This window comes from Salmo trutta, chromosome 37 (assembly GCF_901001165.1).
Source record: "Salmo trutta chromosome 37, fSalTru1.1, whole genome shotgun sequence".
NCBI classification, from domain to species: Eukaryota; Metazoa; Chordata; class Actinopteri; order Salmoniformes; family Salmonidae; genus Salmo; species Salmo trutta.
This window is the reverse complement of record NC_042993.1, coordinates 21,257,334-21,326,989: the sequence shown is the minus strand read 5'-3', so window position 1 is coordinate 21,326,989 and position 69,656 is coordinate 21,257,334. Positions and strand designations below refer to the sequence as shown.

General features: G+C 45.6%; 2 protein-coding genes and 1 long non-coding RNA gene across 12 annotated transcripts in view; 1 reads left to right on the top strand and 2 right to left on the bottom strand.

Moving 5' to 3' along the window:
- LOC115176726 (chondroitin sulfate proteoglycan 5) overlaps positions 1–27,482 on the bottom strand; it is a 45,823-nt gene extending 18,341 nt beyond the window's left edge. For 2 of the 9 annotated variants that reach the window (XM_029736955.1, XM_029736954.1), the window contains exons 1-2: positions 26,922–27,481; positions 14,784–15,753 (exon numbers count right to left, since the gene is read on the bottom strand). In XM_029736955.1, the coding sequence (XP_029592815.1) occupies positions 14,784–15,753; positions 26,922–27,018 (1,067 nt within the window). In that variant the 5' untranslated portion in view covers positions 27,019–27,481. Of the gene's footprint in view, positions 1–14,783; positions 15,754–26,921 lie in introns of all 9 variants that reach the window. The other 7 variants (XM_029736947.1, XM_029736949.1, XM_029736953.1 and 4 more) reach the window with 6 other exon arrangements.
- Positions 27,483–43,571: 16,089 nt separating this feature from the next.
- On the bottom strand, positions 43,572–62,411 carry LOC115176724 (SWI/SNF complex subunit SMARCC1). 2 transcript variants are annotated; one of them, XM_029736945.1, is made up of 26 exons: positions 62,175–62,411; positions 60,407–60,526; positions 60,103–60,188; positions 59,706–59,880; positions 59,547–59,616; positions 57,532–57,601; positions 57,344–57,419; positions 57,079–57,204; positions 56,707–56,825; positions 56,429–56,559; positions 55,723–55,782; positions 55,551–55,588; positions 54,306–54,427; positions 54,124–54,195; positions 53,809–53,922; positions 53,400–53,553; positions 52,941–53,111; positions 52,590–52,848; positions 52,205–52,366; positions 50,969–51,024; positions 47,989–48,121; positions 47,723–47,895; positions 47,200–47,334; positions 45,514–45,781; positions 45,195–45,311; positions 43,572–45,098 (listed from the first exon to the last, which is right to left on the bottom strand). In XM_029736945.1, exons 1-26 carry the CDS (start codon positions 62,358–62,360, stop codon positions 45,007–45,009), a joined length of 3,285 nt encoding a protein of 1,094 aa, XP_029592805.1. In that variant the 5' UTR covers positions 62,361–62,411; the 3' UTR covers positions 43,572–45,006. The 2 variants fall into 2 exon arrangements, with proteins under 2 accessions (XP_029592805.1, XP_029592806.1); XM_029736946.1 differs by having other exon boundaries at positions 44,917–45,098; positions 56,707–56,801.
- A 172-nt stretch (positions 62,412–62,583) lies between these two features.
- Positions 62,584–67,212, top strand: LOC115176725 (uncharacterized). Its single transcript, XR_003872274.1, has 2 exons — positions 62,584–62,657; positions 66,801–67,212. It is a non-coding gene; the product is annotated as an uncharacterized LOC115176725 (long non-coding RNA).
- The last annotated feature ends 2,444 nt before the right edge of the window (positions 67,213–69,656 follow it).

The following is a 69,656-nucleotide window of genomic DNA, read 5'->3' as shown; positions in this document are numbered from 1 at the left end:
GTGTATGTGCATACATACATTTGTGTGAGCTCTCCTGTTGTGTGAACATAATTCCGTTGGTATGGCGACCCTGTCTGTTCGTTACATCTGCGCCAGCTCTCATTGCCATCATCATCTCCATCAGCGCCAGTCAGGAGGCGATGGCCATCCAGGGACTAACTACCATGCATACATTTGCATGCTAATCCACACAGATGTTTGCTAATTTCTGATCTCTCCCTGCTGATTGGTTCATTCGGTGAGTTACAGGATTAAGGGAAATAAATATCTTGGCATAGATCTGCATAATGACCCATTGCTCTACTACTCAAAGGCAGAAGGGTTTCATAACAATGGGTTGGATGAGTTTGGGGAGGAGGGGGTGTTGTTGAAGGAAGGGTTTTAGACAGAGGTATTGCTGTGCCCCTCAACAGTTTAGACATCTAGGGATTTAGTGCTCCATTCCATTTAAACTCAAGCTAATACCCGAAATTGAATCAGACATGGGATTTGAAACCCTTTCTGAAACCCAATCTACATAATGGGAAGGTTTCATTTCAAATCCCATTGTTGGGTTCTGATTTCTTGACTTATGAAATCATGAAATATATTTATTCCTTTCACTGAGGGAGAGAGGGTAATTTATAATGTTTACATAATGTCAAGATATATTATTGTTAGCCATCAGGGATCCTATGGGAGGAGGAAAGACACCGCTGGTACGAGACAACATGAGGAGGAGTGAGCGAGTGAGCACTTTGGCGAGGAGTGAGCACTTTGGGGCAGAGGTCAGGTCAGATGAAGTGAGGAAGAACAGGTATCACTAAGGTTCTGTCTAGCAACAGAGGTGCATTGGCTGTTCAGATGTGTAGGAGACTCAGCATAGGAGAAAGGGTTAAATATCAGTGCTTGTGTGAATATGTCTTTTGTCTGTACAGCTGTTTGACCCTTTGGGATGAATAAACTTGGTTTGAGCTCTCATAGTGTTCGTCGAGTTCTTACTCTGATAATTAGAACCTAACAGTTGGCGCTGCGAGCAGGGTTCACCACGATTTGCAGTCCAACCAGAAAGTCCAGATCAGCGGAGCAGGAGCTGGCAACAAACAAGGTAGGCACAGTTCCTACACCTGTTTCCACTCATTTTGACATCTTGGGGAGATGAGAATCGTAGGCTGAACAATTATAGGATACGGACCTAGAAAGCCTGAGTTTGTTCAGTAGGCCCATTGTATTATGACCGGTCGTAGATTTAAAGGGAGTAAGTCCCGAGCAGGATAGTTCATGTAGAGGGTAAGACTCCTAGAGAGACAGGGTCATTTCCATGCAGGTGGTCCTGTGGAGGGTAAAACCTTAGTGTAGCGTTTTATCAGCCAGACCCGTAAGGAGGGTGAAGGTCTCATGGCCATGCGGCAGTAGAGTGTGTGTGGATGGATAAAGTGACATGCTTGTGTACTAGGATCAAAGGTTGCCATTCAGGGTTAGAAGAAAATATACTTGAACGCTGTTGGATTTGGGTGTATTAGCAGTAGCAATAAATATAAGTTGGTTTTATGTCCTGTTGGGGTGGGGAACCATGACAGATTATGTGGAAATAGGAAGACAAGTGTGAATAATGTTGGTAATATGTGTTATCAACAACAGTGATATTTGAGGCACAACACTGGAATAAGACCTTAGGTCAAATGTATTCTCCAGTAATACATTTGCAGACGCTATAGTATTCGTTCTAATACAAGGTATTAAGTGCCGTAACCAATTAATAGGCACAAATAACATAACTATTCTTCGTGGAAGTGGGTAGCGCTACCTTGGAAAATAGTTAGTAGAAGGTGTATTAGAGACGGGAGTGTAGAAATCTAAACACCCTGGACACCGATGGGAGAGGTTTGGGAATAATAACTATTGAAATGGTGACAGACGGCCCCGATTCTCCCTGTAAAGCGGAGCTAGAGGATTTTAATAAAGCTATGGAGGCGCTGAAAGAAGCGCACAAGCATTCTACCAATTCGGCTCGAATATGGGAAAAATGTAGCAAACTGGATGAAATTGGGCAACATTTCCCTGCTGATGGAAAATTTGAATCAAATAAAAAACTCAGAGATGCTTGTTGTGGTATTACACAATGACATCAATGTAAAATTGCAAGCTCAATATACGTGTTTTGATGTCGGCGTTTTATCAACAGAAGAGTATAACAGATAAAAACGAAATTAGTAAATGTACTCAGCTGCAAAAATACTGTGTACGTGAGTATATTGATAGAATTTGTACGTCGGCTTTGATGAAAGGGTTGAAACCTGTGATCAAAACAGCAATTGTGGGGGTAGTGGATGAAATAGAACAGGATGCTTTGAGAGTGGAATATAACTCTGCTCACGTCGCAGACACTTTGCAGACGCGAGGGGTTAATACTCCACAGTGAAAGTCACTAATAGAGGTTACAATGGCCTAAGTAAGAGAAATGAGGGAAATGTGGTGGAAGAACATCAAAGCGTAAGGAGATAGATCCCTGCTTTAGATGTGGGGCCGATGGGCATTGGAAGAATGAGTGTAGAGTGGGAACGGAGCCTGCTGCATTCGGAGGAAATGCGGCCATGTGAGCGTTTGCCTCTTTTTCAAAAGAGCAGCAGCAAATCCTTCTGAAACTAGCGGGACAGGAAACTTTTACATAGAGGTGTATGATATCGGTGCAATGGATAGTGGTTCAAAGAGATTACAGTTTCTATATGAAGGAAGATGGATGAGATCACGTTTTACACAACTTGTTAATAGATGCCAGGGATCAAATATCGCAGATTCTTTATGATGAGAAATTTGCTAAATTTGCCAAAGGAAAAAGTATTTTGGGTTAAAGAATCTAGGCGAAATGCCAGGGGGATGGATTCTAAAGAGGTAACAAATTAAAATTATCTGTCCGAACATTCCTTGAAAACCTCAGAAAATCTTTTTTTATTTTTTTTGTTTTATTATAAAATAGATTTAGGTTTCATGTCGTCTTATTCTGAAATAGATTTCTAGAATGGATGAAAGGGTGGAGGGGTCATGAGGAATAAGCATAGGGGTTACCAAACCTAAAATGAACTTTACATTTTTTTAGTTCTGACACGACTTCCGCCGCTGATTTCATTTTTTGTCTTTGTTTCGATACAAATTTCACCAGATTGGGTCTGCTGGATTGTTGGGATTCCCCGATGGGTTAGATTGCTAACTCCCTGATCTGGTAACTCTTCCGAGAGGTCGCCAGTGAAATAAGGGAGTATGAACTAATTTTAAAAATGGTTTCAACAGTAACAGCATGTTGTTATGCTCTTTGACATTTGTCGTATAGATAATGTTATTAAGAAAATTGGGAATGTAATAATGTCTCATATAGTCAATGTTTGTCTGGATTTCCTGAATCAAAAATGTATTCAACTAAACTGTTGTTCTGATCTGTTCTCTCTTGAGCTTATCATGGAAGGTGACGTCAGATCGTGTCTTAATGCATCATTGCCTCAATGCATCATAGCCTCAACTGAGCCTCAATGGTCCCGTGTGGCTCAGTTGGTAGAGCATGGTGTTTGCAACGCCAGGGTTGTGGGTTTGATTCCCACAGGGGACCAGTACGGAGAAAAAATGTATGAAATGTATGCATTCACTACTGTAAGTCGCTCTGGATAAGAGCGTCTGCTAAATGACTAAAGTGTAAATAGTAATAGTTTGACCACAAACAGTGTGTGTGAACTTCAAACCCCCAACCGGCTGAAGAAAGAGTGACAAAGGCGTTCAATGCGACAGTGTCTTTTAACACTCCAATCTGAGTCCGAGCCATTAACCTGGGTATGGGCAGCAGGAGTGCAACATCTTTTAAAAATCCAAGATAGCGTAGCAGTCAGGCGTCTTTTGTCTTTGTCTTATCGTGTCCCGTGTATATGTCTTTTTCTATATTTTTTCTTCGCGTATATTTTTTTAGATCTTTCTTAACCCCAACTTCAACATGCTCTCCTGCAACCCGCCTCACCCAATGTGGTATGGATCTGCTATTTCCTTTACTTTAGAACGGGAACCCCCAACAGAAGCCAGCCAGATAACTAGTCAGCTAGCCACTGCTAGCGGTCATCAGCTAACCTTTAGCCCTGACAACTCCTGCCAGTTTGCACAATGCGATTCAACCCAGAGCTTATCAGACTTCTTTTTCTCCATATCCCCGGATTCCTGCTGCAAGCTCTGAACCTCTTCACCTGGATCATCGCAGCTAGCTAGCTGCTATCCGATTGGCTTCTCCTGGCTAACGTCTCTGTCCTGAAGCAAGCACTAATTAGCCTGGAGCTATTCTATGCTAGGCCCATCTCCCGGCTAGCTGAAGAGGTCCATCAGCCACTCCTTGGGCTACAATACCTATTTTGCCAATTGGCCTGGACCCCTTTTATTGCCGATACGGAGCCCCGCCGATCCATCATGACTGGATTACCGAAGTAATCTGCCCGAGGGGTTTTTTCAACAGGGTCCTCCATCGCGACGTCCCCTGAATGCCCATCTGCTAGCCTGCTAGCCGCAGCCTGCTAGCTGTCTAGAGTATACCGGACTTTTACCTAAACAGGTCCATCAGCCAATTCTTTGGGCTACTATACCTATTTTGTCAATTGGCCTGGACCCTTTTACTACACGGACCCCTGCTGATCCATCACGACTGGTCTGCCGACATAATCGCATGCAGGGCCTACAACAGACTTCTTCCGTCGCAACGTCCCTCTAAGGCCCTTCTGCTAGCCTGCTAGCCCCGGCCTGCTAGCTGTCGGAATCGCCGTGTCTCCAGCCCGCCCAGCTACTCACTGGACCCAATGATCACTCGGCTACGCATGCCTCTCCCTAATGTCAATATGCCTTGTCCATTGCTGTTTTGGTTAGTGATCATTGTCTTATTTCACTGTAGCGCCTCCAGCCCCGCTAAATATGCCTCAGCTAACCCTCTTGTCCCACCTCCCACACATGCGGTGACCTCACCTGGTTTAACCTGTTAGGGCTAGGGGGCAGTATTTACACGGCCGGATAAAAAACGTACCCGATTTAATCTGGCTATTACTACTGCCCAGAAACTAGAATATGCATATAATTATTATTATAATTATTATTGGCTTTGGATAGAAAACACCCTAAAGTTTCTAAAACTGTTTGAATGGTGTCTGTGAGTATAACAGAACTCATATGGCAGGCAAAAACCTGAGAAGATTCTGTACAGGAAGTGCCCTCTCTGACCATTCCTTGGGCTTCTTGACTCTTTTTATTGAAAACTTAGGATCTTTGCTGTAACGTGACACTTCCTACGGCTCCCATAGGCTCTCAGAACCCGGGAAAAAGCTGAATGATGTAATTCCAGCCCCTGGCTGAAAAACATTAGCGCCTTTGGTAAGTGGTCTATCAGAGAACAAAGAGACTGAGGCGCATGCACGAGGCGACCCCATGTTTTTATTTTCTCTCTCTTTGAGCTAAAACACGGTTTCCCGGTCGGAATATTATCGCTTTTTTACGAGAAAAATGGCATAAAAATGTATTTTAAACAGCGGTTGACATGCTTCGAAGTACGGTAATGGAATATTTAGAATTTTTTTGTCACGAAACACGTCGGGCGCGTCACCCTTCTTTACACTTCGGATAGTGTCTTGAACGCACGAACAAAACAGAGGATATTTGAACATAACTATGGATTATTTTGAACCAAACCAACATTTGTTATTGAAGTAGAAGTCCTGGGAGTGCATTCTGACGAAGAACAGCAAAGGTAATAACATTTTTCTTATAGTAAATCTGACTTTGGTGAGGGCTAAACTTGGTGGGTGTCTAAATAGCTAGCCCTGTGATGCCGGGCTATCTACTTAGAATATTGCAAAATGTGCTTTCACCGAAAAGCTATTTTAAAATCGGACATAGCGAGTGCATAGAGGAGTTCTGTATCTATAATTCTTAAAATAATTGTTATGTTTTTTGTGAACATTTATCGTGAGTAATTTAGTAAATTCACCGGAAGTTTGCGGGGGGTATGCTAGTTCTGAACGTCACATGCTAATGTAAAAAGCTGTTTTTTGATATAAATATGAACTTCATTGAACAAAACATGCATGTATTGTATAACATATTGTCCTAAGGTTGTCATCTGATGAAGATCATCAAAGGTTAGTGCTGCATTTAGCTGTGGTTTGGGTTTATGTGACATTATATGCTAGCTTGAAAAATGGGTGTCTGATTATTTCTGGCTGGGTACTCTGCTGACATAATCTAATGTTTTGCTTTCGTTGTAAAGCCTTTTTGAAATCGGACAGTGTGGTTAGATTAACGAGAGTCTTGTCTTTAAAATTGTGTAAAATAGTCATATGTTTGAGAAATTTAAGTAATAGCATTTCTAAGGTATTTGAATAACGCGCCACAGGATTCCACTGGCTGTTACGTAGGTGGGACGATTTCGTCCCACCTACCCTAGAGAGGTTAATTGATGTCTCTAGAGATGTCTCTCTCAATGCCTAGGTTGACCTCCACTGTACTCACATCCTACCATACCTTTGACTGTACATTATGAATTGGATCTATTCTACCACGCCAATCTATTCTACCATGATCTCCAATTAGAGACAACGATGACCAGCTGCCTCTAATTGGGAATCATACGAAAACTCCAACATAGAAAAAAGAAACTAGAACATAACATAGAAAAATTTAACTAGACAAAACCCCCCAGTCACGCCCTGACCTACTCTACCAAAGAGAAATACGAGCTCTCTATGGTCAGGACTTGACAGTACCCCCCCCAAAGGTGCGGACTCCGGCCGGAAAAACCTGAAACCAAAAGGGAGGGTTAGGGGGGGTGTCTAGTGTTGGTGGCGGCTCAGGTGCAGGACGAAGAACCTTCTCATCCCGTGGATCCTCCCGCATCGGAGGCGGTTCTGGTGCGGGACGAAGAACCCTCTCATCCTGCGGATCCGCCAGCATAGGAGGCGGCTCTGGCGCAGGATGATGAACCCTCTCATCCTGCGAACCCACCAGCATCGGTGGAGGCTCCGGACTGCAGACCGTCGCTGCAGGCTCTGGACTACGGACCGTCGCTGGAGGTTCCGGACTGCTGACCGTCTCAGGAGGTTCTGGACTGCGGACCGTCTCAGGAGGTTCTGGACTGCTGACCGTCTCAGGAGGTTCCGGACTGCGGACCGTCTCAAGAGCTTCCAGACTGCGGACCGTCTCAGGAGGTTCCGGACTGCAGACCGTCTCAGGAGGTTCCGGACTGCGGACCGTCTCAGGAGGTTCCAGACTGCAGACCGTCTCAGGAGGTTCCGGACTGCGGACCGTCTCAGGAGGTTCCGGACTGTGGACCGTCTCAGGAGGTTCCGGACTGCGGACCGTCTCAGGAGGTTCCGGACTGCGGACCGTCTCAGGAGGTTCCGGCCTGCGGACCGTCTCAGCAGGTTCCAGACTGCGAAACGTCGCCGGAAGCTCTGGACTGGGAACTGTCGCCAGAAGCTCTGGCCTGGGAACTGTCGCCAGAAGCTCTGGACTGGGAACTGTCGCCAGAAGCTCTGGACTGGGAACTGTCGCCAGAAGCTCTGGCCTGGGAACTGTCGCCAGAAGCTCTGGACTGGGAACTGTCGCCGGAAGCTCTGGACTGGAAACTGTCGCTGGAAGCTCTGGAATGGGAAGGCGCTCTGGAGGCCTGATGCGTGGGGCTGGCACAGGTGGCGCCAGACTGGTAACACGCACGTCAGGGCGAGTGCGGAGAGCAGGCACAGGACACCCTGGACTGGGCAGACGCACTGGAGGCCTAGTGCGTGGAGCCGGGACAGGTGGCACCAGACTGGTGACACGCACTTCAGGGCGAGTGTGAGGAGCAGGCACAGGACGTACTGGACTGAGGACATGCACTTCAGGGAGAGTGCGAGGAGGAGGCACAGGACGTACTGGGCTGTGGAGGTGCACTGGAGACCTGGTGCGTAGAACCGGTGCAGGATATACTGGACCGTGAAGGCGCACTGGAGGTCTAGAGTGTAGAGCTGGCACAACCCGTCCTGGCTGAACGCTCACTTTAGCCCGGCAAATGCGGGGTGCTGGCACAGGACGAACTGGGCTGTGAATGCGCACTGGTGACACAGTCCGTAGAGCTGGCGCAGAATATCCTGGACCGAGGAGGCGTACTGGAGACCAGGAGCGCTGAGCCGGCACAACCCGTCCTGGCTGAATGCTCACTTTAGCCCGGCAAATGCGGGGCGCAGGCACAGTGTGCACTGGGCTATGAATGCGTACTGGAGATACAGTGCGCATCACCACATAACACGGTGCCTGACTGGTCAAACGCTCCCCACAGTAAGCACGCCCGCTCTGCAGCGCTCTCAACGCCAACACCTCTGTCCGGAATCTTTCGTCCAGTTCCTCACTCGACTCCCTGACTTGCTCTGGTTCACCCCTCGGCTCCGCCGACCACTCCGTGTGACCCCCCCCCCCAAAATATTTTTTGGAGCTGCCTCTCGGGCTTCCGTTGTTGCCGTGCTAATTCCTCGTAGTATCGCCGTTCCTCTTTTGCTGCCTCTATCTCCTCCCTTGGATGGCGATACTCCCCAATCTGCATCCAGGGTCCCTTGCCATCCAGGATCTCTTCCCATGTCCACTCCTGGCCACGCTGCTTGGTCCTTTGGTGGTGGGAGATTCTGTCACTTACGCCATATGAAGGAGACCAAGGCGCAGCGTGGGTATCGTTCCACATAATTTATTTTAATGTGAAACTATGCAAGACATACAATAAACTATAAACAAAACAACAAACCGTGACGAAGAGGTGCACCATGCACTAACTCAAAATAATCTCCCCCAAAACACAAGTGGGAAAAACAACTACTTAAATATGATCCCCAATTAGAGACAACGATGACCAGCTGCCTCTAATTGGGAATCATACGAAAACTCCAACATAGAAAAACGAAACTAGAACATAACCTAGAAAAATGAAACTAGACAAAACCCCCCAGTCACGCCCTGACCTACTCTACCATAGAAAAATACAAGCTCTCTATGGTCAGGACGTGACACTATCACTCCAGTCTCTATCACTCCAGTGTTTAATTGCTAAAATGTAATTATTTCGCCACTATGGCCTATTTATTGCCTTACCTCCCTTATCTTACCTCATTTGCACACACTGTATATATACTTTTTTTCTATTGTGTTATTGACTGTTTGTTTTGTTAATTCCATGTGTAATTCCATGTGTTGTTGTTAGTGTCACACTGCTTTGCTTTATCTTGGCCAGGTCGCAGTTGTAAATGAGAACTTGTTCTCAACTAGCCTACCTGGTTAAATAAAGGTGAAATAAAAATCAAATAAAAATGAGTCCTGAGACCGCACATGTGGAGTGAGCGATGAGAGAGACAACATACAAACTTCTCTCATGCTGCTGGTGTAGTGGTGGGAGAAAGGAACCAGACAGAATGGTGGTAGCGCCTCAGGTGAGAGACTCGTGTATGTGGGAAAAACTGATGCATCTATTTGGATATTTAAATCGGGGCATTATCAAGGGCCATCAAATGTGACAGGCAAGAGTTATATGTGCCATTGGGAAGATGAACTGTAAAGCTATCTGAAGAAGACACGCTAGAATGATAAGTGCCTGGAGAAAAGGGGGGGGGGTCAACCGTGCCCCTAATTGTTTAATTGGGGTATCAGGTTTATTGAGGAAGGTCTATACACTACAAACAATTTAAATGAGAATGTATTGAGATAGCGATCTTTCAGTACCATGCCACTCGCGACAGGAACACAGGGACAAAGGGGGGCTGTAACGAGAAGAGTTATTACCGGCAATAAAAGGTCCCGTTTATAAATGTACATTCTAACCGTGATGATGTGTGCTAGGTTGAGAAACTCGAATTTGAGTGATAAACTCAAAGTAAAGCACTAAGGACTGTTATTCTAAATTTGGGTTGGATAATTTATAAAATGTTTTAGTTATGATTCGGATACCTTCGACAGGGAGGTTATTAAAGAACTCACTGGATGATAACTTGGTTTAACCATTAAGGTTTTTTGTTTATTTTGTTTTACCATGTCATCAGAATTTTATGTTAAATTGCATTAATACATATAGATTGCTGGATGATACGGTACAATTAATGGCATACAAGGCTCATAGTCTGTATCTTGTGTTAACACCCAAGGATGAAAATGAAGCTGACGGGCATGGAGACTAGCATCACATGGGCATAGAACGTAACGGATGGACGGTTCTTTCCCCAGTCTAGAGACGCATCGAGGGTGGTGTGAAATTACTGTATTTTTTCTCTTCCCTGCTTAAGTCAATATGTTTTTAGGTTTCAGGGAACATAAGAGAGATCATTGTTCCAGAGGAGGGACTGATGTATATTGACTAATTGATTTGACGTTGTTTTAGTATGTTTAGAACTTTAGAAGTGCATTAGGAGTAGTGACCATTGTGTTATGGGTTAGATGGAGTGACATATGTGCAAATGTATCTGTAGCAGAAACCTGGTACACATGAGGCCTGTGTTTGAGACATAGTGTTTACATAAGGCTGTTAAGTGGGATGGAATGTGACGGGTGGAGATCTGTGGGGGCTCATAAATGAAGGTTGTGGTGATAGAGTGGTATCATTCTCAGAGACTATGTATATTGTTACAGGAGATAGCTCGTAGGAGAGGGAGGACAGCTAACTGTACACAATATAGAGACTATTATGGAATTCAGTTGAAAGTTACACATACCCAGATCATGGTGAGAGTAGCAGAGATAGTGGTGGCATTTCAGACACTATTGTCAACTTTCAAGAAACCTGTGTTTCAGAGTTTTGTTAGGTTGGATATTCTTCCAACGTCATTAATCTCTTTCCCATTTATAACAGCCAGCGAACACTTGACGAATTCCATGCAGTAGTTATTCTCACAGCAGTCACTGTAGGGACAGTAATTAAAGGAGGCTATAGTAACAGCATGGATTTGGAGTACAGTGCAAATTAGGGATTTTGAGGTATGCGTAGTGCAGTGTCAATAATAGCAGGGGTTACTTTAGTAGAATTGTTGGGATATCATTTTATGAGGACTCATGCCACATGGCTTGGTAGCTGGTACATGGGAGACCGATGAGGGTATCGGGGGGCTGTTATTCACGTCACAAACTAGTGATCTTGCCATAAGGGGAGAGTCTATGTTGTCCTGTTGTCAGGAAATGACCCATGCGTTGCAGTGTGTATATTCCCAGGTGAAAGCGGCACATGAGGAGCAGGAGATAACCAAGGGTACGGGCTGAATTCTGGAGATTGAGTTTACATCAAGATACACCAGGCGGTACACCAGTCTGGTCCACACACAGCTCTCCTTTCAGCACCTGCAGCGGTAAAGATCGTCATGTCTCTTCTCGGTGAGTTCACACTTCTCACGTTAAATGAGATCCAGCTACATAATGGGTGAGCGTGAAGACGCCATGACGGAGGAAGCGGAGCTAATGAGAGAGAGAAAGACTAGATTCTACTGTAGACATACAGATGGGTTGGGTCTGGGAGCTACTTTAACCGTCATAGTTGGCTTTATTGGTTAATGCATCATATAAAAGGATAGATTTTGGGGTAATTGTCAGAGGAATTGTCATGTTATCAGACAGGTTTTCATGCATATATAATTATGCATAGCTTACATAGCTTGTTAATACTGTTATGTTTTGTGTTTCTCGTTGCTTTTCAAGTCTTGTGCTGTCACTCTCTTAGGAACCAGAAGGAGGAAGTTGAAAAGAAAGAAGGCAACAGCTCCAGCGGACAGGTTATTTTCAGTGTGCTACGAGAAATGGAAATAAGAGGGTGCTTGGTGTGACTATAGAACAGAGCCCATAGTCTCTGAGTTTGTAAACCTCACTGTGAATGTTAATCATGTTTTTTAGTTTTTTGTGTTCATGTTTTGTTGTCATTGTTTGTTGATTTATAAGTAATTTCCAAGTTTATATAAATTGAACAGTAGGAAGCTATTGTTCAAAAGGAGGGACTTTTGGGTTCTGATTTCTTGACTTATGAAATCATGAAATATACTTATTCCTTTAACTGAGGGAGAGAGGGTAATTTATAACAAAGGGTTAAATATCAGTGCTTGTGTGAATGTCTTTTGTCTGTACAGCTGTTTGACCCTTTGGGATGAATAAACTTGGTTTTATCTTTCATAGTGTCCATCGAGTTCTTTCTCTGATAATTCGAACCTAACACCATGTTACCTGATGTAATGGTTGAATCAATGCCCCTCGTTTGGTGGCTGAGGCAGAATACCACAAGATTTCTCTGTCTAACATCTTATTCCAACCAACCCGCCCCTCCTCCCCCATCCACCCCAGTAACCGTATAATCCTCAACCTAACATGATGACATGTCATGGTTTTTCCTACTCATGTAACCTGGCTTACATGTTCTCCTCATGGTGACCTCCATAAAGATATGTTGGCCTGGTATCAATGCACCAGGATTGAGACCCTTGTAAAACACACAAAATCACACAACCACCCTTTCACCAAACTTAATCAGTGTTTATTCTAGAAATACATGTTTCACATTGCAATACATGTTCATATAAAGTAATTGCCTTTTACAATGAAATGCTCACATTACTTTTGATATGATCCCCTTCTAATTTGTTGAAATACATTTTACTATTACTTAATCCGACCGCTGTTAATTGATAATCACTTAACCGTTTGGTAAACCTATAGATTTTATATTGGTTGGTCTACTGCAGATTTTGAGAACTACATAACGAAAAAGTATTTTTGTTAAGTATTAACATGTGAAGCATGATATATACTGTACTGCACTATTACCACTATTCTGATATTACTTCACAGTACATTTTTTAAAAATCAGACAATGACAAGATCAGAGATGTACTGTATGTAATGCATCCAATATACTGTGAACATATCCAAAATTAAGTTGCTGGGGTATTTTTCTTTACTAAAATTGCATTGGCCAATACAGTACTACAATATATGCCATTTACGAAGCAGGTATTTTTATCCAAAGTGACAACAGTGAGTCCACACATTTTTGCATGTGACCCCAGTGGGAATCAAACCGACCACCCTGGTGTTGCTAGTGCCATGCTCTTAATACTGTAACTGAGCCACACAGGACCACTACAATACAATACTGTAAAATACAATACAAGATTACAATACAAGTGGAAGGTGTATGATTGTCGTCCCCATGAGCATGCTACCCTCCGCCAGGCCATGGACGAAGCATGCAATGACATCAGAGTGCAAAGCTGTTATCAAGGCAAAGGGTGGCTACTTTGAAGAATCTAAAATATATTTTGGTTTGTTTAACACTTTTTTGGTTACTATATGGTTCCATATGTGTTATTTCATAGTGTTGATGTCTTCACATTTATTCTACAATGTAGTGAAATAAAGAAAATCCCTTGAATGAGTAGGTGTGTCTAAACTTTTGACTGGTAGCTTGGATTCACCATGCCAAAAACAAGTCCCCAGGTGCGTGAACAATGAGGACATTTACTGTGATGTCGATGAGAACCTACAGATAAATGCTCTACTGGCTTGATGCAAACTAGTGCCTGCTAAACGTTATGTTTCTTTCTTTCATTCGTTTAATTTCTTTCATTTGATTACAGTACACCTATATTGTAATGACATTGAACAATATATTTTTGCATCAATGATTGTGAAAGATGTCTTCAATTATCACACACCTTTGATCACACATAGGATAGAAATTATGGAAATTTGATTTTCCATTTTTGGTTGATATTGCCTAATGTGAAAACAGTGTAATATTCTGTAATGTACAGTACTGTAGCATATTGCATTCAAAGGAACATTTTGAAACATGTACAGTATCTTGCATTTTTTGCTATTGGATTAACTGGTTAACTGGTAAATTGAGAAGATATCATCATTATCATTCCTAAGAGTTTAGAATATTCGCCACATACCTGGCACCAAAGCGATTGAAAAAAACTGTATTATACATTGTCTGAGGTTGAGACTGATAGGCTGTGGAGCTTTAGCCAGTGTTGACCATACTCACATGATGCCTCAAATTTGGAAATAGAATTAGGTCAAGAAAATAGAATATAATATGGAAATAGAATGTGTGTGTGTGTGTGATTGATTGATTGATTGATTGATTGATTGATTGCGTGATTGATTGTGCACGTGTGGGTCGCGTGACTACCACACTACAACCGGATGGTTGAAATTGATCTGGCAAAACAATGGACGTATCCTCATAAACGTCTCTGTAAAGCATCCAGGAACATGTGTTGCTTTATATTCTCAAGTCTAAATCACTGAGCTGCTTCATATGGGAGCCCAATTTTCATTTACATGGATATGGGGTTCTCTCTCTCTCTATATATATATATATATCTCTCCCTCTCTCTCTCTCCCTCTCTCTCTCCCTCCCTCTCTCCCTCCCTCCCTCTCTCTCTCCCTCTCTCTCTCCCTCTCTCTCTCTCCCTCTCTCTCCCTCCCTCCCTCCCTCCCTCTCGCTCTGTGTGTGTGATGGGGAACTGTTTTCCATCCTCCACCTCATTGACTCATCAGGCTAGCTCATACTTTCTAAACACATTGTCAAGCGTGTAGATATCTGTTATTGTAATGTAGATGGGTTTTATTGGTTCAATGTTTATCTCTGATATGTTAGTAAATTTGATTTCTTCCATCTGGATGCCTTGCCTATGATGTAAGGGTGTGATGGCTGTGTGTGCCAGAGTGTTTGTGTGTGTGTGTGTGTGTGTGTGTGTGTGTGTGTGTGTGTGTGTGAGTGCTCTCATTCCATCTCTCACCTGCAGAAGACCCCCATGCCATCCAGTAGGTAGCACTGGCCTCCGTTGAAGCAGTAGCTGGGCAGTGTGTCGCAGGGGGAGCGGCAGGTTCCATTCTGCTTCACGTAGCCCTGGCGGCAGCCACCGGCCCCGTCTGAGCCGTCCACAGGTAACGCTGGAGGGGGGGCCGCAGGGCCCTCTGGAGCAGCAGCAACACCCCCACTGGGCAGCCTCTTGTCTGGGGTGAAGGAGCCGGAACCTGGGGGAGCCCTGGGCCTGGAGCGCGATGGAGGCCCGGCAGTTAGCCTCAAGTCGTCATCCCCATCCAAGTTATCAGTAGTGGTGCTGTAGGAGTACTCATCAGGGGTGGGTGACGCACCATCTTCGTACGGCGTGAGGTAGTCGTAGTTGTCTGGCATGTCCCAGGAAGTGGGGTCGCCGCCCTGGAGCTCGTGGGCCAAAGAGGAGGGAGAAGGCGGGGCTAGGTCCAGGCCGCGGCCGCGAGAGGCGGGGTCAAAGAAGTCCACCGTGAGGACGTCCGGGCGGGAGGGGTTAGCAGCGGCGGGTGGAGGGGCAGTGGTGGTGGCCAGATTGGCTACTCCTGATTGGCGGTCCAGGTCGAAGACGTTGTCTCCGGCGTTCAGCCACGGTGGGTCGGTGTGCTCCTCTTCATCCTCTTCCTCGCCACGGGGGTTGCTAGGCAGCAGGAGCTCTGTCTCTGCTGAGTCGGGGCTGATCCTGGGCGGGGCCACCACCTCCTCCTCGGCTGGCAACACCCCTTCTCCCAGCATGCCACTGCCCTGCTCCTCTTCGGAGCGGGGCATGTGGCCGGGCCTCTGGGTCACCGTGACGACGGGGCTGACTGAGCTGCTGACCCGGGTCACCTTGGTAACGACATCATTCACTTTGGCCGCTTCCTCGACCTTACTGGGCAGGGATGTCACATTGGCTGTGGTGTCCAACTCAGTGACATTGGCCCCCAGGGTGTTCCCTGCAAACATACAAGAAAACAATGTTGTCAGGGCCATGAGTGAATATCCTTTTATCAATCTGTCCACTTAATGTCATTCATAATACAAAACACAGACACAAGAACTAGACCTACTATAAGCGGCAGAGATACAGATGTAGGATCTTAATTGGAGCCAGTTTGCTACGGCATGAAAATAATCCTGCAGCAACAGGAAATGTGAATTATTATGTCCCTTAGAATTAATAAACCTTTTTTGTAGGAGTTGATACATTTTTCGTTAGGGCAAGTCAAGTCTGACATTTTTTTAATGGAAATTACAAACCTTAGAAGCCTTTTTAAATCTCAGATACACTACACGTTTGCATTTCCTGCTGTGCAGGAAAATTCTCAGCCACAAAAGAGTGATCAAATTAACATCCTACATCTGTAGTAAACAAACACCAACCGAACAAACTATGAGATGACCAGTGACTTTCTTGCATTGAGGCTTCAGCCAAAAATCCACACACGAGTTGTGTCAACCATTGAATGACTGAACATATCGTGACTCAAGTCCCTAGTCATTGGGCGGTATCTGTCTCCCAAACTGGCTCAACAGTCCAACATTACCCTGAGGCTAAAATGCAAAACAAATTAAACCAAGATGGACTGGCCATATACTTATCCACTGGTAAATGACTTCAGCCAAGTGTAGCTCCTTATTCCTCTCCTAAAGCAGCTTTGGCGAACCCCATGGATTAAGTGTAATAATTGACTAATGTACTTGAATGGCAAGGAGCTGGGATTAGGGATTATGGTTTGGGGTTTAGGGGCTCCGGGGGCTCCCTGTGGGAGGTGGAGTGATCTGGAGGGGAGACGGTCATATGGCATCTTCACCCTGCAGTTTCACAGAGAGCAGCGCTGAGAGAAACACAGTGAGACACATTACTTTAACCAGACAAACATGTAGTTCAGTGAAAAAGTGTTGGATTTACTTATCAGTAAGAGAGACCAACATGTTTTCTTTCACAGAAATGCTATAATCATATTTAATAAGCGCTATGCCATTTGTGACGTGATGTCTCAGTTTCAGCGTGAAAACCATTATCTCATATGAAACAATATAACTATTTCTTCATTAAAAGTGCTGCGTGACAACCAAATAACTCACAAAGCTTCAACAAAACCAGTTGCTGTTATACTAGAATTATTTCTAGGAAATATACAGTAGGCCTATAGAGTACTACATTACTAAGAAGATAAAGGTTGTTAATGGGTGCTGTCACGTTAGTATTATGCTAGCAGCCAGGTGGAGTCCTGGGCTTTTTACTGCTGTAGTCAGAGAAACAGAGGCTTTTAAAATGAGGGTGAATTTTGAGTTAATCCATCCATCCACCAGATAGACTCATTCTGCAACTCACACTGCTGTTAAAGACATCATCTGACATTCTGAGCAGCGCCGCTTCTGCCAAAACCACTATGGACCGCCACGCTTACACACATATTCAGGGAATATACTTTAAAGGAATATACTGCACACAGACACACACACACACACACACACGCACGCATGGACACACACACATACACACACACACACACACACACACACACACACAGAGACGCACACACACACACACATACACACACACACACACACAGAGACGCACACACACACACACACACATACACACACATTCCCTCATTAAGTGATGAACTCTACAGTGAACAGAACAGGCTAGCTAACTCTGTGTGAGTAGTCCCCAGGGGAGCAGGCTACTCAACAGACAGCTCCCTCTGACGGTAAAGAGACACTTTAGTCACACTTCTGTATTTGTTCAGCTCTAACAATCACTCAGTCACTTTGTGTCTTTTATAGTTGTCTGTCTGGAAAACAAACAGAGACAGAAAGTAACGTTCTAAAGACAAGGCCTGTCTCATTGTTTCTGGCAAAATTTCCAACCAGTAACCTGAGTCTAGGTTTCCTTTTGTTTTCACCATCAACAACTAAACTCAGCAACAACAAAAAAACTTCCCTTTTTCAGGAACCTTTCTTTCAAAGAAAATTCGTAAAAATCCAAATTACTTCACAGATCTTCATTGTAAAGGGTTTAAACACTGTTTCCCATGCTTACCATAAACAATTAATGAACATGCACCTGTGGAACGGTCGTTAAGACACTAACAGCTTACAGACGTTAGGCAATTAAGGTCACAGTTATGAAAACATAGGACACTAAAGAGGCCTTTCTACTGACTCTGAAAAACACCAAAAGAAAGATGCCCAGGGTCCCTGCTCATCTGCGTGAACGTGCCTTAGGCATGCTGCAAGGAGGCATGAAGACTGCAGATGTGGCCAGGGCAATAAATTGCAATGTCTGTACTGTGAGACACCTAAGACAGTGCTACAGGGAGACAGGACGGACAGCTGATCTTCCTCGCAGTGGCAGACCACGTGTAACAACACCTGCACAGGATCGGTACATCCGAACATCACACCTGCGGGCAGGTACAGGATGGCAACAACAACTGCCCGAGTTACACCAGGAACGCACAATCCCTCCATCAGTGCTCAGACTGTCCGCAATAGGCTGAGAGAGGCTGGACTGAGGGCTTGTAGGCCTGTTGTAAGGCAGGTCCTCACCAGACATCACCGGCAACAACGTTGCCTATGGGCACAAACCCACCGTCGCTGGACCAGACAGGACTGGCAAAAAGTGCTCTTCACTGAAGAGTCGCAGTTTTGTCTCACCAGGGATGATGGTTAGATTTGCGTTTATCTTCAAAGGAATGAGCGTTACACCGAGGCCTGTACTCTGGAGAGGGATTGATTTGGAGGTGGAGGGTCCGTCATTGTCTGGGGCAGTGTGTCACAGCATCATCGGACTGAGCTTGCTGTCATTGCAGGCAATCTCAACGCTGTGCGTTACATGGAAGACATCCTCCTCCCTCATGTGGTAGCCTTCCTGCAGGCTCATCCTGACATGACCCTCCAGCATGACAATGCCACCAGCCATACTACTCGTTCTGTGTGTGATTTCCTGCAAGACAGGAATGTCAGTATTCTGTCATGGCCAGCGAAGAGCCCGGATCTCAATCCCATTGAGCACGTCTGGGACCTGTTGGATTGGAGGGTGAGGGCTAGGGCCATTCCCCCCAGAAATGTCCAGGAACCTGCAGGTGCCTTGGTGGAAGGGTGGGGTAACATCTCACAGCAAGAACATGCAAATCTGGTGCCGTCCATGAGGAAGATGCACTGCAGTACTTAATGCAGCTGGTGGCCACACCAGATACTGACTGTTACTTTTGACCCCCCTTTGTTCAGGGACACATTATTCCATTTCTGTTAGTCACATGTCTGTGGAACTTGTTCAGTTTATGTCTCAGTTGTTGAATCTTGTTGTGTTCATACAAATATTTACACATGTTAAAAGTTCGCTGAAAATAAACGTAGTTGACAGTGAGAGGACATTTCTTTTTTTGCTGAGTTTATATCAGTATCATTCAAAGTATGGTCAGTGTAGTGGCCTAACAGCCTTAGAAATATTTTTGTGATACACGGCTGTCATTTATGTGCAGTATAAATGTCTACATTTCATGGATGTCGGGTTTGTCAGGGTTATTAAGTCAGGAATACTGGAGTTGTACTGCATTGGGCATCAACTCTTTCATCAATTAAAACATTCCATACATGTGGTTCTCTCTTCTAAAATGTCATATAATCACTATATAAGCAATGTCATATCATGGAGAATCATAGGCTGTCCAAAATTTGAATCTTCAAGTGATTACTTAAAGGAAAAAATAAATCATCTTCAAAGGCTTCTTAAAACCTTTTACTGCAGTGGGCTGAATCAGGGTCACACAGAGTGATTCTTGGTAGTCTTAAACAAATCTACTTTGAAAAAAGTATACACCTCACACACATGGTTATGTGCTTAAAGAAAAGAAAACACCTGTACAATGTCAGATATAGAGTTGAAATATATTACCTTTGAGTTTGCATACCAATATAACACTGTATATACTGTACATCACAGAAGACTGAAATATAACAAAACCGTTTGACATAGAAACACCGGAGTTTCAGCAGGTTTTTATAAATAACGTTACATAATTATGAAATTACAAAAAATATGAATACCATTCCACCCATGAGGCCACTAGGGGGCGATTTGGTCATTTGACTGCAGGAAAGGTTATTAATCACTTATCACCGTAGACACACACACACACACACACTCTCAACCCCTTGTGTTTCTCTCTGTCTGTCTGTCTGTCTCTCTCTCTCCACGGAGGACACCAGTGGTGCTCTTGAAGAGCTGCTCTATTGGAGGCAGCAGTGTGTCTGTCTGCCAGAGAGCTTTGCTGATTCTCTGAAGTGAGTTTCAATTAAAAATGTATCCTCACATAGAGTCTTGTTAACCTAATTGGATTAACAAGGAGACTTTTGATGGGCCGCTGATTTCGCTGGGCACCACCGGCCAGGACTAGGGTTGTAAAATTCCGTGAACTTTTAATAAATTCCCTGTTTTCCAGAAATTCTGGTTGGAGATTTCCAGATTCCGGGAATCCTCCAACCGGGATATCGGGAAAACCAGGGCATTTATTGAAAGTTCACTGAATTTTGCGGCCTTAGCCAGGACCCATAGATAACCACTGTGAACAGCAGATCCACATCTCCCACTGGTACACAGCTATCTATCTCCTTATCACCTGACCAGGCCACAAGTAAAGGCTTTTGATTCAATAAGGAGAACTGAAGTTTAGTCATGGACTACTGCTCACATGCAGGGAGAGTGGGCCTGTCCGTATATGTGTGGCTGTTTCTGAAGTCAAACTAGAACACATGAAGTTGCTTACGCCATTCTTGGAGTTACTTGAGCTGAGGTTTCCATTGGAAGACTAGTATACACCAGAGACAAATAACAGTCTCATTCTCTTTAAACAATGTGAAGACAATGATTTGATTTATCCAGTTGCAAGGCGAGACTATTAACACCAGTCTAAAAATACTTCATGTTGCGTTTGAGACTGTTTGTGATCAAGAAATGTTTTAGGAGATCAGAGAATACAAAACCTGCATGTCTTATCTATAAAAACGTTATTTGAGGTAGAAAAACAAAGCTCAAAAATGCAATGTAATTTAAAGCCTAACTTGAAGTAGGCCTACAGACGCAAAACTATTGTGTAAATCATGGATTGATATCAAAGGGAGAGTTGCGTGAGATAGAGGTAGGTGACTCACCTATTCAGTAGGAGTAACCATACATCCTAAACACCAACCCAATCCCTGCCAACAAGCTACACTGTGCCCACTATGACACAGAGCCTGTTAACAAGGTTGTGGTATGCGGGATGCCAAATAAAATGGACATTAGATCCACAGGTCCAGCAGGGTGGCAGCCTGGCATGATGCCACAATGGCCTGAATGGGGATTGCCAGGGCATTGCCAGGGTAGGGTCAGATCCCTATTTAGACCTGGTCTTCTCACCGTCCCCGGCCTCCACCACTGATTGTCCCCCTGGCCCAGATGGAATGAGCCTCACAGGGGCCACAGCAGACCCCCGGGCCTAGGGCTGCCGGAGAGCGGTGTGTGGCGGCCTGGGAGGGTGGGGGGGGGAATAAAGTGGTCTTTGTGCTCCCCTTTCAGACAGGACAGTCAGACAGTGTTACATAAGGAACACCCTCACCCCTTAAAGGGTATTCTGAGGTGTTTGGGGGGTATGGGGGGAGTTGGGGTAGGTTCCAGCCCCTGTTGCAGAGGGCGTGGGTGGTGGTAATGAGAGCTATTTGGCATTGCCAGGGGCAACAGGGTTGATGTTGGCTATTTGCCAAGTCTTTTGTTTCCTGGTTAGTTGGGATGCATTGCCTACCTCCAAATGAAACAGGGGATTGTGATTGGCTATGACAGACAGTAAAGAGACGGTGATTGTTTGTGACAGATTTTAGCTCCCATACAGTGTCTGCTGACACAGACAGAAGGATATAGGGGTGAAGGGTCAATGGTCAGGGTGGCCAGAGCAGTGAGATAAAGTACAGCCCTGCTGGCTGTAGCTGCAAATAAATATATCTGTTTATACGTCTCTGGGAAAGAGAGTGAGGGAAAGAGGGAAGGAAAGAGAGGGAGGGAAAGAGGGAGGGAAAGAGGGAGGGAAAGAATGGGAGGGAAGGAGGGAGGGAAAGAGGGAGGGAAAGAGAGGGAGGGAAGGAGGGAGGGAAAGAGGGAGGGAAAGAGAGGGAGGGAAGGAGGGAGGGAAAGAGGGAGGGAAAGAGAGGGAGGGAAAGAGGGAGGGAAAGAGGGAGGGAAAGAGGGAGGGAAAGAATGGGAGGGAAGGAGGGAGGGAAAGAGGGAGGGAAAGAGAGGGAGGGAAGGAGGGAGGGAAAGAGGGAGGGAAAGAGAGGGAGGGAAAGAGTGGGAGGGAAAGAGAGGGAGGGAAAGAGGGAGGGAGAGAGAGGGAGGGAAAGAGAGGGAGGGAAAATGGGAGGGAACGAGAGGGAGGGAAAATGGGAGGGAAAGAGAGGGATGAAAGAGAGAAAGCAGTTGAGAGAGAAATGGAGAGATAGAGCGGAGGGAGGCACAGAATAAGCGAGAGAGAGTATGGAGATGAAGAGTGAGAGTGTAAGATAGGAGGATGGTGTAGTGAAAAAGATAAGCAGACGGAATGGCAGTTAGGGAATGCATGAGAGAGAGAGAGATGAACAGCAAAGGATGATAGTCAAGTGAAAAGGATTATGAGGTTGTGTGTGAGAGAGTGAGTGTGACTGATCACTCGTTTCCATTGATTTTATAGTGAGCTTCCTCTAAACAATCCTCAAGAGAGGACCTTCAAGCTGTATGTAGACACACACACACACACACACACACACTATATAACCATTATTAATAATGCATTAACCTTTTTCTCTTTACTCAATACCACTCATTAATATCGATGAAAGTGGATATGCATGGGTATGCATTCAGCAGACTAATACCCCTGCATAATACCCCTGCACTGATTCCCCCTACCACTCTGCCACTCTCTCAATCTCTCTCTCTCCTTCTCTCTCTCTCTATACCTTCCTCCCTCCATCACATTAAACCTTTCATTTCTGTGCTCAACAGGTGGCAGGCTGGAGGAGGGCTGTGTTGCCATGGCAGCGGTCTTGCCCTCACTGTGCAGAGAGAGAGTTGATGCAGCGTTGCTAACCTAACAGATCTGCACACAAACACACGCATGCACGCACACACTACAAGGACAAAACGCTAATACTCACATTTTCAGACAGAAATATTCATTGCGTAAGAACAAAGGTTGTGTGTGCAGGTGTGTGGCTTACATAACACTTGAAGTTTGTATGTGCCTGGTTGTGTGTGTGCATGCGTGTTATCAAAATGCAGAACAGGGGGCCTGTCCTCTCTCAGCATGCCCCTACGGTGTCCATACTCTACTCCTTTACCTTCCTGCTTCCTCCTGATTGGTTTAAGTCAGCAGTTCCCAACCAGAGGTACTAGGAACCCTGGGGTACTTGGCCTATACATAGGGGGCACTTGAGACTCATGATACCATAAAATGCACACGGGGGGGGGGGGGGGGGTACCACAGGGGTCCTCCAGGCAGAGCTAAATTCAGTTGGTGGTATACAGTAACTGAAAAAGGTTGGGAACCACTGATTTAAGTGATTAGCCTAATTAAAAATCAAGGATTCGATAAACTCCCAGCTTTCAAAGGCATCCAGGGATAACACAGACCACATTAATCCAGCTATCAGTAATCTTATCCATGTTATTCTTGTTTTTCTTTTGTTCTTTCTTGGGCTGGTTCAGCTGAATGTGGAAGTATGGTGGATTTCTTTATTAATATATAATAACATATGCCATTTAGCAGATTCTTTTATCCAAAGTGACTTACAGTCACGCATGCATACATTTTACATATGGGTGGTCCAGGGAATGGAACCCACTATCCTTGTGTTGCAAGCGCCTCGCTCTACCAACTGAGCTACAGAGGACCACCTCTTTGACAGGGGGAGGTAGGGGAATGAATACTAATAGGACAGGGCTCAACTATGGAAGCCGTCTCGGTGATGTAATACGCTCTGCTTGCATTGCAGAGCACGGTTCGCTGTGTGGAGGAGACTAGATGTGCGCTGACACATTAGAAGGCGCGTGCACTGACATGAACTCACTGACACGCACACAGACTACTAGAACATACAAGAACACAAAGACACACACTTCTTCTTAACACTATCACAACCTATGGGAATGCTCACACACACTTTTAAACGGCTGGCCAGGTCAAGCCAACCGACATCTATGTTAATGGTCCCCTGCTGGCAACTGGAGGCAGAACCTTGGAGCAGGGGGGTGCAGGTGGTAGGACAGAGAGAACGGGAAAACACTATTTTGTCTTCTTCTCTGCTTCTCCCCAGGCTTCTCCTCCTCTGATGAGATGCAAAATCACTCCACAATCCCCCTGAAGCAACACCGAGAGGAACTGCTTGGGAAGGAGGGTGTGCCTAAAGCGGGTTTCATGTTACACATGCAGAGGCGTCTTTGAGCTGAGCATGGAGGGAGGTGGAGTGCAGAGATTCTACCAAGCAGCATGTGAGGTGCTGGGGGTTGAGGTTGTCCTAATGATTCCAGCTCTCCATTGGTGATGTGTCCAACCTAGCAGTGAACAAAGCTCATTGTATAACTAATGTGAAATGAGTAATGTATACTACTGGGACTAGAGAAAGGAAGGTTGGGACTACACCCATTGGCAGGTGTTTTCTAATGAGCAGACCAATGTAAGAAGGATATGTAGGTAGACTGTTTTAGCATGTGGCATATCTAACCTGGGTCACATTTACCATTCCACAGAGCACATACAACAGTGGCATCATACAGAACACAGACAGACAGACAGACAGACAGACAGACAGACAGACAGACAGACAGACAGACAGACAGACAGACAGACAGACAGACAGACAGACAGACAGACAGACAGACAGACAGACAGACAGACAGACAGACAGACAGACAGAGAGAGAGAGACAGAGAGAGACAGAGAGAGACAGAGAGAGACAGAGTGAGACAGAGTGAGACAGAGAGAGAGAGAGAGAGAGAGAGACAGAGAGAGACAGAGTGAGACAGAGTGAGACAGAGAGAGAGAGAGAGAGAGAGAGAGAGCGAGAGAGAGATGTGCACTATTTCTCCAATTTACTTTATATTGATTTTAAAATGACTGTTATGATCAAAATGTGTGTTTTTTCCTAAACTGCTATATAAAAGGCTGGAGGGATTTGGCTTGAAGATTAACACACTGCGTTTCAAAGATAATCTGTCCGCGGCAGATGTGTGTCAGCAGGCCAGAGGAGAGCAGAGGAAAGGAGGGAGAGGCAGGCAGGAGGGAGACGCGGCAGGAGGGCAAGCAGGCAGGAGGGGGAGGCAGGCATGAGGGAGAGGCAGGCAGGAGGGAGAGGCAGGCAGGAGGGAGAGGCAGGCAGGATGGAGAGGCAGGCAGGATGGAGAGGCAGGCAGGGGGAGAGGCAGGCAGGAGGGGGGAGGCAGGCAGGAGGGGGAGGCAGGCAGGAGGGGGAGGCAGGCAGGAGGGGGAGGCAGGCAGGAGGGAGAGGCAGGCAGGAGGGAGAAGCAGGCAGGCAGGCGGGCGGGGAGGTCCATCATTCCCAGAGTCCATCACCATGCTGGCCCCAGGAACATAAATCCTGGAAATGTGGCTGAGCCTTGACTACCATTACCCCCTCCATCACCCGTCCAAACCCGCTGACACAGCCGTCATTCTGAGTGGGGGAGGGGAGATGCCCCTACAGCCCTCACTACTACCCCCTAACCATCTCTTCACTTCACTATGGAAGACTGAAAATGGCACCAACAACTGTCACTGTTAGGGACACCATTCTTTGGTCACCACAGTGTTCACAGTAGAAGGAGCAGGCAGGTGGTGCCACTGCCACAGCCCACAGGTGAAGCAAGAAAATGAATAAAAGCCTAGTTCACAAATTTTGTGAAACAAATGTTTTTAATTGTATTTTTATCAGAGGGTGCCCTACTTTACTGAAGATATGATTGTATAAACTTGGAATGGCTGACGTTATATTATATATTCACCCATTTAATCAGGACATTGTTTGAGCATGTCTTGGCGCATCGGTACCGTCTTCAGTGCCCTGTTGCTGGGCGGTGATGGGCATAAACGGATCCTCTTTTTGCCGGTTGGACAATAGTGCACCAACCCGGACCAGCGACGCGCCAGGGAGATTCCAGTCTCCAGAGGCTAGACAGACGGGTTTTTATACTGACATATGGATAAATAAATATAGCCTATCATCCCATCCTTCCGCAGACTACATTGCCTGTAGAGTACCAATTCACGCTCCCATTCCTACAATCACTGGACATCATCCTCCCATCCAAGCAGAAGTGGCCAAACATAAAATCTAATGGTAATGGCGACCGAGTAAGGAAATGTAAATAAAATGAATAAACTAGATTAGGTAGCCTATATCCCCATGATGTCATATTGATTCTATCCCTAGGCTATTCATATCCAACAACATTATTAAAATATAAGAAGTGGCTGTGATTCAGCATGAGACAATGAGGACAGAGAGTTTTCAGTGTCTTTTCACGTTTTCTATAAAAGCCAAGGCGCGCTGTATCAGAATGTCCGTTCAGATTGGTTGATGAATAATGCAACAGAGACCCCGACCGTAATCCTGCCTTTGTGTCGCCTGGCTCCATCATTGCCATAGTGACAGCAGCAGCCTCGGGGGAGCAGTCCAAGCGCATCGGCTCGCCACTATTACCCCGTAACACCGATACCGAGAGTGGGTCATTGCTGAAAGGCAATTGAGCCATCCGGCTCTCCAAAAACCAATACAACCTCCATGCAATTGCCTCTCTTTGAAATTGACACATTGCCCGACAATATCCCAACCATCATGTCATCTCATAACCCAAATAAAATATTGGTTTGCGTCCTGGGCAAAGATAAGCACTGCACCATAGGTTAATGACACTATTCTGAGAGTGAGCGCATGACCAGTCGGCTCTAGCCTACAATAGAAGACTCACTGGCCACCTTTGTTGGACACTCTGTGCAAGTGTGTTTTGTCACTGGTTTCACGGTGGTCAGCCTATCACACACATCCGAGGGAAAACAAAGAGACAACCCATGTTTTCTTATGAGTCAAAAATGAGATTATTTCTTACCATGTACAAAGAAGGGAATCGAGTGTAGAACCAGAATGCTTGACAGCAGCAGTAGCCTCCAGCATCCCGAGCAAAACCTCGCTTCCTTTCCGTTCATGTCTGCGTGGGATAATGGCCAGAAAATCTGATGAAAATCCCTCTGAAAATGAAGTGTTCAAAATTGAATTAATCCGAATAGTAAATCGTTTGATTTGATTTGTGCCCCCTATCCACGTTAGACTCCCGCCTCCCTGCGCTTCTCCATAGTAACTTCGTCTTGAGTAGTGTGCTCGTATTTACTTATCCCGCTTCTTCAATTAACCACAGTTCAATCGTTCAAGGCCCCGTCGCCACCGAATATCGGCCAGACGGAGACCTCGCACAGCCAAGGATGGACGTTCCGTACTGGAGCTGAGTTGAGCGCAAGCGAAAGCTGCGGCTCCGTTTGTTTTTGATTAGAGCGATGGCACTTCACCATAGGACGGCTGGCAACGCTCCGCGGAATGTGATGCGATCGGCACTGTTCTCACCATCTGGGAAGGGAAAAGGATTGTTGCTACCCCCCTCCCCCGGTCTCCTACTCCTACCCCTCCTCTTCCCAAGGCTTTTTTCCTTTCAATAATTTGGACCAATTTGCTATTCAACTGAGACTTGGATCTTGCCAGTGCACACACTCAGCTCAGTGCTTCAGCAGCCTTTTAAACACAATTTATCAACGGAGACTTAAAATAAAAATTATAATACTTCTGCGTGAGCGCGCAGGCGTGTGCTTATTTTCCACTGTCAAATGTTTCAAACATTTCCCTGAAGAGATTGATGGCTTTGGCCAAATGTTTGAATAAATCAAGTTAAATATAAATCATGGGTTTTAAGCACTGTGGTCAAACTATTCGGTGCATGGGCCACATGCCACATAACAGTTGGATGAGAGGGAGATGTAAAGTAAAGTAGTGATTTAATGCTTTAGAAACAACATGTTTTGGTTAATTGTGTGTTAAGATAAAGAAACAAACAGCAGAGAGGGGGCGGGGTGTGAGAGACTTTGGGATGCAGTGATGAATGCATGAGGGCCCAGACGGTGGGGGTCCTATACATTCTTTCACAAGCTACCAGCTCTCACAGTCTCAGTTCAGAATTGGGCTAATGTTCAACAAACGTGACATTTCGAACATGAAATTTAGAAGTTCTTCCAAACGTGAAATGTCAAGGTGTTTAAGGTTTAGTTTAGACATTTTTATGGTTGGGGTTGAGTTTAGGCATTACATCCAAATTCTTAAGATTAGGCATTAACTCTGAATGGATAGGCTTAAAACAATAGTATCAAAAACGTTCTATTGCTGGATTCCAACATGCAACCTTTGGAATCAGAGGCAGATGCTTGAAGCTACTTACCCGTGCTCACTGTTGCCCCTAGTGGGCGTTTTACACTTCATCTCCCGACGTTCTCAGACATGGATGGACTTATACTGAATACTGAAGAATACTGACTTGTATCACAGGTGACCTGGCTGGCCACAAGACCATAGAGGAAGACCATGGAGGAAGAGGGGAAGAAGCCCCGGCAACAGGCTTTTATGTTGTGTGTGTGCGTGTTTGTGTGAGCGTGTGAAAGCTTGCCTGCACGTGCATGTGTGTGTGTGTGTGTTACAAGTTAATAAAACATTTTAAATGTTTTTGAAAATGCTACATTAGTTAAATTGTGGAAAGTAAGTAAAGTAAAAATGCAGTGTGAAACAAATTAATAATTGACTCCTATTTCAAATTAGACTTTTCAACGTTTTCACGTAGGCAGGGTTCAGCAAAATTAAGGATGGTACTCACATATCCTACCTCTCCAACACACCTGACCTGAGGATGATCGCTTTGCTTTCCTGTGAGGGCTTTGTGTGTGTATATGTGTGTGCTCGTGCCCTGCAGACTGCCTGCAGCCCCCCTGCCTACCAATACTCCTCTTTGGGGGAACAGTCAGTCAGTCAGTCAGTCAGTCAGTCAGTCAGTCAGTCAGTCAGTCAGTCAGTCAGTCAGTCAGTCAGTCAGTCAGTCAGTCAGTCAGTCAGTCAGTCAGTCAGTCAGTCAGTCAGTCAGTCAGTCTGTCTGTCTGTCTGTCTGTCTGTCTGTCTGTCTGTCTGTCTGTCTGTCTGTCTGTCTGTCTGACAAATGGCTGGTGGCCACTCATTCTCCCCTCAATGAACTTTGCTTAGATCTTGAAATCATCTATCAGAACTCTCCTTCACCAACAGTTCTCATAGTCTGCAGTCCCCATGCTTTTTAAACACAGTATACAGAGACTTTGTTAGTATCCTCTATGTCCTGAGAGACTGTGTATATATTAACATTTGAGATGGGGTCGATTGAGTCAGAGCGACTTGACTTTCACTACCCTCTCTACTCACACGATAACCCCCTTTATTTGCCCTCAGAAATGCACCCATCCAGAGCTGAATCAGCCATTTGACTATGTGTGAGTCAGGTTGATGGGTTAGAAGAGGGGATTTCCCCAATGCACAAATAGACCCCCCTAAACCACCTCACCCCAGATCTGTCTCTGGGCGTCATATACTCATTTTGGGTTAATGCCTCTTACAGCTATCATGTCTGCTCTAGCTAGGACTGTTGTTATGACAGCCTCACCAATCGGTTTAATTTTGAACACGGGGCCGTCAACAACGTTGGGATTAGACAATAATCCTCACTCTCCTCTCCCCAAAAATATGACTGACCCCCCCCCACCTCAGGGGAACAATTATTATCCGGTTGTGGTGACACAGGGGTACAGGCAGGCACGCACACAACAACAAAACAAACAATGTAAGAATTAGGCAGTTTCTCAGACACCCTGGGGAAGACTAAGGTCATCGTAGGTCAGACTGGAAAGGTGGGAGGTTCAAAGGTCATACCTACCCATCTAACAAACAAAAAAAGACTGGGACATAATAGATTTTCCCCTTTGATTCCCTTTTTCTTCAATGTTCTAGGAGCACCTCCCTTCAGCTCTGTTGTTGGAATGTTCTTAGAATGTTTCTGAAGCTATTGTAGATTATACCGTTGACAGACATTAGACCGTTATCCCTAACCTTTATGTAAGAAACACTGCAATATGTTTGCTGTGTGGGTAACATATCCTGTGTTAGGTATGAACATGATAAAGTAAGATTGGAGAAGAGTTTAACAGATGACCCCAGGTCATTCAATGACCCACATTACTGTATATACTTACTAATAATATCTCATTATGGTTTCATTATTACAGCTGTGTGGCAGATAGTGCTAATGAGGCCAGACAATGACCTTTTAGGCTGCTTCGCTTCTGAATTCCAGCTACTGTATACATGCCCAGTGAAAACGCTCATGTGGGAGTTTGAGTCCGAGGGAGAGACAGTGTGCGTGTGGGAGACGTCAGTGTGTGTGTGTGTGTGTGTGTGTGTGTGTGTGTGTGTGTGTGTACATACTCGTAGTTGTGTGTGTGTGTGTGTGTGTGTGGTGTAGCATGAGGTCTTTATCAATGAATGGACAGACACGCACAGATTCTATTGTACAGATCCATGTTCCAGATGTATTTTACAATCCACTTCCAGTCCAGTTAGAACCCATACTGTCACAGCCTTCCCTTTTTCTCCATCCCTCTTTGTCCTCCTCCTCCCACCTCCTCCTTCTTTCCGTCGCCATCTGAACAGTGCTACTATTCCTAGTGGCGGGTTGGGCTATGGGGAACACAAGCTGACGTGCTGCTATTCCTAGTGGCGGGTTGGGCTATGGGGAACACAAGCTGACGTGCTGCTATTCCTAGTGGCGGGTTGGGCTATGGGGAACACAAGCTGACGTGCTGTTATTCCTAGTGGCGGGTTGAGCTATGGGGAACACAAGCTGACGTGCTGCTATTCCTAGTGGCGGGTTGGGCTATGGGGAACACAAGCTGACGTGCTGCTATTACTAGTGGCGGGTTGGGCTATGGGGAACACAAGCTGACGTGCTGCTATTCCTAGTGGCGGGTTGGGCTTCGGGGAACACAAGCTGACGTGCTGCTAACCAGAGCAGAACTAAACTGTTTGTGCTCCCACCTTTAAAACAACCTCCCGTCCCCAAACATAGCACGTTGAAATGGCCACCAATCATCCAAACCATCGTCCTCCTCCTCCATACATACTGTACATAAGCTTCAGCCTCACCCGTTCCAATCACCCCCCCTCCCTCTCTCTGCACCCAGTGCACCCAGCAGCAACACTTTCCTCATCCTTCTCTCTCTCTCGCTCTCTTCCTCCCTCCTTCGGGCAGAAAAGCTTCAATAATTTGCAAGAGCATTTGTTACTATGTACATAGCCAAGGCAACCACCCACTCACAGGCTCCAGAAACTAAGATGGGAGTATACAAGAATGGTCTAATGCACAGATGGAAACACACACACACGCACCACACACATTAACAGACTTCTCTTTTTTTCTTTGTTAACCAGACATTCCCTGGACCAGTTTTCCTCTCTACAAATTTACCAGTGTCAAAATAAAGCATAGCCTGACACGTGTCTGTCACGTCCTGACCAGTGAAAAGGGTCATTTGCCATAGTAGAATGGTCAGGGCGAGGCAGGGGGGTTGTTTTGTATGTTTTGGGGTTTGTTTGTTTCTAGGGGAATGTGTTCTAGTTTTCATTTTCTATGTTTCGTTTTCCAGGTTTGGCTGAGTATGGTTTCCAATCAGATGCAGGTGTCTTTCGTTGTCTTTGATTGGAAGCCATACTTAGGCAACCTGTTTTCCTTTGGGTTTTGTGGGTGGTTGTTTTCCGTATAGTCTATGTACCTTACGGAACTGTTGGCTGTCGTTTGTTTTTTCTTGTGAAGTGTTACTCATTAAAAGTAAAGAATGAGCACTCAACACGCTGCGCCTTGGTCCCCTTTCATCCACCGCTGTGACAGAACCACCCACCAAAAGAAGACCAAGCAGCGTGGGAGGAGGTACTTGGAGTCCTGGACCTGGGAGGAAATCCTGGATGGGGCAGGACCCTGGACTAGACCTGGAGAGTATCGCCGCCCGCCGGAGGAGATAGAGGCAGCGAGAGCGGAACGGCGATACTAGGAGGAACAGAAGCCCGAGAGGCAGCGCCAAAATATTTTTGGGGGTGCATACGGGGAGATTGGCGAGGTCGGGGTTGAGACCTGAGCCAACTCCCCGTGCTTACCGTGGGGAGCGAGTGACTGAGCAAGCACCGTATTATGCGGTGATGCGCACTGTGTCGCTGGTGCGCACTCACAGCCCAGTGCGCTCGGTGCAAGCTCCTCACAGTTGCCATGCTAGAGTTGGCCGTCAGCCAGGAAGAACTGCGCCGGCTCAGCGTGTCTGGTCTCCAGTGCGTCTCTACGGCCCAGGTTATCCTGCGCCTGCTCTACGCATGGTACCCCCCATTCACCAGCGCAGCACAGTTCGTCCTGTGCCAGCCCCCCGCCCTTGCTGGGCTACAGTGACCATCCAGCCAGGACGGGGTGTGCCAGCCCTGAGCTCCAGACCTCCGGTGCGCCTCCACAGCCCAGGGTGCCCTGTGCCGGCTCTGCGCACCCAGTGTCCTGCCCGTCTCCCCAGTCTGGTGAGACCGGTTCCAGCTCCCCGTAGGAGGCCTCCGGTAATGATCAATGGTCCGAAGCCTCCAGCGATAATCCATGGCCCGGAGCCTGTAGGGTTAATCCATGGCACGAAGCCTCCAGTGATGATCCATGGCCCGGAGCCTGTAGGGATGATCCATGGCACGAAGCCTCCAGTGATGACCCATGGCCCGAAGCCTCCAGTGATGACCCATGGCCCGAAGCCTCCAGTGATGACCCATGGCACAAAGCCTCCAGTGATGATCCATGGCACAAAGCCTCCAGTGATGATCCATGGCACAAAGCCACCAGTGATGATCCATGGCGTTCAACTGATACTGGTTAAACTTTCTTGAAAAGAAACTAACAGCCCTCTCAACCCCAGACATATCTGCTTGCAGCAAAACTGCACCTGCCCCCACATGACTAGCATCCACCTGCAAGGTAAATGACAAATCCACACGAGGAGCAGCCAGCTCCGGAGTTGAGGTAAGCAACCTCAATGCATCTTCAAAAGCCTGTTGACAACAAGAAGACCATACGTACACAGCCTTAGCTTTCAGCAAATCTGTCAAGGGAGTGACCACAGTAGAGAAGTTCCTACAAAACCCACGGTAATAACCAATCATTCCCAAGAAACGCATCAGTTCCTTTTTAGTAGTTGGTGGAAAAGTATCAATAGCTACCACTTTAGCCCGAACAGGAAGCACTTCACCCTGCCCAACCACCTTTCCAAGGTATGTAACAGTCGCCTGAGCAAACTCACATTTAGCCAAATTGATCGTGAGGCGACCCGCATCCAGACGTTCAAACAAGGCTTGAATACGGGACAGATGTTCTTCCCAAGTATCTGCATATATCACTACATCGTCCAGATAAACAGCGCACCCGGCCAGACCTGCGACAACCCTGTTCATAAGTAGCTGAAAAGTGGCAGGTGCATTACGCAGGCCGAAACTCATAACTGAACACGAGTACAGACCAGAGGGTGTAATAAAGGCAGAGATTTCACGTGCCCTACTCGTCAGTGGCACCTGCCAATAGCCCTTTAACAGGTCAAATTTGCTCACAAACTTAGCCGCTCCGACTTGATCAACGCAGTCCTCCATCCGAGGAAGAGGAAATTAATCTGGCTTAGTGACCCCGTTTACCTTACGGTAGTCCGTACAAAATCTGTTTGTTCCATCCGGTTTACTGACCAAGATACAGGGAGAAGCCCAACTGGAGAAAGAAGGCTCTGCTATCTTACTCTCCAGCATGTACCTGACCTCAGCATACAGACAACGCAGTTTCTCTGAAGAAACTCTATAGAATCGCTGACGAATGGGGTCAGCATCTCCAATGTCAATATCATTTTCTATTAAGTTTGTACGTGTAGGTGTATCAGAAAACAAACCTGGAAATCTACGAATCAGACCAACCATCTCTTTCCACCCATCAACAGGTAGATGAGTAAGAAGGCTGTCTAAAATGTCCAGTGTCTCAGAATTTTTCAATCTACCCTGCAATATGCAATCGTCGGGACCAGGAACATCTTCCTTCCCATGCACAGACCTAGCATGACAAGAATCCAGGGAAATAACGGTATCAGCCAAAAGAACAGGTTTACCGTCCTCTGTAGACTCCCACTGTTCAGCCTCAGAGGAACGTGCATAATAGGGTTTTAACAAATTTACATGGCACAGTTGGTGTGCTTTCCTCTGTTCTGGAGTGGCAACTAGATCATTTTGCTCAGTGTACTGGCGCACTACTGTATATGGACCTTGAAACTTGGCTTGAAACGGAGAACCAACAATTGGCAGCAGAGCAAGAACCTGGTCACCTGGACTAAAGTGACGCGGCTCAGTTCGGCGATCAAATATGCCCTTCATCCTACCCTGTGAAGATGATAGCTTCTCTTTAGCCATTTCACCAGCCGCGTACAAGCGTCGCCGGAAATCACACACATAGGATAACAGGGAAAACAGTGACAGACTTCTTTGTGGTATTCTCATTTACCGACGCAGTAACTAGGTCGCCATGGATCATAGAACGCGTCACTGCACACGCAGAGAACACCTCTGGGAAACTCCGCACACTCTCATCAGGAATCCCTACAATTGACGGTTTAGTGGAACCCACTAAAGATGGAAACACAACAGGCCATACACGCTCACCAGCCAAGTTATTCCCAAGGATAACGTCGATACCCTCAATAGGCAATGAAGGACGCACCCCCACAACAACCTCACCTTTCACCAGTCCACAACCCAACATCAGTTTATGCAATGGAACTGACAGAGTGTTCAAACCTATTCCCCTAATTAGAACACTATTCCCCAAATCAGTCTCAGCAGAGAAGTGTAACACAGATTCCAACACAAACGATTCCGAGGCACCTGTGTCTCGTAGGATCTTCACTGGAACTAGTTTCTTTCTTCCTAACATAGACACAAAACCCTCTGTAATGAAAGGCAAATAGTCTGGGTCAATATGGACTTTCACATGCCGCTGGGCCTGAGACAATGTGTCATGAGTAAACTGATGTGGAACAGGTGCAGCTAACGCCGTAGGCTTAGATTTAACGTTAGCACCTGTACTGAATTTACCCCTAGACCTGAGAAACGGACATTCGTTTTTCCAATGACCTGAGCCTTGACAGTAGTGACACTCTTGACCAAAGTCAATTTAACCACGGGAGTCAGGCTCAACCCTAGTTGAATGAAACTCTGCTCGTGAACCAGAGTATCTCGGTGAACGAGGCCCAAATCTCTCCGAACGCCCCCACTCACTCCGAATACGGGGTTCTGCAAAAACACTTTTGTGAGTCAAAACATATTCGTCCGCCAAAACCGCAGCTTCAGCGATAGTCTTTCCTTTTCGTTCGTTAATGTACGTCGCTATACGATCAGGGATTGTGTCCTTAAATTGCTCTAACATAATCAGCTCACATATGACTTTCCAAGGGCTAACTGCAGAGGCGGAACACCAGAGATTAAACTGTGAAGATAATTCTCGCGCAAACTCAACATGAGTCTGCTTATCATCCCTTTTTAAAGTTCTAAATCGTTGGTGGTAAGCCTCAGGAACCAATTTGTAAATCTGTAACACCGCCCTTTTAACCTTATCATAACTGACACTGTCGGCTACACTAAGAGTGTCACGTCCTGGCCAGTATAAGGTTAATTGGTATTGTAGTTTGGTCAGGACGTGGCAGAGGGTATTCGTTTTATGTGGTTCGGGGTGGTGTGTTTGTTGAAGGGGCATTTGATTTAAGTATTCCAGGGTTTTTGGGCACTGTTTGGTTTTCATGTATTCTATGGTTAGTCTAGTGTGTGTGTTTCTATGTTGAGTTAATTGGGGTTGGACTTCCAATTGAAGGCAGCTGTTTGGTGTTGCCTTTGATTGGAAGTCCTATATTAGTTGGGTGTGTTTGTCTTGTATTTTGTGGGAGATTGTTCTGTGTTTAGCCTTGTGCCTTACCAGACTGTTTTTGTTGATCGTTCGTTCTTTGTTATTTTGGTGTTCATTTTGTATTTATTAAAAAGCAAGATGAGCATACACATACCTGCTGCGTTTTGGTCCTCCTTCACCGACGACAACCGTGACAAAGAGCTGAATATGCTTCCTGCGCTTTACCAGTCAACACACACTGCAACATTAAAGTGCGGTCAGAATCAGGCCAAGTCCTAGCGTCAGCAACACGCTCAAACAAAAATAATGTCTCAGGGTCCTTTTCATTAAACTGAGGCAACAACCGTAAGTTCCCAAGAATATCAAATGTGTCCGGGGCACGACCAAAAGAGGAACAACTCCTAGGTAAATCTGCGTCACCTTCCCAGAGCAAACTCTCCCCTGAGAGCTTTCCTTCCCTAACCAACTCTAGTCGCTCTTGTTGCAGCTTGATTTTAGCACGCTCCATATCCTGTTTAATTCCAATTCCTTTTCATATTTTAACCGATCAGCAGCCAATTCCTTTTCATATTTTACACGATCGTGCTCTAGCTTCTCACGATCATGCTCTAGCTTCTCACGATCATGCTCTAGCTTCTCACGATCATGCTCTAGCTGTAACAGAAGCAGCTCTTTCTGCTGTTCAAAAAGATTACTAGGACTAACCGATGGAGTGGTAATTGTAACATATCGGGGAGACGGCGAGTCCTCAGCAGAGGCTGCCCCAGTGGTAACGTCAAGAATACCACTCCATCAGATTGGCCTTCAATATTAACCTAATATAATTTTTTTAGACGTTTATCACTAATTTCAACCTTTTAGTGTTCAGCAACCTTCAACAGCTGTTCTTTAGTACATAAGTCTAACAGTTCCTCTGATGGAAAGCGAATTAACTCGTCTACATTAGACGCCATAGTCAGAGAGAAAAATAATTCTCACTCAACCCCTCTGCTGAGCACACCATAACCACAGCAAGAGAAATGATAATCAAACTGGCACCACAGAAAGAGAGATGAGATATGGAGCTTCCCCAAAACTTACAATAACTCAACCCTAGTCTTCATGCAGATATGCAGTGGGTAATTATGCACTATAGCCCGCTGGTTTATATCACATCGTCAAAGTGGGCCATGGATATAGAGATCAATCCTAGCCACTGTAGCCTACTGTCGAGCCACTGAGGATGGAGCGAAACGGAATGTTTATGTATCCGTCGCCCAGGACACAATGAGGCGTGGAAACGCAGGTCATAATAGCTCAAGTGTGTGTGTGTGTCTGTGTGTGTGTGTGTGTGTGTGTGTGTGTGTGTGTGTGTGTGTGTGTGAGGAGAGAGAGCTAGAAAGAGAGAGAGCTCTATTGTCATTGTCCCTTCATGTGTTCACAGCTAATGCGTTCTCATCAAATACCCAGCAGAAAGATGACAGAACTGCAGGAATCCATGCGGGTGCTGCCAGGGTTGCTTTGCCCATTAGCAAGCACTGAAACCTCTTGTCTACAGCACTTTTACAGACTATGACTGTGATAATTAGCTAAGTACTGCTCAGCAATGGCTTTCACTCAATCAGTCGAGCAGAAGAACAGAATTGGAGCAATTGAAAGGAACATTTGGTAGTCCTGTGTACAACTAAAAGCATGGTAAGTGAGGCTGATTGTGTGTAATAGCTCAAGTGTGTGTGTGTGTCTGTGTATGTGTGTGTGTGTGTGTGTGTGTGTGTGATGCTACGTTATGCATGAGTCATCCATTGCCAGCGTTTACAATGCAGCTGTACTACTGAGTGGTATCTAAATGTCATTTCAGGGTAATTCACACTGGCCTTCTTCAGTGTTATTTACATGTCAAAGGTTACTTCATAGGGGAGAAGGGAGAGATGGGCGACTGCAGTACAAAGACGGCCATTTAAAAAAAAAAGCTTGTTTGACCATTTCCCTACAAAAATACAGTAAATATTGTGTAATAACTGAGAAATGTTGGGCAATACTACCGTAAATTAATATGGTCTGATACCTGCGTTGGAGTAATTAAAACAATGAGATGAGAATGTCTGTGAGGAGAGAGGGATGGTGGGTGAAGTAGAGGAGAGATAAGGAGAGGTTTGCATACGTCGCTCCTTTCCCCATCACCCCCTCTGGCAGTGTGAACCGCTGCCCTACTTTAACATCCTCCATCTTTAATAACCCCCTCGCTCACATCCCCCTCAGAGTTTACAGTATGAGACATCAACCTGTCAGACAGGAGCACAACGCACACACTTGTCTTACTGCAAAAGCTGATGTGTGGTGAAGTCTCTGGCACAAAATGGCTGCCGTGCACCACCTACTCCAGATGGATGCTATGTATTGAGAGTGGATGGAGTTAACCATACAGAATTTGAAGTGCTTGACGCATGGTGAAAGCGCTATTTCAATGCAGTCCATGATTATTATCATTATAGCACTAAGCCACTGTTCTCTGACACTAACCTGTGTGATGGATTGCCCATGGCGCTACTTGCTCTAGTGTTATACAGTGAAAGAATGTCGCCATGGCAACATCCTCCGTCAAAGGGCAAGGACCCTCTGTGCGTCAGACAGAGATGGAAGCTACCTGTTACACAGGCACAGGCGTACGCACACACACACACTTTTGAAACACACACTGCTAAAAAAAAACAGATGGTGTTGCTCACACAGGCTTGCATTATTTACTTCATCCATCCCCACATTTGCATTGCGCTGGTAATATGTTTTCAATGGCACAGAGCATCTATTGCATCCACACACAGAAACTGGGAAAATGTTGCCTAGGTTTTGTCATTACTTTGGCCTGTGTGTAAGGTTTATGACCCCCCATAAATACCTTTCTCCCTTTCCTCTCTTGACTCTACTGAAGGATTCTTGAAAAGCCTTTGTTAAACATATAGAGTCTGGGAACATCAAAAGGTGGGGGTAAAGGAACCATATCGGTAATCCAACCAGTTGAAAATATGCGTTGATACTTAATGAATATGATGTCAGTTCGGTTGTCATCTGAGACATTCTTATTAATGATAGGATGACATAAACTATATCGTGGAAAGTCTACACATTATAGTTATCAGATTCACATGGAATTGTTGTGCAATTAAATGTTTAAATATGAAACTATTTGTGAAAAGATTAAATGTAATTTTAGCTTCCAAATGAGAGAATTGGGTTTTCATAAGGTTAGAGCTCTGCTCAATCAGTGGCCCATCCCTGTGAAGAGACATTGGTTATAAACTATAAAACACACCCTTCACTCCCTCCACTATATAAGCCCTTGACGAAAATGTAACCTCCTGTTCCGGGTACATTAGGGCGACGGTCCGATGTCAGAAGGATTCAGATAATAAGCTGTTCCGGGTACATTAGGGCGACGGTCCGATGTCAGAAGGATTCAGATAATAAGCTGTTCCGGGTACATTAGGGCGACGGTCCGATGTCAGAAGGATTCAGATAATAAGCTGTTCCGAGGACATGAGGACGACGGTTCCACGTTAAAAGGACTAACATGTCAACTACAGAACTAAGCCAACCTCAGCGTGAGCTTTGGTTGCGAATGGTATGAACTTTGAACTCTTATTCACTACAGAAATGATACCTCCTAGCCGTTGAGTTAGCAGCGGCCGCTGTAAACGTGGGCTAGGAAAGGACGGACAAAGGATCTCTTCAAACAAACAACACGACAATGCCAAGTAACCAGTTTACCACCAGAGACACTCTTAAAGGGACAAGGAAGATCTCTGTTGGGCAACATGGCCAGCATCTACGACCAACCTACCGAAGCGCAGCTCAGAGTAAATATTTATTGCATTCTCCTTTTTCAAATGGGCGCTAATTTAGAATGCATAAGATACTGTATTTACGATAGCATAGCTTCTCCCTTTGTTCCTCAGTCTTCCCACTCTTTCACTCTTCCAACCCTCTCCCTTTGTGTAACCAGCTGTCATATCTGTTCCGTCTGCTTGGGACGTTTTCCTTTATGACATAATTTGTAATCAATGTATGATCCATTCGGTGTATATGTAATTCTGTGTGATTAGTTAGGTATTTAGTAAATAAATAATTCAACCCAATTTTGTATTGCTGATTCAACTTGTTAGCCAGGGTTCGTGAAGATAACCAAGAATTTACAACTTTCAGATGAGACTGAAATAAGGTGACGATTAATATTGACTGCTATTGATGTAAAATATTACTAGGTCTTTAAGAGTTTATTCGGGAAGATAACAGCTCTATAAACAGTCTTTCGTGGTGCCCCGACTTTCTAGTTAATTACATTTACATGATTAGCTTAATCAGGTAATATTAATTACAGAGAAAGGATTTTATAGAATAGCATGTCATATCACTTAATCCGGCATAGCCAAAGACACGACAGTTTGTATGCAGTATGGTAAGGAGGACACTTCTCTCCTCTTCTTCCCAATACACTATTCATAGACCTGTTTAAGGCCTGTCAACACAAATCACTTCATATTCATGAATCTGTTTATGGATGATACTTATGCATCTGTTTATGTTTACAGCCAATAAATCAAGCACATAGAGCTGGACTATTGGCCCGAAGGGAAGGATGAAATTGACACACTATTGCCATTACTGGCAAGCAAGACATCTGGGCTGATGCTAAAAACAGTTTGACACAATAGCATTATGTTAGGCTACTTCAATTACTAAGGGTACTTGATTTGTAGCTTAAGCAACCAAAGAGAGGAACAGGAAGATGGGACTACAGAGGGAGCAGAGAAGAAAAATAAAATGTTGAAAATCAAGGTGAAGGTAAAATGAGAATGACATGAAGGGCATGAATCAGAGGAGAGAAGGGGAGCGTGAAGGAGAGCTATGCTTGAGTTGTGAAGAGTAAAGCTCATTGGCAGTGGCAGAATCGGCACAGCTGTGGGAGGGCAGAGGGAGACACTGTGTCAATTATGAAACATCTCAACTCATTCAGGGAGCAGATAGTCTCTATCCCTGCTCCTATCAGCAGCATGCTCTCTCGCTGCGTCTATCTCTACCACTCACTCAGCTGGGGAAGAGGAGTGGAGGAAGGAGGGTGCATGGAGGACAAAAGGAGGATTGTGGATCGGGAGGTTGATCCCCTTGTCTTCTTTCCTCTGTGACCACTGATAAACACAAATCAAATCTATTTATATAGCCCTTCTTACATCAGCTGATATCTCAAAGTGCTGTACAGAAACCCAGCCTAAAACCCCAAACAGCAAGCAATGCAGGTGTAGAAGCACGGTGGCTAGGAAAAACTCCCTAGAAAGGCCAAAACCTAGGAAGAAACCTAGAGAGGAACCAGGCTATGAGGGGTGGCCAGTCCTCTTCTGGCTGTGCCGGGTGGAGATTATAACAGAACATGGCCAAGATGTTCAAATGTTCATAAATGACCAGCATGGTCAAATAATAATAATCACAGTAGTTGTCGAGGGTGCAACAAGTCAGCACCTCAAGAGTAAATGTCAGTTGGCTTTTCATAGCCGATCATTGAGAGTATCTCTACCGCTCCTGCTGTCTCAAGAGAGTTGAAAACAGCAGGTCTGGGACAGGTAGCACATCCGGTGAACAGGTCGGGGTTCCATAGCCGCAGGCAGAACAGTTGAAACTGGAGCAGCAGCACGGCCAGGTGGACTGGGGACAGCAAGGAGTCATCATGCTACAAGGACTGGATAGGTGTCCTGTCCACCATATTGCCATGCTTTTATACTAGACCAAAATGTAAACTCAACAAACAGCAATTTAAAAGATTTTACTGAGTTACAGTTCAGATATGGAAATCAGTCAATTGAAATACATTCATTAGGCCATAATCTATGGATTTCACATGACTGGGAATACAGATATGAATCTGTTGGTAGCAGATACCTTACAAAATAAAGGTAGGGGCGTGGATCAGAAAACCACTCAGTGTGACCACCTCATGCAGCGTGACATCTCCTTCGCATAGAGTTGATCAGGCTGTTGATTGTGGCCTGTGAAATGTTGTCCTCTTCAATGGCTGTCCAAAGTTGCTGGATATTAGCAGAACACGCTATCGTACACGTAGATACAGAGCATCCCAAACATGCTCAATGGGTGACATGTCTGGTGAGTGTGCAGGCCATGGAAGAACTGGGCCATTTTCAGATTCCAGGAATTGTGTACAGATCATTGCGACATGGGGCTGTGCAATATCATGCTAAAACATGAGGTGATGGTGGCTGATAAATGGAACGACAATGGGCCTCAGGATCTCAACACAGTAACTCTGTACAATCAAATTGCTATCGATAAAATCCAATTGTGTTTGTTGACTGTAGCTGCCCATACCATAACCCACCACCAGCATGGGGCACTCTGTTCACAACGTTGACATCAGCAAACCGCTCGCCCACACGATGCCATACACGTGGTCTGCAGTTGTGAGGCCGGTTGGACGTACTGCCAAATGATCTAAAACCACGTTGGAGGCGGCTTATGGTAGAGAAATTAACATTCATTTGTCTGGCACCAGCTCTCATACCAACTGCACACTCCCTCAAAACTTGAGACATCTGTGATAGGGGTGTCCCCAGCACAAGGTGCACCTGTGTAATGATCATGCTGTTTAATCAGCTTCTTGATATGCCACACCTGTCAGGTGGATAGATTATCTTGGCAAAGTAGAAATGCTCACTAACAGGTAAGTAAACAAATTTGTGCAGAAAATTTGAGAAATATGGAATATTTCTGGGATTTTCTAACACTTTACATGTTGTGTTTATATTTTTGTTCAGTGTAGATGCTCTTTCAGATCTGGAGAGGAGCTGTTCAAATCATTGAGCTGGTTTATGTGACGAGAAGTAGATCTTATAGAGTAGGGGTATGCAACCCTGTTTTGTTTCAGGCACCACACCTGACCATCTGAGCTGATTGATCAGTTCAGTGATTGCCTAAATTCAACACACCTGGTCTTCCAGGTTGGTTAAATCAAAAACATGAAGTGCTCGTGACCCTCCAGGACCAGGGTTGCCTAACTCTGTTCTAAAGGGTGATGCTTTGTCATTACTGTATCTGTACTGCGTGATCACTGTTTCCCTCCTCTACGGCTGCTCAGATTAAAATAAACACCCCTCCCAACCCCCACTCAACCCAAGACATAATCGTCCCTCATCCCTCTCAATAACATCCTCCTGGTCAATCTCCATGGGCAGAGAAACCCCCCCTCTCGCCAGATTACAGTGCTGGCTGCCTGAGATTAGGGTTTAAATGACACCAGGATGAATAGATGCTGTTATCATTTTTCCTCATATGCATTTGCAGCTGCTGCATAAGAGCCTAAGCAGCAAAACAACCACACAAAGACCATCTCTCCCCTGTAGCACTTTGCCCTAGACCCCTCACCAGACAAAAGCAGATTTTTTTTGGTTTGAGGTATGGTTGTGTGTCAGACAGTGTTTAATATGAAACATTGCTTTAGTTATTTTTTGCAACCATAAAATGATTACCCCGAAATTTGTATAGAGAAAGATAGGAAGGAAAGAGAAAATTCTTAACCATTTCCCAGGATAATGTGAGCATTTCGTCATGCTCTAGTCTAGATATTGTAGACACTCCCTGAAATAATACAACTCTATAAAAACCGAACAACTGTAAGCATGAAATCCAACATTTAGTTCAGAATAAATGAACTACTGAAAACATCAGACATCACTTCATACAAAAACAATTTATTAGACACTGTCCAGGTCCAAGTACCAACAGACCTGAATAAACAATAAAAAAAAAAAAATGCTACAAACTTCCAAGAACAAAGATAACTCAATCTACACAAAGTTTATTCTTAAAAATACATGACCATAAAACTAAAATATACACGATGTAAGGGGGTTCTCATCATGTGATATAACAGACTGGAAAGACCTTGAATGAGGAAGTGTGTGAGAGCGTGAGAGATGCTGTGTGTATGCGTGTGTGATATTCTACCTGAGGGGAGGGGGTAACAGTAACGCAGCAGTCACGTGGGCAGCGAATGAGAGAGGGGTACTAGAGGTAGCAGAAAAGTAGCTAGCAGAGAGCAAGAGCAGTTCTAGAGAGGTAGCAGACAGACAAAGAAGGGGAGGAGGCAGAGGTAGCAGAAAGGTGTAGAGGGGTGTTAAAATGAATGGAGATGGATGAAGAGAGGTAGCGCTAGGTAGCAGTAGCAGCTACATTATCAGCACCAGAACAGCTAGAAGCCCACTCCACCACTGAGGAAGAGCACGTGGTTTTAACTACAACTATATCACCATACCTAGCTCACTAAAAGGATGGCTGAAGGTCAGTGGGATATTAGGCCTGTGTGTGAGCAGCCCCCAGTGTACTAGAGCAGGGTTCAGCTAGGTGTGTGAGTAGTACAGTGCTATGCCTGGCTGGTGGGGGCTATGGGTGGTGAGGGGGGGCAGAGCAGCCCAGCAGACAGTCATCAAACACCCGTCTCTGCTGTACACACATTCTGCTCTTCTGACACGCCAACAACGAACAACTGAACACACACTTCGGACTACAGTGTTTTAGCTTCAGGAGATCAAAGTGGAGAGGTAGATTCTCAGTGAGAAGAGTGTGTGTGTGTGTGAGGGGAGGGTTACTGGTCCCCTCTGTGTGTCGAAGGAAACCCTTTCATTACAGTACAGTACAGTACACAACACACATCCCTAAATGATCAACTAGCTCCCCTGGTGTTGTGTTGGGGGGGAAGAGAGGGGAAGTTGGTGTTGCGCTGAAGGAGAGGAAGAGACTAGTGTCATTCTAAAAGGTGAGAGGAAAGAGGGAAAAGTGGGAGTTCTATGACTTTCTCCCAAAATATTAGCTTCATATTCTTTTAAATAGAGAACAAACACAATATATTCTTTATAATGACTGGGAGGAGCCCATCTGATCTGCCCCACACCAGACTGAGTGAGGAGAAAACAGTGTTCTTACTAGGAGGGCCAGAGCCACAGCCCCCTTGACGCTGTGCCCTGAGAGGGAGGTGTGTGTGTGTGTGTGTGTGTGTGTGTGTGTAAGCCAGGAGGAGTTTTTGGAGTTGAGAAAACACCCAGCCAGTAGCAAGGCCATCAATGAGCTGAGGTTTTACAAGAGGTGTGTTTGTTTGGGGGCAGGGATCTTAGTTGTCAGCAACTCGTGCTGGGGCTGCTGCTTGAGGTCCCACAGACGCTGGGGGCATACCATCAGGCTGTACAGGCGAGGGGCCAGGGTCTGAGGACAGAGAACACACTGGTTTGAGAATGGGACACACCAACACACTTTCTGGCTAAGTAGGATCTGGAAGGCAGATACGGATAGCGTACTCACACATGCCGTTGGGGGCTCCAGGGTGGCGGGGACCCATCATGGGAGGCATGCTGCCAGTGGGGGGGCCGCCACCCATCATGCGCCCTGGCATGGGCTGACCGGGCCCTCCCATTGGTCCTAAACAGAAGGAGAGGCTTGGTGAGACTCTTGGCCTATCACAGAATCAGTTTGCGCGAACATGTTTTTGAAAACAGGCTAATGTTTCCTAGCTAATATTTGTTGTTATTCCCTTGCCTTGGATATAGTTCCAGGACTTTGGGGTCTTTGTGTGCTTCTTTGCTGAGAGATGGTGTGCTCCAGTGTGTGTGTGTGTCCTTACCCGTCTGTTGCGGGTGGTTTGGACCCATGGGGTGGAACCCGGGGCCGGGGGGGCCGTGTCCTGAGTGTATTGCGGGAGGGGGTCCGTGGTGGGGGGGTCCGTGGTGCATGCCTGGCCCTGGGGGGCCATGGTGGGGTGCGGGGCCCTGGGCTGCTGCGTTGGCCTGCTGCTGCTCCATCTGCTGGCGGGCCTTCATCTCAGCATACTTCAGCTGCTCCATGTGGAAGGCCTGGCGCTCCGTCAGCAGCTGCTGCCTCTGCAACTCCAACTGGAGGGGGGCCATCATTTTAGACCATTAATCATTACTATCATTCTCAAAAGCCCATTGTCCACAAGGACATAAGGTTGATCATTACTCAAAGTATCACTTTGAAAAGATAATCATGTCAATAAAGCTAATTGAATTGAACACAGAGCGAGAGAGCGATACATCAAGTCAATAGTGGTATATGGAGCAGGGTGACGATACAGAAACAGCTTCATTTCATGGATTGATAAATCAATGAATGAAGGAGAGAAATAAGAAGAGAAAGGAAATAATTTAAAAGAGTAAAAGCTATAAAGACAAGCTGATCACGATAGCTGACATTATGACAAAGGGGAATAGCGGTACAGCGGGAGAGAGGAAAAGCGATGGAATGAGACTGTGGGGAGGAAGAGAGGGGGCAGTGAAACAGGACCACTCTGGAAGCAGGAAGGAGAGAGGGAGCAATGGCTGGAAATGTCAATAAAGGGATTGATTTGCATGCAATAAACCACTAACACTCTCTCTGACACAGAATCAAGGGTGAATTCCATTACCAGAAACACTACAGAGACACAGGGATGGAGAAAGGTGGAGAACGAGATGGAAGGTGGTGAGGGAGAGGAAGTCTATTCCCTGTGTGCGCCCTGGTAAGTACTTTTGTAGTGGTGGAAGAGTGTGTAGTAAGACAGTGAGGAGTGCCCTTATTTAGTGTGCGTGTGTTTAAGACAGAGACACAGTGTGTGTATGAGAGAGTGTAACCCAGTGTTTACAGCCTGTGGTAGCGGTAGGAGGGAGGCAGCCTGGGTGCTGTTCCAGGGGGTTATGTAACGGCTGGCTGGCTTTTTCATGCACTATTTATCAGGCAGTTCAACTGGGCTGCGGTCCGCAGCAGCTCCACGCTTTACAGTTTTACACTCCTGACACAAACACTTTCCACTGGACTAGAGGCCCACTATCTACCCAGCAGTTAGTTGACTAACTTATTTTACTGCTCTTAAACCATGTGTAGCCAAATGGACAAAGCAACGATGCCCGATTCCCCCCAAGTGCTTTCCCTTCATAGGCTTGCATGTTCTTTACTCTACTATCCTCTGTGTACTCTGCAACTACCCCTCATAACTACCACCTATTATTAATGCAAACGTTTAATATTGACGCTCTTCACTTCCTCTGCTCATGTTGTAGATATAGGCCCACTCCCAAAACCAGCTCTTTGTCCTTCCAAGTTATCCATCTGTCGTTGGCTCTCTTTCACACATCTCTGAAATGCCTGGATGGATGACAACTGACACTGATATAACCTAGATACCACTACAATCAAGATGCATATCTAATCCTTTCACATCCCAAAGGGTTCTGAAACTACAAGGGACTTCAACCCGCATGCAGTCTCCCACTGAACTACATTTCCCACAATCCACCTCGATGCCACTACTTACAGCCTCTTTCTCACGGTCCATGATGGTCTCCAGCTCCTCAAAGTGTCTGAGCTTGATCTCCAGCTTCTTCATCTGAGTCTCCACCAGCAGAGCCACCAGAGACTTGATCTTTCTCTCCTCCACTGCCGCCAGGTGCTACAGGGAAAGAGAGAAATACAGAGGAAAGAGATGTAACAGAAATCGAAATATAAAGCTTCGCCAAACTAGACTGGCCAGGTAGTGTAAGAGTAGCGCAAGCGCTTTGAGCCGTGGGCAAAACACCGATCAATGAGATGCTACACCGGCAGCGCAATCATAGCATGAGTGAATGAAGCTGGAGTTGCTGAAGCATCTGTTAAGGCCTCAGGTCTATTTCAAGCATTTCCCAACTGACAAGTCGGCTTTTGATTTCTGCCTCCGTTTGCTACTTCTGGTTTCAAACACCAAAAACAGCACATACCGAAAGCTAGCGCTATGCTTGCGGTGTAGTTTCAGGGTTGGATATACAAAGTGCTATCCCCTTGGCCCTCTGGAAGAAGCTCACCTTGGCCTTGGTGGCAGCTGAGGCGAGGGCAGCGGCGGCTGCTGTGGCAATGTTACCCTCCCCTCCGTCCGGCTCTAGCTTCTTCCTCTCCTCTTCCTCCTCTTCCATCGTTCCCTGCTCCTCCTTCTCCTTGTCCTCCTCCGAGGTCTCCATGGCCTCCTCCTTGTCTTTGTCTGAAAACATTGCATAAACATTATCATTCAAGTCAATGCTGGACTTATACAAAATGGATGATTCAATCGAAGCGGAATGGCCATCTACTCTACCTGCTGTAGCCTTGCCCTCTCCTCCCTCGCTCTCTTCCTCCTCCCGCTCGGTCATCTCGCTCTTCACCTTCTCTCCCTCAGCCAGCTTCTCAGCAGACTCACTGGGCTTCTCCGCCTCGTCCTTAGACTCAGCCTGAGACAGAGACAGGTACGACTGTGGCGTTACAGCTGATTATATTTACAGAGCCTTCGGAAAGTATTCAGACCCCACTTCTTCCACATTGTGATACGTTACAGCCATATTCTAAAATTGATTAAATAAATAAAAATCCTCAGCAATCTACACACAATACCCCATTATGACGAAGCGAAAACAGGTTTTAGAAATGTTAGCAAATTTATAAAAAATAAAAAACAGAAATAACTTATTTACGTAAGTATTCAGACCCTTTGCTATGAGACTTGAAATTGAGCTCCGGTGCATCCTGTTTCCATTGATCATCCTTGAGATGCTTCTACAACTTGGGAGTCCACCTGCAGTAATTTCAATTGATTGGACATGATTTGGAAAGGCACACACCTGCCTATATAAAGGTCCCACAGTTGACAGTGCATGTCAGAGCAAAAACCAAGCCATGAGGTCGAAGGAGTTGTCCATAGAGCTCCGAGACAGGACAGTGTCGAGGCACCGATCTGGGGAAGGGTACCAAAACATTTCTGCAGTATTGAAGATCCCCAAGGACACAGTGGTCTCCATCATTCTTAAATGGAAGAAGTTTGGAACCACCAAGTCTCTTCCTAGAGCTGGCCGCCCGGCCAAACTGAGCAATCGGGGGAGAAGGGCCTTGGTCAGGGAGGTGACCAAGAACCAGATCTGAATACTAACGTAAATGTGCTACTTTATTATCCATTTTTTAAAATACATTTGGAAAAAAAATTTAAAACGTGTTTTTGCTTTGTCATTATGGGGTATGTCAATAAGGGGGGAAAAACAATTGAATCAATTATAGAATAAGGCTGTAACATAACAAAATTAGGAAAAGGTCCAGCGTTCTGTATATGCAGGTCACACAGAACTGAGAAACACCTAACTGAAGACTATAGCTAGACAGGTTCTTGAGAGCTAAGGAGAAAAATATACAAAACCGAACAAGGGTCAAAGCTAATGCCCTGCATTTCAAAAAGCCTGCAGTAAAGCCATCGGGACTAGAACCGGCGTGGATAGGCGATGGCTAGTGAAGGTTAATGAAGATTTCAACCTCTGCAGTGGTCAACGATGCATGGTTAACTCCTGCTAACGTTACATTTGCCCCGTGGCCATCCTAAACACAGAGAGATAGGATGGATGGAGATGGAGGGGCAGACTGTACGACTGCCAGCTTTAAAAATAAAGTTAAAAACGGTTTGATGTCTTCTGTGCACATATGAATGTCCCCTACGATGTAACTGCAATGAGATAGATGTTCTTCTTCGTGACATTAGCTCGCTGTCATACTGTGTTCAACCGTGTTCGATCTTGCCTTACCATCTTGTTTCAAGAGGATCACAATGTAAATAAGTCCCAGACTTTGCGTGTTATCCTCCATGATTTAAAACCTGTCAAGGTATAGGGGGCAGTATTTTCGATTTCGGATGAAAAGCGTGCTCAGAGTAAACTGCCTAATACTCGGGCCCAGAGTCAAATATTTGCATATTATTAGTAGATTTGGATAGAAAACACTCTGAAGTTTCTAAAACTGTTTGAATGATGTCTGTGAGTGTAACAGAACTCATATGGCAGGCAAAAACCTGAGAAAAATCCAACCATGAAGTGGGAAATCTGATGCTTGTCGTCTTTTCAAGTCATTGCCTATCTAACACACAGTGACTTAGGGTTCATTTTGCACTTCTTAAGGCTTCCACTAGATATCAACAGTCTTTAGAACCTTGTTTCAGGCTTTTTCAGTGAACAGAGAGCGAACAAGAAGGCCGGGAAGTTGGTGACTCAGAAAATGACATGAGTTCATTGGTGAAATTTTCTGCGCGCTTCCTACATTTGGAGTAGCTTACTGAACGCGCAAACAACGAGGTATTTGGACATAAATTATGGACTTTATCAAACAAAACAACATTTATTGTGGACCTGGGATTTCTGGAAGTGCCTTCTGATGAAGAGCAAAGGTAAGTGAATATTTATAATGCTATTTATGATTTTAGACGACTCCAAAATGGCGGGTATCTGTATTGTATGATGTATTTTTCTGAGCGCCGTACTCAGATTATTGCAGTGTGCTTTCCCGATGAAGCTTTTTTGAAATCTGTCACAGCGGTTGCATTCAGGAGATGTTTATCTATAATTCTTTGAATAACAATTTAATATTTTATCAACGTTTATGATGAGGATTTTTGTAAATTGTTGTGCTGATTCACCGGGAGTTTGAGGAAAAATATTTTCTGAACATCACGCGCCAATGTAAAATGTTTTTTTTTGGATGTTAATATGAACTTTATCGAACAAAACATACATATATTGTGTAACATTGACTCCTAGGAGTGTCATCTGATGAAGATCGTCAAAGGTTAGTGCTTCATTTTAGCTGTATTTATGGTTTTTGTGACCCCTCCTGCTTGGAAAATGGCTGTGTGGTTTTTCTTGTGTTGGCACTGTCCTAACATAATCTAACTTTATGCTTTCGCCGTAAAGCCTTTTTGAAATCGGACAATGTGGTTGGATTAAGGAGAGGTTTATCTTTAAAATGGTGTAAAATAGTTGTATGTTTGAGAACTTTGAATTATGACATTTTGTTGTTTTGAATTTGGCGCTCTGATTTTTCACTGGCTGTTGAATAGTGTGAACCGTATGTGGGACGGTAGCGTCCCACATAGCCCAGAGAAGTTAACAATGGAAATAAGTCCCAGACGTTATTGTGTGTTATCCTCCACGATTTAACTCATGTGCATGTATGACTTTTCAAGTTCTATGTGTGCTGTTTTTTTGTTTTTTTTTAATGGTTGAATTAATAAACTAAACTAAAGACCTCTCACCCCTGGGCCGTCTCACCTTGTCAGGCTGCTGGGAGTCGGAGTCTGTGTCCATCTTCTCTGTCTCTGCTGGCTCTACAGTGACAGACAGGGAGGGAGAGAGGGAGGAGCTTTTAGAAGAGGGCTAGAACAAGACATCTCTCAGAGAAAATGATCACAAACAGATGACGCATCCTAAGTAGAACCTCACCATGATTCAGACATTACTGTGGTTAGGAATGACAGTGTGTGTGTGTGCGCGTGCGAGCGTATGTGCAAATGTGGGACAAAGTGAGCGAGTCGATGCCGAGTGAGAGTGCATGAATGTGTGTGTTTGAAAAAAAAACATGTCCGCATGTGCATTTGGGCACGTTTTTTACTATGCGAGTATTGACCTGTATGAGAGATGCTGCTTTGGGGAGGGTATTGAATGCATTTAGGCCATTTATTGGTTGTTGATGCGTGTATGTGTAACATGCATGTATTCATGTGTAATTGCTGTGTGTGTAGCAGGCATTGAGGCCGTGGCACATGGCATAGTGTGTTGACCCAGATTCAACCCCTTCCCCCACGCCCCATCTGCTGTTCTAATCCACTGGTTACCACGACAGCCGGACACAGACATAACACACTCTGAAGAAACCTCTACGTCGCCCCCCACTGGCCATCCTGATTTCAGCTGGCACCTCAAAATGTATTGGTGAGAATAGACATCTGGCTTTACCCACGCCAGCGCACACACACACACAGGAGGTAGGTATAAAGTCTAGGTGACCTGCGAACAGCTGGCTACGAGCAGCCTCGTCCTAACCTGTTAGCTGTGGTCTGTCTGTGTCTTGGCCATTTGCTGCCCTCCACTGGGAACACTCAGTACTCCGTCTAAATGTGGGGGTGTGTATATGGGTGGGTATTTTGTGTGAGTATTGCATGCATGAGTATGTTGGATGTATGTGATGAGAGAATGTTTTTGTGTGTTTATATGAAGGCCTGTGTGTTTATTTAATAAGATGGAGAACGAGCTATGAAGGAAAAATACTGGAGTTTTGGTGCAGGTACAACCAACTAGCGCAAAAATAATGTAGTGAGATTGTCAAAACGGTACGAAAAATGTCATCCCAATATATAACTATTGTTTCCCCCCTCCCGATCACTGTTGTATGCCGTGTGATAGTTATGTTTGTGTACACACAAGAGTGTTTATCTATCTTTGCAAATGTGCGACTGTGTGTGTACGTATATCTGAATGCATGTGTTCTGCTCCGAGCGTGCGTGTTACCGGTCTTCTCGGGCTCCTCGGGGGCGGTTCCTGCGATGCCGCTGCTCTCCAGGCCATAGGCGGGGTCTACCTTGCCTGTGCTGCGGGCCGCCTCCTGCACCTTCCTCACATGGGCCTCCACCAGCTCTGCTGGCACCTCCTCACGCACACGGCTAAACTCCTCTGGAGAGAGAGGGAGACACTGTAGTTAGCTACAGACTCACACCTTGTGATAGTCCCTCCAAACACACACATATGTTCAAACACACAGCGATATTACACACACAACCGTATCATTACGACACACTACATGAAGCGTGATGTTACACACAAATTAAAAACATTTTATTTTGTGAATAAACACATTGTGATAATGACCCACACACCCAGTCCCCACAATACGTACCCAGGGCTGCCTTGGCGGCGGCGGAGGCCACACGGGGGTCCACCACGGAGGCCAGGAAGGCCACGGTGCTCATGACTGGGTTGCCTGACTGGCTGAAGGGTACGGGCTGGTAGGCCAGGGGGCCCAGGGACGACTCAGAGTTCTCCAGGTAGGGGTCCTCGATGGGCAGACGCAGGAAGTGCAGGATACACTCGTCCTGGGTTCGCGAGCCCACGTGCTCTGACACCTTGTTCCAGTCATCCTTGTACATCTCCAGAGCCTGGTAGGGAGGAGATAGAGGAATGAGAAGGGTTCTGATAGGCTGGTAGGTTTTAGATTATGTTTGTGATTGGTCTGCTGTGACTGACGTACCTCCAATAGGAGCAGAGTCTCCTGCTCGGTCCACTCCCGGCCGCCGCTGGTTCCTTTACTCTTGGGGTTCTTCTTGGAGTAGAGGTCGTTACGCAGGCCAAAGTTCTGCATGTCAGAGGGCTTGTCTTTGCCCTTCTCTGGGAAGTTGAGCATCTGCTGGCCGGAGGGGATCTAGAAGGACGGAGGAGAGACAGGGGAGGTGGTTGAAAGGAATCACACTGTGGTTAGAGGATGCAGTGAATACTTTCACAATATTTGTGACCCATTAAATAATCAAAATCAATGGTTACAGACACACAACGCCTGTATGTGTATTTGGATATAATTCGCTATGTGAACTAACAGGCTTGGGTTTAAAGACCCTTCCCCTAGCCCCTACTCCCTCAGTACCCAACAACCTGAAAGGACTGGATAGGTGAAAGAAATATGACCAAAGCTCCATGTAGTTGTCTATCTAACCTGTGGGGGGCGGTGGTGCATCGGCGTCAGGCCAGAGGGGGTGTCAGCCAGCACGTTGAAGTGGGGGGTGGGCGGGGGGCCCATGGGGAGGGGGCGGCTCTCAGCATCCACCTGGTAGTTCACCAGCCCCCACTGCTCCAGGAACGCATGGACCCTAGTACAGAGACATGACAGATACATGCAAAGAATTTACTCCACAAACAATGATCAGTGAGTCCAACTAAACCTGGGTCATATTCATTAAGCACCAAACGAGGAAAAAAATAAAGTGGAACATTAAGGGACAACCTAAACGTGTCCTATAAAAAACACATATTACAAAGTATCTTGCATACGGTGTGCCCTGACGAACAATGTCCTAACTTCTGCCCTAGGGAATCCATTTCACGTTAACCCCTTGACCCTTCACCTCATGACGGCACACACATCTCCCGTCAGGTTCCTGCGGCAGGAGGTGGAGGTCAGGTACTCCTGGGGGTTGAGCCGGTACGTGTCGATCATGAAGTTACGGTAGGCCAGGTATCTGACAGGGACAAACACATTTTACAAAAAAAAAAAAACACTGAATGGTCGGAACAAATAAGGACGTCATGCGTTAGACAGCAATGGGTGTGTGTTTGTACGATGAAAGATTCTTAATGAAAGCGTGCGTCTGCAGTTCTTTAATGGGTGAGATGTGAGTTTAGTGAGTTGATGTGTTGGGCAGTGTTCTCCACTGACTCACATTTCTGGGGACTTGGACTTGTTCTTGCCGTTGAAGAACTCTGGCAGTGCACGCCTCTCAATCTCGTGGATACTGAAAGAGAAGGGGGGCGGGGGGGTAAACTCAAGACACAAACATAAAATACAGCCCAACACCCCCATGATACACTCCCCACACACTAAGAACAGTGGGGCCATCCTCACCAGTTGTAGTCGAACCAGGCGGCGTAGCTGGGGATGATGATGTGGTGGGTCTGCTCGGTCACGTTGTCCTCGATGGAGTCGATGAGGCGGTTGACCTCGGCCTTGCCCTGCTCCTCCTCCTCCTGCAGGGGGAGACAGTCACACGGATGGGATCAAATCAACATAGGCAAGAAAGGAGAGCATAATTTTGGCTAGTGGTTGGTCAGTTTCTATTATATATGAACAGAGGATAAAATGTTAGAAAAGCAGGATTTCCAGATGAAACCAGGAATAATCCCACCGCAAATGCAGGAAAACCGGATCTGAATGAGGCTGGGTCTGCCCAAAAGCATTTTATGGCTAACGTCATCGTTAAAACCTTCATAGGAGCATCGTTAAATCTTGGAGGTGTTTCCTAAAACCAGCGTTATTAACGCTGGCACTGGAAAACGCTCGTAATCTAACGCATGCCTCAAACCACTCGTAGAACAGCGAAGTGAATTGTTAGCTGTTTTTTGCCCTCCCGCGTCACTTGATACACAGTAGACCTCCGCTAAACATAGAATCACATGGTTTATCACAAATACAAAAGTTGCTAATATCTTTATGATGGATACAACGGAGTTCTATTTTACTACTTGTAGGCTACTGTCTAATGTGTCTCAATATATTTCATGATGTGAAGCCTAACCTGCGTAACGATGTGCCAAATTGGTGACTTAGTGCGTTGTCATTGGGTAAGCATTACAATAAGCGGACTCAATATTAGCAGCCGAAGGTGGTAATAGGAGCTGATCCGTCATCAGTATTGTGAAATAATGATCATTTTAAGGAAAGATTTGAATGGAGAAAGCTGATCGAGAGCAGCACTCTCTTTCCATCCTATCAGTATGGACACATGTTCCAACGACGCACTTCGTGACCGTTCTCTCAGCGTGGTGTTTTGGGAAATGAATGTTACGTCTTCGGCAGTTGTAGGAAATATGCATTGTTAAAAACAGCCGTGGGCCTAAGTTCCAGCGCTATCGGGAAACCGGGCCCAAATCTACAAATGGGTAGACATTGCCTCTAAAACAGACACCAGGTCAGATATTTATCCATGTCCCTTCTGGATTTGCTAAAAAGTGGGGGTTAGGATAATCTGATCCTAGATCTATCAATGACGACTATGGTTGTGGGTGAATAGGGAACAGTTTACGATGAAGATGGAGAAGAGACAGCATTTGGAGGCAATCATTAAAGGTTTTAAGGAAAAGCTGGTGTTACCTTGCCTCCGGAGACCACAGAGTCATCCTCCAGATCATCTGGAAGACCGAGAGGGCATTAGGACGTCACTCTATGCATTGCTTGACACAATACATCTCGGTGATTGATAGTTTAGTACTGAGACAGGTAGATACTTAAACACTGAAATAGTTCTACACACACACACACTCACCCAAATCAGCCACTGCCCCTCCCTTCACTGGGGTGTTCTCGCTGTCTTTCTTAGAGTTCACTGAGGACAAGGAAGGGGAGAAAAGGCTGAAGAATAGCCAGAGTATGGCAGGGGTGAAATACAATGACAGTGGCTATTGGCTCTCTTTTCTCTTGTAAGCTATCTTTTCAAAAGCAACCACGGAAATAGATACAGAGGGGGGAGGGGGTCGCAGAAGTGGGACATTGCAGATGGGACTGGGTCCAAAAAGGCAATTTTTTGTTGAGTGCGTTTGGCTTAGAGCACTTTCAGCTCAAATAGCACTCCATTCAATGCACCACTGAAGAAAGTCCCCCGGGGCAATTCCATGCCATCTTGGCAAGGACAGAGTGTACATGTGTGGTGTGTAACAGTTAGAAAATAACTAATTCAGAGGAAAAAAACTGCAGTTACTACAGAGATGAATAAACTGCAAGTCAACATGGTGACAAGCATAAGATTGATGCACTGAGAAAGAAACAGGACCATGAGAGAGAGAATGGGAGATTTACAACATGTGATTTAGAGTGACTGAGCCAATGAAGGAGAAGAGAAGGGGGGGACCACGAGGGAGAGAAGAGGAGGAGAGGTAGGGGTGAGAAAGAAGGCAGAGTGAAGGATCAAGAGGGAGGAGAGCAGATGTGGGAGAGGGAGACAACGAGAGGGACGAGTTGGACAATCAACTGACCGTTCTTGGGCAAAGTGACCTCCTCCATGCTGGGAACAGGCGAGGGATCCTCCATGTCTTTGGTCAGGTCCTCTTCCTCCTCCTCGTCCTCGCCACGGTGGCCACGACGCTTCCAGTGAGATCCAGGGTTCCTGGGGACAGGAAAAGAGGTCAAGGGTCGGTGGAGTTTTCCCAAGACACTGATCCATGGTCAGTTTAGGTTTTTTCTCCCTAATGGCCAAGGTTAGGATTTGGGAAGGTTAAGCTGGTCCTAGATCTGTGGCTATAGGGGGACTCACCCCTTCTTGCCACCCTTCTTGCGGGACTCGGCTGGGGTGGTCGGGGGAGATGGCGAGCGCCTCCTCTTCTTCCCGGCGGCGTTGGCCTTGCGCTCCTTGCGATCGGGTGTACGGGAAGACTGATCAGAACCACGAGGGATGGCCAGATGAGAGAGAGAGAGAGAATGAGAGGATGGAACAGTCTCACACAGAGGGAAGTGGGGGAGGAGGAGAAGAGGGAGGATGTGGTGGTGAGGAGAGGAAGGAAGAGTTTGAAAGGATGGGTGACACGACACAGACAGACAAACAAGACAACAATCCACAGGGTGCAGCAACTCACTTAAACACACTTCCTAAGACTCCATAACACACAGACCCCAGAGTTTGGCCTACCTCCTCCTCCTTTGGGAAGATCCTCTGGCGGAAGCTCACAGTCTTCTTGTTCTCGTCCACCTCATAGTCTTCCTCATTCATCCACTCGTTGAAGGCATCGGTGTCCAGGACCCACTTGGCATGCACCTGGGAGAGGAGAGGGAGAGAGGAGTCGAAACTAATCCACTACTCAAGTGTGGTGTTTTCTGCTAGTACTTTCAGGCTGGAGGCGGGGTTTGATTTGGCCTATATAAAACATTAACATGACTGGACGCTCCATCCTCACCTTCCAGGGCTTCTCAGAGGTGGGTGGGTCCTCCACATCGCCCTCCACGTCGCTGGGGGACACCCAGGTGTCATAACTGACCACACAGAGAAGAGGGGTTAAAGGTCAGTAACAGGTCACAGTGGGTGGACGTGTAAGAGGTCAGAGCGGACCAGCAAAGCTGAAGTCTAATGGTGCCAGTCTCTCACCTGTCTGGGTACATGCCCCAGTGCACCAGCACCTGCTTGTCCTTACGCATGACCGGACGCAGCCACTCCTCTGCAAGACAAACACACACCTTTTTATCAGCGTATACACACACATCCTCAAGTAATGCATACAGACAACTGTATTAATAGTATATTACTGTATACACACATTTCATTTCCTTTGAAATGTGATATGAGAGTAGAGTAAGCCCCTGTAAGGTGTCCATAAGGAATTAGATTCAAAGACTACAGCACAATCCAGACTACACCAGAACTTAGGCATATGTACACTGCTCAAAAAAAATAAAGGGAACACTAAAATAACACATCCTTGATCTGAATGAAAGAAATCATCTTATTAAATACTTTTTTCTTTACATAGTTGAATGTGCTGACAACAAAATCACACAAAAATAATCAATGGAAATCCAATTGATCAACCCATGGAGGTCTGGATTTGGAGTCACACTCAAAATTAAAGTGGAAAACCACACTACAGGCTGATCCAACTTTGATGTAATGTCCTTAAAACAAGTAAAAATGAGGCTCAGTAGTGTGTGTGGCCTCCACGTGCCTGTATGACCTCCCTACAATGCCTGGGCATGCTCCTGATGAGGTGGCGGATGGTCTCCTGAGGGATCTCCTCCCAGACCTGGACAAAAGCATCCGCCAACTCCTGGACAGTCTGTGGTGCAATGTGGCGTTGGTGGATGGAGCGAGACATGATGTCCCAGATGTGCTCAATTGGATTCAGGTCTGGGGAACGGGCGGGCCAGTCCATAGCATCAATGCCTTCCTCTTGCAGGAACTGCTGACACACTCCAGCCACTTGAGGTCTAGCATTGTCTTGCATTAGGAGGAACCCAGGGCCAACCGCACCAGCATATGGTCTCATAAGGGGTCTGAGGATCTCATCTCGGTACCTAATGGCAGTCAGGCTACCTCTGGCGAGCACATGGAGGGCTGTGCGGCCCCCCAAAGAAATGCCACCCCACACCATGACTGACCCACCGCCAAACCGGTCATGCTGGCGGATGTTGCAGGCAGCAGGACGTTCTCCACGGCGTCTCCAGACTCTGTCACGTCTGTCACATGTGCTCAGTGTGAACCTGCTTTCATCTGTGAAGAGCACAGGGCGCCAGTGGCGAATTTGCCAATCTTGGTGTTCTCTGGCAAATGCCAAACGTCCTGCACGGTGTTGGGCTGTAAGCACAACCCCCACCTGTGGACGTCGGGCCTTCATACCACCCTCATGGAGTCTGTTTCTGACCGTTTGAGCAGACACATGCACATTTGTGGCCTGCTGGAGGTCATTTTGCAGGGCTCTGGCAGTGCTCCTCCTGCTCCTCCTTGCACAAAGGCGGAGGTAGCAGTCCTGCTGCTGGGTTGTTGCCCTCCTACGGCCTCCTCCACATCTCCTGATGTACTGGCCTGTCTCCTGGTAGCGCCGCCATGCTCTGGACACTACGCTGACAGACACAGCAAACCTTCTTGCCACAGCTCGCATTGATGTGCCATCCTGGATGAGCTGCACTACCTGAGCCACGTGTGTGGGTTGTAGACTCTGTCTCATGCTACCACTAGATTGAAAGCACCGCCAGCATTCAAAAGTGACCAAAACATCAGCCAGGAAGCATAGGAACTGAGAAGTGGTCTGTGGTCACCACCTGCAGAACCACTCCTTTATTGGGGGTGTCTTGCTTATTGCCTATAATTTCCACCTGTTGTCTATTCCATTTGCACAACAGGATGTGAAATGTATTGTCAATCAGTGTTGCTTCCTATGTGGACAGTTTGATTTCACAGAAGTGTGATTGACTTGGAGTTACATTGTGTTGTTTAAGTGTTCCCTTTATTTTTTTGAGCAGTGTATATAAAAATATAATTTTTGTACATTTCAGCAATTTAGCAGACGCTCTACCAACTGAGCCACATGGAACCAAGTAACAAAGTTTATGATATATACATTGCAAGGGGGAGCTTTATTTCCTTTCTCAGTAGAGCACATCACTTACCATCCTCCTGCTGGGTTGGAGAGGGGTAGATATGATGGGTGGCCTTAGACTTGTCCTCAGTGATGGAGCCCTAAAGGAAAGAAGAAAAGCCATTTGAATTTCTGGTGAGTGGTGAAACAATCCTACTATTGGTTGGTGCGATTTGGGTGGGCGTCTTACCTGGTGTCTCTTGATGATGTCCTTCAGCTTATTGGCCTGCTTCTGCTCCATGTCAGGCACCAGGAAGACGGTTGGTCGAGTCAGGCAGTTATTCTGAACCAGGGTCTTCTCTACATTCAAGAACATCTCCACATTCCTGTCCATCCTGGAGGGGTTCTGCAGGTCAAACCTACGCCTGCACAGATAGGAGAGATAGAACATGTTGTTGTTACTTCCAGTCAACTCCACAGGGCATCCCCCCCCCCTCTCTTGGAGCAACCACTACCTTCAATGGTGATTCTATAGGAGAAACAACATTTCAACTATCCATTCTACAAATCATATACGTGATTAGTCCAAGGTGGGAATGATGCATTTAACTTTTTTTTTTAAAGTATTCAATCAAGACCCTACTCACCAGCCCTGCTCGCTCTTGAACTTATAGGTGGAGCCCAGGATATGACACAGAGCACCCCCTGCCTTGAAGTCCAGGAAGCTCTTGGTCTGATGAGGCAATACAGAAGAAAAGGCGAGGGACGTTCACACAAGCTAGCTCAGATAGATAAAGACATGGCAAACTACTGTGACACAAAATGTGCAGAAGTGATTGGGAAGCCCTACAACCCACTCTTCCCTTGCCCAAAAAATATCACTGTGTGTGTAGGTCCCGTCCCTGTCCCGACCTGGTCAGGTGAAAAGACGCGTGTGGAAGAGATACTCACAGGTAACTTGGTGAGGGCAGGGTTGTTGACCCTCCGTCCGAAAGCATCTTCCTGGAACTGAAGCAGCTGCACCACCAGCCCTGCCAGGGACTTATTGGAGGGAGAGTCTGCCTGTACATACTGAGACACAACAAGACCACTGTGTTAGTGAGGGCGGCACACTCATGTGTGACAAAGGAGGGATTGAATATTGTGAGACCACAGAAGTGTTAGGCTACATTGGTCAGACAAACACATGGCCAATGCAGGCACACACAAGATCATGAGTAGATAGCTCATACTATAAGACCAAAAGAGCAGCCTTTCTTAGGTAAATGTGGGGTGATATGATATCACTTTTTCTTTCAGTGAGGCCCCTTCCCTGGTCACTGAAAAGAGTGGCTCCCTAGTTTCAAGAAAATAAATACAGTAGAAAATAGTTTACAGTAGCTAGCTAGCTACTTCTTTTCAACGAAGTTGTTTTGGGAAATCCACTGCCATGCTGAGATGTTTTGATGGTTTGCTGCAGTCAGCAAAGGCAGCCATTGCTTGGTTGTGTGTGGAACACTGTTTGTCTCCAGAAAAGTAGTTCAGTACATGAGGTAGTCGAGGTTTCCCATCAAGACGATTCAGCTAATTACTTAGACATAAATGTAAGTCATCAATGGACCAATCGACCCGTCTGCTATTCTCTGGTCAATCACAATGTTACCAAACGTTACTGTAGCTAACTAATGTTAATTACATCAAGTCCCATTTGTGCCGAAAATCTCCCCCCTGCTCGTTCATTGCTGCAACATGTTTGCTAGTTGAGATTTCTGCACGTCACTTCGTTGTCCGTTTAGCTAATATTTCACTCATCTTAGTAGCAGAAAGCATTTTTGTCTACAGTTTTCGGTTTGGCTATTTGTTTCCAGTGTATGTGGCGGTTCTAGCTTGTATGGCGCCCGACCGCCCCATGCCGTCCGTACCTACACCCGCTACTGATTTGTATTAGTATATAAATACATCTCTTTGCCAAAATGCGTCATCTCTCCCATGTCTTATTCGACTAGTATTTTTGAAAGTGTAAGGATAATAATTCAGCCATAGTTGTTCTGAAATGTGTATTGCTTGCCAACATTTTACTCTCTCTACGCTTAATAACACACATACATTCATTACACATTTCGGTTGCCTATCCTGACGAAGTTTGTTATATAGAAAGTATTTGACTCTGATGTTTGCCACAGAAAGTATTTGACTCCAGCCACAAAATTAAGGTAATTATAAGGGGGGGCAGGGGGGAGATTTTCGGCACAACACCTGTTCACCGCAACAATGTTTACATCAATGATACCGTTTCAAGACATGTTAACTAACTAGTGATCTTACCTACCTAAACTAGTTTTCGTCACGTCAGCTAGCCAGCTACGCTCAGATAGATAGTCAGATGAAAATAAGAGTAATTATGTTAGCTACCTTGCTACCCTAGATGGGTAGGTTACACAAACAGACAACTCTTCAGCTAGTGCTGGCCGTGCAACAAAACAAACGGACGGTACGCTAGCTGTTCAGTTAGTAGCTAATGTTAGCTAGCCTAGTTATCGCTTGACATGTAATGTTCATGTTGTTGGGTAATGCTGTGATGGATATCTTTAGATGCATGAAACTAGCTATCTATTAATACCTAGTTTGCCACAAGTACCTAATGGGAGCGATAGATTGAAAGAGATAGCACTTCCATTGTGCTAGAGACGCGTGCCTTGACGTTGGAAATCAATGGAGGTTAAAACCAGCGCTCGCTAACCTTTTTGTAATGTTTCCCGATCCATTGGCGCACCGAATCGATCTGAGAGACCGTTTCTGCGCTCTCCCAGTATTTCGACGAAGGACCTCCATCTTTCTTACGGCCCACCGCAGTACCGACGCCCACAGGGCCGGCTGCAGGTCCCCCTGAACCCGTTCCACCCGCTGCAGTTGCCGCTGTCGCCATTGTTTCTTGTCCTGTCCGCTGCTATTTCGCTTCTCAACCGCGTCACTCACCAAGCAAGTTTTCGGGGAAGAAATGCGCATGCGCATATTCGTAAATAACGTAAAGTTATTGAATCTCGCGATAAAGAGGGTTCATAAACAAAATGATCTGCTTTTCATAGACAAGTATTCTTAGCCTGGCCTATAATATATAAACATAATTTTCCCCCTATAGGTATTTCATTTGGAACAATAAGGATATTTTGTATAGAAACAAGTCTTATTTTTTAAGAACTGGTTTCATAATCATATCCTGCTGGTGAGTCAACTTTTTAATGCAGAAGGAATGTTACTCAATTATGATGCATTTTATCTCGTTACAATACCCATGTTACATCTAGAGAGGTCGCCATAGTCTTTGATGCTATTCCATCTGGAACTATCATGTTGTTTAGAGGTGTAACCAGACCTCACCTTGACCTACCCTCGCTTAATCCAGTTGACTCTCCAATAGGGAAAATATGTTTCTCCTTGCTCCCTCAGAACAACAGATCTATACGTGCTTTATTTCAAATGGATATTGTATCCATTCCTTATGTCACAACTTACTGGAATACATTTGTCAATCATTTCTGTTGGAAAAAAGTCTGGTTATTACCACACAAATACCTGCTTGTTAACAAGGTCAAAGCGGTATCTTTCAGAATGATTCATAAGTATTACCCTGCAAATCATTACCTGAAGAAACTCAAAAAATACATTAACATTAACTGTACTTTTTGTGTTGAGCATCCAGAAACAGTTTTGCATTTATTTTGGCATTGTGTACATGTAAAGAAATTATGGAAAGGTATTCATAGTTTTATAATTGTTAATATTCTTCATGACTTTTGTTTTTATGTGAGAATGTGCTGCTCGGTTTCCTTAACTATAAAAAGGATAAAGAAAAACAATTTTACCTCACAAATCTAATTGTGCTAATGGAAAATGTCATATTCATAAATGTAAATTCACAAATAAACAACCACTTTTCCGTGTTTTCTATAAGGAATTCGAGCAGTACATTAAGACCATTCTACATTCTTCTAATAAGAAAGCTGTTAAAACAATCAATATGTGTGCATCTTTTAAGGTCTTTGTATAGTCTGTAATTTGTTGTACACCCTAGCATATGCTATGGTCACAAGACGCAAGCCTCCTTATTGTCCCTAGAATTTCTAAGCAAACAGCTGGAGGCAGGGCTTTCTCCTGTAGAGCTCAATTTGTATGGAATGGTCTGCCTACCCATGTGAGAGACGCAGACTCGGTTTCAACCTTTAAGTCTTTACTGAAGACTGCTCTCTTCAGTAGGTCCTATGATTGAGTGTAGTCTGGCCCAGGGGTGTGAAGGTGAACGGAAAGGCACTGGAGTGACGAATCACCCTTGCTGTCTCTGCCTGGCCGGCTCCCCTCTCTCCACTGGGATTCTCTGCCTCTGACCCTATTACGGGGGCTGAGTTACTGGATTACTAGTCCTCTCCCATGCCATCCCTAGGAGGGGTGCATCACGTTGTGCCAGGCTTTTTTCGCTGTACTTGACTTGAGTGGGTTGAGTCACTAACATGATCATCCTGTCCGGTTTTGCGCTCCCTCAGGCTCGGGCGGTGGGGAAGATCTTTGTGGGCTATACTCAGCCTTGTCTGTTGGTGGTAAATTGGCGGTCTGTTGATATCCCTCTAGTAGTGTGGGCGCTGTGCTTTGGCAAAGTGGGTGGGGTTATATCCTGCCTGTTTGGCCCTGTCCGGGGGTATCGTTGGACAGGGCCACAGTGTCCCCCAATCCCCAGTCTCAGTATCTATGCTGCAGTAGTCTATGTTCTGGGGAAAAGTGTCAGTCTGTCCTATCTGGTGTAATTCTCCTGCATTATTAGGTGCTCCCTCTAATTCTACCATCTCTCTCTCCCTCTCCCCTCCTGCAGGATCTGAGCCCTAGGGACATGCCTCAGGACTACCTGGCCTGAGGACTCCTGGCTGCCCTTTTACGAAAAAAGATTGCAGTCAGAGTGCAGTATAACTGCAGTATGCTACAAATACTGCATCTAAATTAATACCGTCAACTGCAGTGTACAGTGTACTGCAGTTGAACTGCAGTTACACTGCACTATAACTGCAGTTACACTGCATTACACTACAGTTATTATGCAATCACTGCGTCCAAAATACCACAGTCAACTGCACGTTTCAAAACTGTAATCTTTTTTTGTAAGGGTATCCCCATCCCCAGTCCACCTGGTCTTGCTGCTTATCCAGGTTCTGCTGTATTGCCTGAGGCTATGGAACCCTTACCTTTTTATTTATTATTATTTTTAATTGATTTTTTATTGCAGAAAAAACAGTATACATACAAGAAGTATACAAACAGACAATGAAAACATACGTGTAGGTATGTACGTCCAGATGAGAAAAGGGTGTCTAGCCCCCTCAAGCCAGTGTCTCCACACCTTCAGAGCCTTTACCACAGCCAACAGCTCCCGGTCCCCCACATCATAGTTGTGCTCCGCTGGACCGAGCTTCCTTGAAAAGTTTCGGTGGCTTACCCGAGCGCTGTGATAGCACGGCACCCACCCCAGCCTCGGACGCGTCCACCTCCACTATGAACGGTAAAGAGGGGTCCGGGTGCGCCAACACGGGCGCATCAGTGAACAGCGCCTTCAACTGGTTGAAGGCTCTGTCCGCCTCTGCCGACCACCGTAAACGCACCTGCCCCCCCTTCAGCAGTGAGGTAATGGGGGCCACTACCTGGCCAAAACCCCGGATAAACCTCCGGTAGTAATTGGCAAACCCCAAAAACCGCTGCACTTCCTTCACCGTGGTTGGAGTCGGCCAATTACGCACGGCATTAACGCGGTCACACTCCATCACTCCTCCGGTTCCCCTTGAAGCAGCCCCCCTAGCTCCATAGGAATGGGCGCGGGAGGATTAGGAGGTGGAACTGACAGGACCCTTTCTGAACGCCCGCGGGCAGCCAGCAGATTGTCCAGTCGGATGGACATGTCCATCAGTTCATTGAGGGAGAGAGTAGTGTCCCGACACGTTAGCTCCCCGTGGACGTCCATGCTTTGGTGCGGGCTTCTGTAATGATCTGGGCGTCGTGGGTGCGGAGTCAGGTGCAGGAAGCAGAAAAGTTCAATGCAGTGCTCTTTATTACGCACAGAAAAAGAGAACTCGCCCAAAATGCCGGGCGCACAAAATACAACGTCCCAAAAAACAAACATCCACCGCACAGCATAAAGTGGAAAATAACAATCAAGCCCGCACACAGAACAGGCGGGCATACGGGCTTAAATAGCCCAGCTAACAAGCCTAATAAAACACAGGTGCAACTAATTAGGCAAAACCAACAGAAAAGGAAAAAGGGATCGGTGGCAACTAGTAGGCCGGTGACGACGACCGCCGAGCGCCACCCGAACAGGGAGAGGAGCCACCCTCGGTAGGAGTCGTGACAACTACGGTCCTTTGTCGGCAAATTTTGTCATCAAACTTTGTCATCAAAGTCTGGCATTCTCTGGATTTATGGTGGGAACTTGTGAAAAAAAACACACACAGCCACTCCATTGAATAGCAGGCTAGTGGTTGCTTTGCAATGCTCGCAGTTAGCCACTGATTCCTTACAAACCACTGGCCTGCAAACTCATTGTTGAATTTGCCATTTCCAACTTGTTGCGTAATCTTTATGTCCAATGGCCGATGAGTTTTATCTATAATTTCTCTTCATTATTTCTCTTCATATGACTCAGATTAAAAATGATTTGCCAGTAGATTGTCGACTTGATTCATGATGATGACTGCTAGCTAAGGTTTGAAAGTAGATGTTGACATGATCAGTCCAATCAAAGCTACTGTACATATAACGTGATTTGACGTAATTTTATCTGTGGTCAACGACCTTGAGCCTTCTTGGAAGGGCACTTGTAATATTACTCTATGGCAGGACCCAAATGGCTGACATTTTGGATGTTTACCCTTACTAAGGACTTAAACTTGGCGATGACGTAGTGTCCTCATGAGTGACAGAACACTAAGCCAGTCATGGTGCAATGCTCCTATTTTCTGCTGGCTTGCCCCACCACCACAGAAGCACTGAGCTAGGCTGAAACACCTGCATTTTGGAGCTGCCTCACTCAAGAAATGTTTTCAAACTGATATGTGACACGTATTAATGCCAAAATAACATGCAAAACAGGCAAGCCCCAAAAACAAAAATGTGGGGATCAAAACAGGTGGGGCTCTGGGATAGGACAACCTGCTGTATTGACTATTGGTTGTTCCAGCCCAACAATAGATGTAATCTTTATATGACATTAAAACACACCTGAATGAATTAAACACAACCAAACACTTAAGAGCCCTGATGATATAGGTGACCTGAAGAAGTGATATTCTAACATCAGGGGTGCTTTTCATTTGTTTATGTACTACTGTAGGTTCACCAGCTGACCTCTATCAAGACACCGATGTCGACTGGATTCCCACTGTGAAGATGAGCAATGCCGCAGCAACATCAGTTTCTACTTCTACTACTTTGTTTTATTCCAGATATGAAAGGAGACAAATCTCAGTTATACGAGATGGTTGTTATATGCCGTGCTTTCGTCAATCTGAATGATTTTGTTGTGCTATTTGAGTAGAGCAATTTCACCTTGTCGTCATGACAAAAGTGACCACTTAAACCGTAGGAATAAATGCAGTAACATATCATTTGGAACGTGTGAAAGACTATTGTTTATGATATTGTAAACATACTGTACTTTAATAGTAGGCTATATTGTTGTATGGGTGAAATAGAAAAGTATTTTGCAGAGCCCCATTGAATAAAGAGTAATTATTTTAACCCAACTATTTTGTTTCTTTACAATTGAAACTTATTTAGCATAGACAATGTCATTGTTGTGGAGAAAAGTATCTGGCATTGAACTTGGTAGTAGTTGTTGTGTGTATGTTTTAAGCTGCTTCCAGACATTTCACCAAATACAGTCGTGGCCAAAAGTTTTGAGAATGACACAAATATTCATTTTCACACAGTCTGCTGCCTCAGTCTGTATGATGGCAATTTGCATATACTCCAGAATGTTATGAAGAGTGATCAGATGAATTGCAATTAATTGCAAAGTCCCTCTTTGCCATGCAAATTAACTGAATCACCAAAAACATTTCCACTGCATTTCAGCCCTGCCACAAAAGGACCAGCTGACATCATGTCAGTGATTCTCTCGTTAACACAGGTGTGAGTGTTGACGAGGACAAGGCTGGAGTTCACTCTGTCATGCTGATTGAGTTCAAATAACCAACTGGAAGCTTCAAAAGGAGGGTGGTGCTTGGAATCATTGTTCTTCCTCTGTCAACCATGGTTACCTGCAAGGAAACACGTGCCGTCATCATTGCTTTGCACAAAAAGGGCTTCACAGGCAAGGATATTGCTGCCAGTAAGATTGCACCTAAATCAACCATTTATCGGATCATCAAGAACTTCAAGGAGAGTGGTTCAATTGTTGTGAAGAAGGCTTCAAGAAAGTCCAGCAAGTGCCAGGACCGTCTCCTAAAGTTGATTCAGCTACGGAATCGGGACACCACCAGTACAGAGCTTGCTCAGGAATGGCAGCAGGCAGGTGTGAGTGCATCTGCACGCACAGTGAGTGGAAGACTTTTGGAGGATGGCCTGGTGTCAAGAAGGGCAGCAAAGAAGCCACTTCTCTCCAGGAAAAACATCAGGGACAGACTGATATTCTGCAAAAGGTAAAGGGATTGGACTGCTGAGGACTGGGGTAAAGTCATTTTCTCTGATTAATCCCCTTTCCGATTGTTTGGGGCATCCGTAAAAAAGCTTGTCCGGAGAAGACAAGGTGAGCGCTACCATCAGTCCTGTGTCATGCCAACAGTAAAGCATCCTGAGACCATTCATGTAAAGCATCCTGAGACCATTCATGTGTCTCAGGATGCTTTATATTGCTTCTCAGCCAATGGAGTGGGCTCACTCACAATTTTGCCTAAGAACATTCCTCTCAAAATTTTTTGAGAAAGCTGTTGCTCAGCAACTCACTGCCTTCCTGAAGACAAACAATGTATACAAAACGCTTCAGTCTGGTTTTAGACCCCATCATAGCACTAAAAATGCACTTGTGAAGATGGTAAATGACCTTCTAATTGCGTCAGACAGAGGCTCTGCATCTGTCCTCGTGCTCCTAGACCTTAGTGCTGCTTTTGATACCATCGATCCCCACATTCTTTTGGAGAGATTGGAAACCCAAATTGGTCTACACGGACAAGTTTTGGCCTGGTTTAGATCTTATCTGTCGGAAAGATATCAGTTTGTCTCTGGGGATGGTTTGTCCTCTGACAAAACAACTGTACATTTTGGTGTTCCTCAAGGTTCCGTTTTAGGACCACTATTGTTTTCACTATATATTCTACCTCTTGGTGATGTCATTCGGAAACATAATGTTAACTTTCACTGCTATGACACACAGCTGTACATTTCGATGAAACGTAGTGAAGCCCCAAAATTGCCCTCGCTGGAAGCCTGTATTTCAGACATAAGGAAGTGGATGGCTGCAAAAGTTCTACTTTTAAACTCGGACAAAACAGAGATGCTCGTTCTAGGTCCCAAGAAGCAAAGAGATCTTCTGTTGAATCTGACAATTAATCTTGATGGTTGTACAGTCGTCTCAAATAAAGCTGTGAAGAACCTCGGAGTTACTCTGGACCCTGATCTCTCTTTTGACGAACATATCAAGACTGTTTCAAGGACAGATTTTTTCCATCTACGTAACATTGCAAAAATCAGAAATTTTCTGTCCAGAAATGATGCAGAAAAATTAATCCATGTTTTTGTCACTTCTAGGTTAGACTACTGCAATGCTCTACTTTCCGGCTACCCGGATACAGCACTAAATAAACTTCAGTTAGTGCTAAACACTGCTGCTAGAATCTTGACTAGAAACAAAAGATTTAATCATATTACTCCAGTGCTAGGCTATCTACACTGGCTTCCTGTTAAGGCTAAGGCTGATTTCAAGGTTTTACCGCTAACCTACAAAGCATTACATGCACTTGCTCCTACCTATCTTTCCGATTTGGTCCTGCCGTACATACCTACATATATGCTACGGTCACAAGACGCAGGCCTCCTAACTGTCCCTAGAATTTCTAAGCAAACAGCTGGAGGCAGGGCTTTCTCCTATAGAGCTCAATTTTTATGGAATGGTCTGCCTACCCATGTGAGAGACGCAGACTCGGTCTCAACCTTTAAGTCTTTATTGAAGACTCATCTCTTCAGTAGGTCC

What these genes read in the sequence shown, in the direction of transcription:
- LOC115176724 (XM_029736945.1), bottom strand. Translation starts at nt 62,360, where the DNA reads ATGGCGACAGCGGCAACTGCAGCGGGTGGAACGGGTTCAGGGGGACCT. An exon ending in TTCAAGAGCGAGCAGGGCTG is followed by an intron (nt 59,881 to 60,102) that starts GTGAGTAGGGTC and finishes CTATCTGTGCAG; the next exon opens with GCGTAGGTTTGACCTGCAGA. An exon ending in CTGTGGTCTCCGGAGGCAAG is followed by an intron (nt 54,428 to 55,550) that starts GTAACACCAGCT and finishes CTCCCCCTGCAG; the next exon opens with GAGGAGGAGGAGCAGGGCAA.